The 72,089-nt window shown below is 38.7% G+C and overlaps 1 protein-coding gene across 1 annotated transcript; it reads right to left on the bottom strand.

The window, feature by feature from the left end:
- Positions 1 to 42,232: 42,232 nt before the first annotated feature.
- On the bottom strand, positions 42,233 to 70,079 carry LOC136971544 (uncharacterized). Its single transcript, XM_067266008.1, has 2 exons — positions 68,612 to 70,079; positions 42,233 to 42,549 (listed from the first exon to the last, which is right to left on the bottom strand). The coding sequence occupies exons 1-2, from the start codon at positions 69,707 to 69,709 to the stop codon at positions 42,532 to 42,534; spliced, it is 1,116 nt and encodes a 371-aa protein (XP_067122109.1). The 5' UTR covers positions 69,710 to 70,079; the 3' UTR covers positions 42,233 to 42,531.
- Between the last annotated feature and the right edge of the window lie 2,010 nt (positions 70,080 to 72,089).

Raw genomic sequence — 72,089 nt, 5'->3', positions numbered from 1 at the left:
ATGTTCCTAAAAACTCTAGCATCATTTGCAGAGCCTGGCCAACCTGTGTAAACGTCCAAAAGTTTCAACTCATGATCACATACAGCCTGTAGGACTACACTAGAATAACCTTTTCTATTTATATGATCATTTTTTTCTTCTTAATTCACAGAAAAGGCAATATGGGTGCCATTGATGCAACCTATTGTTCCTGGGAATGGTTTCAATCGAAGTTTCTCAAATCCTTGTCTTATCCTCTCAATCTCAAAACCATGTAGCATCCTAATGACTGAGTTTGACAAGGAACAGATTGATGTACAGAATTTTGTGAATTCGCTGTGGCCACTAGCAAATCCTGACCTAAAGCGGCCCACACACACCACGGTAGCTCTCCTGGTTCCCCATAAAGCACAGAGAAAATAAAACAAATGTTTCCTTAGTAATTTCTGCTTTTCTCCTTGCTGGTTCCTGTGGCAGCATAGATAGCAAAATCTAAAAAACGTAATGCAAAAGTTAGTATGTAAATCTATAAAATTTAAAACAGTATGAAATATGTACAGGATTCCTACTTAAATTTGTTTTAAATTCCCTGACAGTATGAAACAAAAAGTTTTAAGAATGTTATTTTGTTAAACTAGTTATTTTTTCTAATTAACAGTAATATATTTTATAATCACTGAATTTATAAAATTAAAAATAAAAGAAAAAAAATAGAATTATGGCATGTCTTCTCTACATAGGATAAACCTAAAATGCTTTATTAAATAAAAGTAATTTGTTATTAATCCACAACTGTAAAACTTTATGGCTTTGAAAGAAAAAAAATCCCTTATTTATATAGGTCTACAATTATTTGAAACTGCAGCCAAACAAATCATGTATAATCCATGCACAAAAGTATAAATTATATTAAAATTTTCCCTTTATTAATATTTTATAAAGTTTGAAAAATTTATTAAGTAGGAAAAAGTTTCAGAAATCAGAAATTTTGTTTTGTTATGCAGTCAAATATTCATTTAAATGGTAGTATTTGCCATTTATCATTTTTGGTTCTTTGTTATTTTTTTTAATCAATTCATTAACACCTGTCCTCAAATTCAGTGTAAATGTGAGAGATACAGAGTTAAAACAATTTATCATTATTAGATTAAAATTAAACCGAAATAAATATATCTTTTGTCACACACCTCGACAGTGCTTCTTGTTAGACAAAAATAGCATCACTGTATCTTGACACGATGTCATGCACATAGCCAGATATTTTATATCTATCTTTCCTATATTCATTAGAATCAATGGCTGCTATTAATGATGAGTCTTGTGGTTCATCATAGTCATTTTTGAAAAACTTTGAGTTTGAATTTACAACAGATTTAGAACAGATGCAGTGAAAATACCATCCATTTTAATTAGCGAAATGCTAGCTGTTGTGTTCCTTCTAACATGCCAGCAGGAAGTTAAATATTTCACATATCTGCTGGCGGATAGCAAGCGCTACAGAATGATTCCAAAATGAATTCTGGAATGATTCAGATTCTGGAATCATTCTGGAGCTTGAACAAAATTCCATTCAGAATGGATCTGTTTAACAGAAATAATCAGCAAGTGCTACGCTGAATAACAAAAAATGTGGATTGCAACAACCAGTGCTTCAACTTTGTAGTGCAAAAAATGGTGCTGCTTACACTGCAGAGCTTATATGAATTATGAAAACGACAGTCAGCTACGTAATCATGTCAATGTCATTTTCAGCATATCATGATATAAAGGAGACAATAAATGGTGTACATGACACAGTCTTCCAAAAAATTCTTATAGTCACATCAAAAATGAAATACTTAATCACTGAAGCTTTGGCCCCATATTTCATTCATCAAATGGTAGATGATGCACAACATCCATATTATAGCATTTGTTATGATGAGACATGCAATGTACAATACAGAAAAGAACTGCAAATACTGATTAGATACAGGTGTAGTGCTCTGACACTATTTGTCTTATATTATTTTCTCTGTTGTATTATTGTTACTGTATTGGGTTTTTTTTTTATTTTTTCCCTTTCTTTATATGCGCATTTTTGGATGTCATGCACACACGTCGTGATTACCTCGTTGCCAAGTTACGGGGTGGATCACATGACCCTCGGTTAAAACCAACAGAGAAAACCATACAGATAATTAAAACCAATGGAGAAAATAATTCATTTACCATTTATATTATAATTCAATTAGTAGGAAATAGAAAAGATGCTACCCATTTCATAAGAAGAATTGAAGTAGAAGGAAAAGGTAGACGTATGCTATGGGAATCGATACCCAGAAGCGTAACAAAAAATACACAACACATTATATCTGCAGAGGATTGTTGGACATTGCCTTTGACCATGTTAGAACGTATGTTAAAAAATTGAATGTTGACAGTTGTAGTAACAATCATCCCCTCCAGAACACCAAGTGGCTTTATACAGAATTTCTAGTAGAAAAGAAAAGAACAAACAAATTTTTTACGCCCCCCCTTTTTTTATCTTTATATGAAAAATTTCAATTGACTGGATTTTAAAGAAAATATTAAATGAAATTGGAATAAACGTTAACGAAAAGTCATTTTCTGTTTTCCGTAGACACCATGACTGATCCTGACCTCTCTAGATGGCACTGGGACCCAGATTTCATGCAGTTTGAATTGTCCCAGTCTTCAGGCAACTTTCACGGATCAGCAAAAGATCTGTACACAGTATCCCCTTCCTTTGTCTGAAAAGCTATCCTTCAAGCAAAAGCTCAAAATGAAGACCCTTCTCAACCTCCTGCAATCGTTGTTATCCCTAACAAAGCTAAAGTTTCACAGAAAGAATTAGAAGAATTGAAAAAAGTAAACAAAAATGCGGAAGAGCGTGGAGGCTGATTGGCAGGGGGGAAGAGAGCAAAACAACGCCAAGAAGAACACCCCCCAAGAGAAGGAAAAAAACAATAGACGACATACCCGATAAAAGAAAAAGAAATAAAAAAAATGAGGAACATAACCTTTTATATTTACTTTGTTTGCTTTTTTTATATACATCAATATATGCTTGCTTGAAATTTATTAAATGATTAAGTGTGATTAACAAGATAATATGCTCACTTTACAAAAATAAATAAAATTAAAATTTGAAATTATGCTCTTCTATAGCTATTGATTGTCGCAAGAAACAAGGACAATAAATATTTCAAAATATTTTTTTTTGGAACTCGTACCTTGATAAGGATCTAGCAATGTAACGCAAAACCAAATGCCCGTGAGAGAACAAAAAAAAAGAGGACAATCTAACTAAATAAAGATGGAAAACTTGCCCAGTGTTGATTAAGCGTCACTTCATTGTGCCAGTATACCAAACACGGTTTTGATAGTACCAAAAAAAAATCAGAAATCAAGAAACGATTGTTTACAGAATCATATTCGTAAACAATTGCGTTCAGTCAGTGTCCAAGGCTATCAGAGAAAATGTCACAGACACCAAAGCAACATTTTCCTTTGGTAGAGAGCATTGTGAGGCCCAAAAATAGAAAATTTAAAAAAATAATCCCCCCCCGAAAAAAAAACAATATAAACAAATTTGTTAAGTTAAACTCCAAGATGATAACTTTTATAAGTGTCGAGTCGGCGACACCAGACTTTGACATCAACGCTCATGAAAAGTAATGAGAAAAACAAAATTTCCACCATTGCTGTAGCTCTACCTGGAAAGTTGAGAATTTTTGCAAAAATACCTTTGAGAACACCGAGTGGATATTTCGACATGTACAAGACTGTAAAATTTCCCACATATATTTCTTCATTAAAGGCCTATGCCTATTTCCAGACCGGGTATCCCATCATAACTTTATCTATGGATAGACAGTCGTTCATGCTGTTACAACAGCACGAATTGACTATTTGTGAAACAGCTCAGTTTTCCATCTGATCAGTGGACGTACCGATACGAAGAGCGCCGCAGGATAGTTGTGAATATTCATTATACACAGGAAACGAACCAAAGGTCAAGCAACTTTGTTCCCGACAAATCATCTTAAATTATGCCCCGATTTTTAAGAGAGTGGATGAACAGGGAATGTGGATATATTCTACCCCTAAGCCACTCCTATTAACTATCAAGTGTTCCTCCCGTCAGTGGCGATCCTCCTCAACCCCCTGTACAATAACAAAATTAAATAATACAGGGATTCTAAGGTTACCGAATGCATGTGAAGGATATTTGCCAGGCATTATCCTTACCTCCCATTTTCATATGCGATCGAAGATTCAAACTGAGATTCCCCATACTCAAAAGGAATTAAAAATACAATCGGACTTAGACATCAAATTAGCAGATAGAGCTAGCAAGGAAGCGACCTACGATTTGAATCGTTTGCTTCGTACAACAACAAGTACTTTGCCTACTTTCAATCCTTCCAATCCAATGTCAGTAATAATTATTAGTTGTGTTGCTATAACTGTCGTCATCATTTGCATCATATTAACCCTCTTAGTATCCTTTCTTTTCCAAATGATATGACAATCATCTCGTGGGAGAAGTCCGGTGAAAACGGAAGATATTCCCCTCCAAGAGGTTAAGAAGGAAACTATTCAAGGGGATATTACCGTTCCCGAAGTCGAGGTTGCATACACCGCTAATTCTTAGCCTGACTCAATTAACCCTCGCAAACAGAGGAAAAGCCAGGTTTATCATTTCTAAGTTACTCAAAATGCAAAGGAGAACAACCGTTGTAAAAAGAACAATTGTTCTTATCCCACCTTTGCGTCGGTTCATATATGTATACTCAATTTTGTATTAGTAGGTAGTGGTATATTAGTATCAGTTTAGGTAAGATCCGGTGTCGGACCTATTGATTAATTATTATTAACCTCATGTAACTTATATTCAAAGAGAGAGACAAGGTGATGTTCTCTCACCCGGGACCATCCGCTTACAGAACACCCCTAAACAGAGAACTAGACCTGGAAGCGGCGAGAGCGGCTTTCCTTCGCATGGTGGAGGCCATCAACAGCACGCAACAAAGTAAATGGAAGTTGCCGTTAACTATGGCTGTCCTCCCCGTTGGCTGTGAGATAATCACTCCACTCCATCACAGAATTGAAGCCCAACAACGATGGGTACAGCAAATGGGACGCTATATGGCAGCAAAGCACGTAGATGCACATAAAACAGATGAATACTCTGCCTTTGCCCCAAAATTATTGCGCACCTTCCCATCAGCCGAATCAGAAAACAAACACGTAGAAGAAATCCGTTCCCCTTCCACTTCACCTCCAGCATCCTCCCCCTCCAGACTCATCTTCGGACTCGGAATCCGACGCTTCATCTGATGCTTCGTCACCCCCTTTGCTGAAAAGGAGACGATTCCGTTTTTGACCTTTAATAAGTTTCACGTAATAACTTAGTTAAATTTGCCTAACATTCTATTTTGTATATAATCCTTTTACAGATAATGAGATGACGTCGAAACGTAATATTCGACCAGTACCCGCCAATCTCCAGGAGGCGTGTTTTCTGTTTGCCACCGAACGGAGGAGGCGCCTCTTAGCGGAAGAGGAAATGCAGGAGAATCCTCACGCCATTACTTTTAACATAGCATGTACCCTGCAACTCTCCACTATAGCACAGCTAATGCAACTACTCCGTCACAAAATCAACCCCATCCCCAACAGAGAACCACAGCGCAGTAATATACCAGACCCGCACATCCCTTTAGAATTCGCTACATTAGAGCCATATTTAGAGGCAGACGATGATAATTACCGGGATGGATCATCCTCGACATGATTGGAACAACACCCCCAGGAGAGAGCAGCATCTCCTCCTAAACGGGTTACCCGGTCAATAACTCATAAACGTCAAGATCGGCAGAGACCCCATCGGCAATAGTGAGCTTACGAATAGGTGCATCTTGTGGAATTATAGGGGTCTGTATTTTACATCGCAAGAGAAGACAATAGGAAAAGGGAAATAGATTATTCATTGAATTACAATAAGATTCCCGACCAATTGATTGAAATGAATACCATGCCAGAAAATTATTGGAAGAAAGTAGTCTAACTAAATTATAATAGATAAGGTACACACAAAAATAAAAATAAAAAAAAAATCTCGAAAAACAGTAACAACTGGCATCGCTCGCTAATATTATAACGGTAAACCCAGTAATATTACAGGTAGGTAGGTACATATAAGTAGAGGTGTATAGAATAGCATGTGTATGTATGTATATATATATATGGATGCAATAATACTAAAATTTTTTTTTGGAAAAAAAAGGGAATGATAGGCTTAAGTGATTAGGGGAGAATCTGTGAGAAATATTGTGTTTCCTTAGGGCTTTATTTTATCTGTTGTGCTGTACATCCTCGAGCGAGGAGGAATCACCAAAGTACAGATGTTCAAGGATACAATGGCTTAAGACCCCCTGGCTTTTCGGACTGCCTCATCAACATTCACATGCGGCATTGATGAGATATCGACATGTCTCATGGATCTGATCGGTTGACAGTTTGGGTAAAATCGATAAAAACACGCTCAGAAGCGTCGTGATAAACTTCTTCGGCAATTACATAATGAAGCGCGCACTTAATGAACATCACTTTCGAGGAAGAGAAGCCCGTTAACAGCGACCACCATTTGATCAGAACCGATTCAGATTCTTCCTCGACCTGAATTACGCTGAAAGCAACCAAGAGGGTAATGCAGCTTTTACAGGGATGACGCGTGGGATAACGATATAAGAGGTTACCCCGGATCTTAACCTTAGATCAAGAAGATCTCTTCATCGCCCCGCTTTTTGAGGGTGATTTTGTTCGGGAGCACCCCCATCTCAAAGGCATTGTCGGGTCTGTCACATTCCTTCATTCAGAAGTTTCATTTATCGCCTCTGCAGGCCTTCCCCTGGGAGGAAAATTCTTCGCATGTTTGTCCTCCTGAATGATGCGTGTATTTCCGCAGGGAAGGACTGTAGCTAGGCAGATACGACAGACAGACAAACAAAATAAACTTTATTTCTCCTGACACCGCTAGGCACAGTCGGGGTAGAAAGACATGGAGTACAGTGGTGTTACATTATGAGCAATAGAACCGACAATGTGTATGATAATGAAATGAAAAAAATAAAAACAAAAAAAACACAAAAACGCGAAAATATACATTAACTAGAAAACATGTCAGTAAAATGAGTCAATGTCTTTGACAATTATAATGACCGTAAAACTGCCTAAATAGTATCCACGTATAAACAGAGGACCAGGTGACAAACACTGAACAGATCTTATGCAACAACTTACACACAGTAAGTACATAGGAGCTCCTCAAGAGAGCTCAAATAAAACAGATGAAATCGCCCGTAGAACGTAGGCCAGGATGAGGGCACAGTGCAGATTTGTGCAGCAACCAACACAAAAAAACATAGTAGGCTAGTAGAAGATCATGAAAGGTCTTTGGCAATACAATAAGACTAAAACAGTAAAACAATAATTAGTGTATTAATGTTCTGAAGAAATAAAGTTTAACCATTCTTTGAAAAAGAAAAAAGTACTTTTTGCTTGACACAAGGTATTCTGGTTTACATGGCCAACTCAGATTGTCTTCTTCTATGTAGATCTTGAGTTTGCATCTTATCGTGCCCGATATTGGAAGATATAACAGATAATGTATAACCCCGTCACGCACCCCACAGATAGGGCAACAGTCAGTGTCACTGTGCCGAAACCTATACTGGTAGGCGTTAAATTTTCCGTGCTCTGTAAGCAGTTGCGAAATGCGGTGTTCAGGGTGAAGCCACTTCCACTTGAGGTTGGTTGGTTGGTTAAAGTTTATTGGCACAAGGGCCACATAGGCCAAGCTGCGCCACAACATACGGTATATATATGTACATAAATAACAATAAAAATGAACAAACAAAAAACAAAAAACCAATAACAAAAATATACAACAGTTAAACTGTGTATAACAACAACATGTATATGGATATAAATAAATAAATAATTAGATTTCTTTATAAATATTTGTAACTTTTAGAAAGTTCAATAATTTATCAACACTTGGCCTCTGGCCCAAAATCTCGTTAAAACTTGCATTTCCAAAATGCTGCCTACGAATCCGTTCAGAGGCGATGCAATTGCTCAGTATGTGCTTAACACTTACGGCACAGTTGCAATACTGACATACAGGCTGGTCATCACCCTTCAAAAGGAATTGATGAGTAAGCCGAGTATGACCAATCCTCAGACAAGTAAGAATGACTTCAGATCTCCTATCATACTGTTTGTTGTGTGTCCAATTTTCTATTATAGGTTTGATCTCGTAAAGTTTATTGTGGACTTGTTCGTTCCACACATTTTGCCATCTCTCTGCTAGTCGTTTTTTAACGACCAGCTTCAAGTCATCTCCTTCAATGAACATTGTATGCTGAGAAGGACTTGCTGACTTTGCAGCTGCATCAGCTTCTTCATTCCCTCTTATACCTACATGGCCTGGGACCCAACAAAGTTTTACAAAAATATTACTCGCAATAAGATGGCAAAACAGTTTGCGAATTTTAATCACTATAGAGTGAGAACTAGGTTCATGTGAGATCAAAGCCAAAAGTGCACTGACTGAGTCAGTGTAAATAACACAGCGACGATGACCTTTCCTAATTATATATTTTAAGGCTAGGTAAATAGCCTGCAACTCTGCAGTAAAGATGGAAGAATTCGATGAATTTGTTCTGTCACGATCTCATTCTGGCAGACAAAGCTAATTGGATTCAATGTCTTAAGTTTGTTGACACTGAGCTTGTATACAAAGCTCCAAGGGTTGCCACATGCCCCAGAACAGAAGGCATGCCAGAAATTTATTTTTGCTTTCTTAATCCCTTCCTTGTATTCCTGCTGGAATTGAAGATATTGCCTGCGGAGTTCCTCCCTTTGTATGCCATGACAACGCTGGTATTTCTTTCTCAGTTGGTTGTTGGTCCTGCACATCGTGGCCAGTTTTACATTCCACCAGGGATTGGCTCTTGCCCTGGTTTTCTTTCTGGGAATGGCTATATTGCATGCATAAGCAATGTTTTCAATAATGGCTTCGATGTACTGCTCTGCCCATTCCTTTGTGTAGTCATGATTGGAAGAGAGATGACATTCCTCAAGGATATCTCTGAACAGACTCCGATCCGCAGACCTTGTGTTAAATGAGCGGGAAGTGGTCAGCTCCAGCTCTGAGCGAGGGTCAGTATAAAAGAGATCAAATGTTACATATTCGTGATCCGAGAGACTATCTATGGTGCCAACCTTCCAGTCCTTTATGAAGGGATGAAGTCCTCCTGAGCAGATAGTAATGTCAATCCAGGAAACTCCATTCTCACTTGTAAAGGTAAGCTGCGAGCTAGGATCATTAAGGATTAGTAAATCATGCACTGCCACAAAGTTTTCCAGAGCCTCGCCTCTTCTGTCATTACGCTCACCACCCCATGTAGGGGAGTTCGCATTGAAGTCTCCAACTATTAAGAATTGTGCATTTCTGAAGCATCCCATTGCCTCTGAGAGAGGATGAAGGACATCAGTGATACTGGTATTGCTTGAAGAGTACAGATAAAAGATAATAACTTGAAGCTGTGGCAGGGCAATCTCCATGCAAATGAAGTTGTTGGAGGAGTATCTTGGATGTGGTATAAAGGCAAAATGCTGATCTGTCACAATGTTTGCTGCCCCTCATTATGTTGCATGATATTGTCCCTAGTTTGGAAGCAGGCCACCCTATTGTTAACACAATAGGGCTTCTGCATTAGGCCTATATCAAAGTTTTTAAGTTCATAGCAAAGCTGCGAGTTGGCAGCAATCATTCTCCTTAAATTTATCTGCATGAATTTTACTTTTGAGGTCCGGTAACTAGCATCACAAGGACTATCACAGTCCATAGTCTGTCTCAGAAATTGCTTGCGTTTCTGAGAGCCTGCAGAAATCGCTCATTTCAGATTACTCTGTACAATGCGTAGTTGAGAGTTTCTATGACAAAAATCCATATCTCTGTTAGATGCCATAGTCTATTCTGGCAAGGAGCTGTGTTCTTGATCGAATAAAGGCAGGACAGACTTTATCAAGCGCATTATGGTCTATTTTCTTCTTATTCTCTCTAATGCAGTTCATGCATTTTGGAGTTTCTGTTTTCCTGTTGCAATCTTTGAAGGCATGATTGCCTCCACACTGACTGCACGTACGTTCTTCTGCATTGCAATTCTTGGCAAAATGCCCAAATTTAAGGCATTTGAAACATTGACTCGATGTAAGAAAGTCTACGACACTACACCTAGTCCACTGCAAGTTCACCTTCTCCTCTTTTAGGAGGAAACACACCCTAATTTTCTCCAAAAATGTTTCTTTGGAATATAACCCGGCAACCCGGCTGTTCTGCTCATAAATGGCATCTAAGAGCTGGTCCCTCTCAATAAATTTAGGTACCGAGATAATCTTGATCAGTGGGCATCTCTTTTTCGGAATAACTGAACGCAAACCAGAAACCTCAGAAACAGCATTACATAAAATTCCCACATCTGCTCTATATCCCAAATCAACAGCAATCCCGCCTTTTTGAATACAGCATATTCTCTGAACAACTATTTTTAAGCTATGTAAATTGATTCCAGAAGTTAGGACCTTTCTGGTAAGCTCAGAGTCGTTAGACTCAGGGTTACTGTACACCAGTACAGTGTGACAAGATTTGGAAGGCACCGAAACTGAATCCAAGGGTAGAGCAGGAAGCTTAACAGCGTCACTATAAAGCCCGGGTGCCCTGGATACCACCGGCCCTGAAGCCGGCACAACCTGCTGCACTCCACGAACGGTCTCCAGCACCTCAGAGATAACTGCGTCCATTCTCTCTGCATGTGCAGCAAATGCATCAGTGAGATCACCAACTGCTGACCCCAACGCTGGAACAACCCGCTGCAATCCACGAACGGCCTCTAAGACCTCAGTGAAAACCGCCCCAGTCCTCTCAGCATGTGCAGTAAACGCGCCATCGAGATCACTCTTGGTGATAAGCGAATCCAACCGAGTGTCAATGGAATCAAGAACAGAACAAGTTGACACTGTGGAACTCGCTAGATCAATCAATCGCTGGAACTGAACAGTTATAAACCACAAATGGGCTCCTGAGCCCAACTTCCTATTTCTAGCAACATAACCCTTAAGCTCATCGATGAGCTGCCCATCGCCATCAAACACTCACAAAAGTACTAAGCAACGCAAGCTATCCTGATTCCGATCAGGACTGTAGTCTTGCGACGAAAGCACGACAACACAAATGAAAACTTAACTAATAAATTACAAAAATGTACCCTTAAGTAGAAAACTAGCTTAACTTAACTATATAAATAAAAAAAAAAAAAAAAAAAAAAAGAAAGAAAAATCGAACGAAAAATAAATATGGCAATGAGAATAAAAACGTTAAAAAATCGTTAAGATTTAAAGCGGACCGTTAGAAAGAACGTTAAACGGCTCTAACGATCGTTTTAGATTTGAAAATTTCCCATAAAAGCTTGTATAAAAATCTAAAAATCGCCGTAACTCGATATATAATTAATCTATCCTAACCCAACCTTAGGAGCTACTAAAGGAAGCATAGCCGAGAAAAACCTTCGATGCCACCTCCCAAAAAAATCCTCCCCACAACTTAGAAACGATCGAAAACCAAGGACTTAGAAATTAATCTACTCCCCTTAATTAAGATATTAAGACAAAAAGTATATTGAACGAACCGGGTTGACGTACTGGACGCAATAGTAGTCCACAAGTCCGTGGTAATCAAAATAATCTGGCGGAACTAACAGTTAAAATGAGAGTTTGCACAGACACAACCTTACTTCCAGGAAGCCATCTTGAATCAGTCAGGCAGATACAACAGATTCTCCCGCACGGGTCTCGCTTGGAGGTTGGTTAGTTGGAGTTTTTTGGCACAAAAGCCATATAGCCTATGCTGCGCCATGCCAAATAGTACAATAAAACAAAGCTAAGTATATATATCAAAAAATATTAATATAACACAAAAACATAAACAAGTGCAAATAAACAGAACAAAACAAATATAAGTATATAATGAATAAATAAATTAGTTAATTTAAATCTCTCTGTTAATATTTATAACTTTCAAAAAGTTCAGTATCTTATCAAAATTTGGCCTCTGACCCAAAATCTCTCTCAAACTTGCATTTCCGAAATGCTGTCTTCGACTCTGGTCAAAGGCGACACAGTTGCAAAGTATGTGTTTAACACTTAAAGTACAAATGCAATATTGGCATACTGGCTGGTCATCACCCTTCAGAAGGTATTGATGAGTCAGCCGAGTATGTCCAATCCTCAGACGAGTAAGAATGACTTCAGATCTCCTATCATACTGTTTGTTGTGTGTCCAATTTTCTATTATAGGTTTGATCTCGTAAAGTTTATTGTGGACTTGTTCGTTCCACACATTTTGCCATCTCTCTGCTACTCGTTTTTTAACGACCAGCTTCAAGTCACCTCCTTCAATAAACATCGTATGCTGAAAAGGACTTGCTGACTTTGCAGCTGTGTCAGCTTGGAGACAGGCCTAGAGTGCATGTATTGTTACATTGAGCCCCCAGGCCTAATTAAATACGGAACCTGAACGCAATGCCTTGTACCAGACGTAGAAAAAGCAAAATGCGACACCAGTGTAATATATGTACAGCTTCGAACACCTGGTGAACAATCTGTAACTGACTAACCGTGATTGGATGTGATGACGACTCCAATACCTGAGCTCTAATTGAAGCGACTGATCTTACCTATGAAGGTTGTTCACTGTGTCAGCTCTACCAATATTACGAAATCCATGGAACGTTGCATCCCCCATCTTGGAACATCTTGACATTCGTAAGAATCTACCCCATCTTCATCAATACCTTACCACCTGACTCTATTCTCCACTCACCAAGTTCAATTGTATCGTTTACAGACCTAGGGAAGCACCATTGATATGTAACTTAATGTGAAGAATAAGCAGCAGGAAGCTCCAGCATAAAGGACCTCAAGGAAGACAAGTGCACCAATATTAGTATGCTTGTATGTGTGTAATAAAGTGCCCGGACCTTAGTGTATCGGTTTCCCAGCACCACCTTGTTTGTAACCATTGTCACGCGCAACAAGAAATATATATATATAAACTCTAGTAGACTGGAACATCCTCCTTAATAAACATTCCTTATAATTTTTCATAATATTCGAAATGATTATGTGGTATTAATAAACATTATATAAAGTACATTAAAGTAGTTTGATTCGTTACCTATCTTTGAATATGTATACGGCAATTGGGAAGAGGAGAGAGAAGGAGGTTAATAACATGTGAGACCATAATGAACGACCCTTCGATTATCCGGTCTTTACTAGACTTCACCCTCCTTACTGAAAACAAACAGGTAACTCCCATTACTGAATTACTCGCCTCCAGATACTCACATTGATACCTACTTCTCCAAAATCAAACCACGACGCCACGTAGATGACTCCTATGACAACTGTTAGACAGACAGATAGCCGAAAACCCAGGCTGGATAATAAGAAGAGAAAAACACACACTAAACTCTAAAGAAATAGTGTGGTTTTTAAGAAAGAAGAGAGTGATGTGATATTTTGCCCCCCCCTTTTATTGTTGTTTCACTATCATTCTCCCCTCCACACCAGTAAATCGTAAGGAAAAAGGGAGATAGTTTACAGCGACAAACGAATCGATGAATATTACGTGGTTTTGAGTAATCGTGCAGGTGTCTGCAGACACGTGCCACGTGCAGCAAAAAAAGGTGGGAAAAGGTCGTGCATTGATGTCCTTTTTGCGTTTGTTATTGCGTAGTTGAAGCTATCGAAGATCGAATTTATCGCTTTTGTCTATGACATTTGACCCGAAGAGAGAATTTTGGCCGTTGATTATAGACTGTCTGTCGATTGACACAATGTTAATGTAAACAACCAAGAGTCAGTCGGCGAAATTAAGAAATTATTGTCAAACCTTAAAACCTTACAATAATTAATAAAAAAGAACTGTCAAATTCGCAGGAATTTGTCATAATATTTCACCTTCAAGACACCAACGTCAACAATTTGACAAAAGAATACGTCCATAACAATCCGTGACGGCTGGATATGGACCCGGCACAGCTGACAGGTGTCCATATTAATCTTCAACTATTTGACAGTTCTTGCCTCTCAAAATTACCGTATTAGCCCGAATATAACGCGATATTTTTCGACCATTTATTTTCCGTTAAAAAATCGACTCGCGCTAAATTCGAGGTTTAAGTAATGGAATGTAATATAAACAAGGGCATTTTCCTACAGAGATTGAAACGCGACTGAACGTCAGACCTAGCTCGACCGACCACTTCAAAACAACCATGTGATCTAGTTAGTAGGCCTGCGCTTTTGTTTGCATAGAGCTACTATAGCAAGGCTATGTCTCCGCTTGTTTGAAGTTCATTAGTCACGTGATTTTTCGACCGCCTTTTAGTCACGTGGGCTCTCACAGACGCCATTTTTTATCTTAAAATTGTGAAATTTTTGGCTTCGCTCAAAAAATTATTATTACATCTTTCTTTTCTTTATTTTCTCTACTTTTATACAATGTAAAATATTTCTATATTGACAAAAATGCTTTATTTGTGTCGAATTTAATGTAATTTGATACGTAAAACGCAAAAAATAAACATATCAAATTTCAACTCGCTGTAATTTATCTCATGTTTCACCGATTGCTATCGGGTTTGTTTGTAAATGGGGAAGAAATATGACTCATTCAAGTTAAGTCAGTAGAAATTTCGTACTACTGCGAGAAAATTTGTCAAGAGACCCGCTTTACCCCCTAACACGAAAGTCAATAATGAATAACGGAAGTCAATGAGTTCTCATTCTGAAAACAGTTCAGATTCTGAATAAGCATTTCCGTTTTTTGTTGTTACTTACGTAATATTAATTTTGTTTTACATTACTTAATTTTATTGACATGAATGTAAGCTGTGTTATTAGCTATAAATACCTAAATAAATGCTTATCTACTTGAATTTTACTTTCTTTGAATTCTTTTATGAGTATTATTTTTTTTTCTAAATATCTTTATGAAAATTTTGGAGTCGCGTTAAATTCGGGGTCGCGTTATATTCGGGCTAATACGGTAATATAAAAAGGGTGCGCACCCGATTGCCCAGGTGGCGTCCAAGCAACTGTCAAGAACTGGTCATCTCCATCAACTCCGTCCAAGCAACGAGGTAAATTTAGCTTTAAATACCTAAGACCTCTCTCTCCCCCTCAAGTGACCGCAAATTAGCTTTATATAATTGGAAATCGAAAGGAAATTCTCTTGAATGTCACAAATGCCGACACCCCTCTTGAAATGTTTTGCCTTGTATCACTCGTTTATGTAACCACTTAGTTAATGTTGTTATTAAATTTATTTGATTAATTTGACGAGAGTGCTTACTCGTGTGTCGTCGATGCCTCATCGACTTATCCGCGACCACCCACTCGATTTTTGCCCTCCTAAAGTGCCATCCACTGACCACGTAGGCAGGACTCACCTCCCCGTTGTCAAATAACGGGTTAAGCCTTGATTCTTAACCCCCAATTCTCACAATTTTAAGATACATTTTGATCGTTTTATGTAATATTTAATCAAAATAAATAAATTAAAAGAATTAGAGGGTTTAATTTATCAATAACGGGTACTCTAGGTATTATTCTCTAATAATTAGTATAAGATTTATTATAATTTATTAATAAATGCCACTGTCATGGGGTAATATGAATGACATAAGGGATGTCTCAATACTTATTGACTAAGGAGACAAGTGCTATCAAAGCCCACCTAATGAACAAATAAAAAGCCCAGCTGATATTAGTGGGCCAAATCCCATTGAAAGTACCATACTAGAAGAAGCAAAATCTCAGAAGAAACAAATAATAAATTTACTACTGGTTCCATATCGCTTCAACATTAAAACGGAAGAGCAAAAAGAGATCAAGGAGAAAGTGGCACAATTATGTGAAATCTGGAAATTTCCCTGATTATAATAATTGTTCCCTATATTGAATTGAGAATTTTTCCTATTATAAACATCCTCGCTAGAAAATGTCCTGGCCAAGAAAATATGCGTCCCTGGCCATATAACTGTCAACTATCCTTTGTTCTTAAACCGTATACAGATAATCTTGCAACCTAAGTTTATAGTTAACGTCTGAACTCGTAATATATTTTTAGTCTCGGGAACACCTATGACCCAAATCGCCATCAACCAAATCACCATCGATCACGTGACCAATTTTCCCAGCCTAAAGCTATAAAACTCACTTCTTTCCCCCCTCAAAAGAGTCTCTTATCATCTGCCGGACAAACGTCATCACAGGTAACTGCTCTGGACCTACAGTCCAAGCGTCTCCGCGCTCAGTCACAACTTTATAAAACTGTGCCATTTTCAGATACCAATTTCTACTTTCTGGATATCAAGGGCCTAACTCTATAAGGAAACTAATAATGAGGTATAAACTGAACCTATAAGCTCTCTCTCGAACCCTATGTGAATTAGAGAATTTAGACAATGTTTTGTGATTGTGTCCTTTGTTAATTCCAATAAATCTTGTTTTAATTGTTAAATGGTGTCATCTTTGACTCGAATATCACTTTCGCCTTATCGTCGACCCCATCTCACCTCCTATCCACTCACCCGACAAAAAGAGTCCCGACTCTCGGGACCGAAATCGAAACTTTAGCCATCTTGACAAGTGAAAAGTCAACAACCTGTTGCCAGAAATGGGAGATATGACTTCCTCCTACCTCCCTCGATCTCACAGTAACGTGTTTTTGTGAAAACTGTACATATATATTTCGTGTGTAAAAAACTCATTTGCTGCTGCTCTGAAATCCACAAAGACATGTGAAGTTCAGACAGACATTTCTGTTTCCCCAAAGGAATCTCTCACTCGCCATGCAAAATGTTTACTGATCCCAACAAAAGAAACACCAGAAAAAGAGAATACAAAACAAAAAACACCCCTACCTAAAACAGGGGTAATAACGAGAAACCTGGGTTCTAAAAAGGCTAGTAAGAACCCATTAAACAAACAAAGTGAAAGCAGCTCTCTTTAAATCAAAAAAATCAGAAGCTCAGTCTGTGAGCAAGTTCTCTGATATCTCTGATGAAGAGAATAATGTGGAGGTTACAAAACCAATGTCACCTCCAAAAGAAAGGCCCCCTGTTAAATTAAAGAGAGATACCCTCGCAAAGAATGCTGCCTCAAACACATAGTGGATTATAAAATAATCCAATGGAACAGTCGTGGTTTCCGCAACAATTTCTCTGACGTTAAACACTTGACATCATCTACCACATCTCTCTGCGTGGCACTCCAGGAAACACATCTAAAACCTGGAGAAAAAATTTCTTTTAAAGGATTCAATCTTTACCGTAAAGATGACGACAGCCACACCTCCACTGGCGCAGGTGTGGCTGTACTGGTTTCAAACCGCATCCCATCTTTACCGGTACAAATTACAACAGAGCAGCAAGCTGTGGCAGTCAGAATTTCAATTGGCGTTACTGTCACAGTTTGTTCCATATACTTGCCACCAGATGTCAGAGTCAATGACGATGAATTGGATGACTTGGTTGAACAACTGCAGACTCCGTTCCTTCTACTCAATGATTTCAATGGCCACAATCCAATGTGGGGCAGTCAGGATATCAATCGTCGAGGCAGAGCCATCAAAAGATTCATAGGTAATCATCAGCTATATTTATTTAATACTGGAGAAGTGACATACTTCCACGCCCCAACAAGAACATTCACTGCCATTGATCTATCATTAGCAACCCCAAATCTGTTTTCAGCATTTACATGAGAGGTTGAATCTAATCCACTTTCCAGTAACCACTTCCCAATATTTTTAAAATATCGAAACAGAGAAAGCTGTGAAACAGCCCGTCCACCACGCTGGAAATTTGAAACAGCAGATTGGCCTGCATTTTCCTCTTTGGCTAACATCACTGAGGAAATGGTCAATAGTGCTGACATCAATGATGCAGTAGAAGTTGTCACTTCCAGTATTTTTCAGGCAGCCGAAAAAACAATGGGGAAAACGTCAACCAGATATCCAAAACATCCAAAAACATGGTAAAATCAGAATTGCGAGGCAGCATTTAAAAAACAAAAGAAAGCATGGGGGATTTTCAGAAGATACCCCACTACTGAGAATTTTATACCTTTTAAAAAAGCAAAGGCAAATGCCAGAAAAATAAGAAGGCAAAGCCAAAGGGATTCTTGGAGGAATTATGTATCTAGCATAACATCTTCCACCAGCTCAAAAGCGGTCTGGGATAAAATCCATAAAATTAACGGGAAATATGCTTCTCACTCTCTGTCCATGCTGGAAAATAATGGCACAATAATCAGTGACATAAAAGGTATTGCTAATTTGTTGGGTGAAACATTTTCGTCTTCATCCAGCAATATTATGTATACAACAAATTTTCAGGCTTACAAAGTCCAAAGTGAAAAACAATATCTAAACTTCCACTCCCCATCTAATGAGGAATATAATGTGCCTTTCAGCAGAATTGAACTATGTACAGCAATCTCTCGCTCAGGGAATACTGCTGTAGGCCCGGATAAAATCCATTACAGTATGATTAAAAATTTGTCACACAATTCCCTTAGTAACCTTCTGAATCTGTTTAACAGAATATGGACAGAACATACGTTTCCTGACTCTTGGAGGCTATCTATTATCATTCCCATTCCCAAGCCAGGTAAAGACCGCAAGAATTTCTCTAATTATAGACCAATTTTTCTGACTAGTTGTCTCTGCAAACTTTTCGAGAGAATGGTCAACAGACGCCTGATGTTCCTCCTAGAGGAAAAGAACTACTTTTCACCACATCAGAGTGGATTCCGTAGGAACAGAAGTACAACAGACAATATAGTAAACCTTGAAACATCTATACACGAAGCGTTTATTAGACAACAGCATTTAGTGTCTGTGTTTTTCGATATAGAGAAGGCCTATGATCGCTGTTGGAGGTACGGGATACTCCGTGATCTGCACAAATTCGGATTGCAAGGTAATTTGCCAATTTTTATAAAAAAAACTTCTTGCAGAATCGAAGATTCCAAGTTAGGATTGGCAACACTTTATCTAGGCTTTTTACACAAAAAGAAGGTGTTCCTCAAGGTTGTATTTTGAGTGTGACTCTGTTCCTAATCAAAATTAATAGCATAGCTAAGTGTCTTCCTTCCAGTGTCAAACACTCCTTGTATGTGGATGACTTTCAGATCTCCTGTCAGTCTACTAACATGAGTTTTATTGAAAAACAACTGCAAACCTTTCTAAATCGCATCGACGATTTGTCCAAGACCAATGGTTTCAGTTTTAATGTAGAGAAGACCTCGTGCATCCACTTTTGCCGAAGGCGTGGTTTGCACCTGGACCATGAAATTCACCTAAATGGGATTAAAATCCCAATGGTCAACGAAGCAAAATTTTTGGGTGTTGTGTTTGACCATAAATTGACGTTCTTACCACACTTGCGCAATTTGAAGAGTAGATGTTTAAAATCTCTGAACCTTTTAAAGGTATTATGCTGTTCATTCTGGGGAGCAGACAAATGTTCAATGCTCAGAATATATAGAGCCGTTGTTCGCTCTAAGCTTGATTATGGATGTATTGTGTATGGCTCTGCGCGAGAATCTACTCTTCGGATGCTGGATCCAATCCACCATCAAGCATTGCGTTTGTGCACTGGTGCATTTCGAACTTCTCCTGTCCAAAGTTTGTACGTGGATGCTTATGAGCCTCCACTACCTCTCAGGAGAGAGCAGTTGTCTTTGTTTTATTACATTTAGCCAGAAATTTCTGGCTAAACCTTCAGTTTATTGTAGAGTATCAGATACTCAGCTGAAAAGATTATTTACAGCTCGCCCAAGTTGTGTTCCTACATTTGACATTAGAATGGAGAATGTAAGCAGCACGGTTGACCTGGACACAAGCAACATCTCACAGGCCGAGGTCGATAATATATCACCTTGGTCAACTCCTATGATTAATGTTGACATTAGCTTAAAGCAGTTTCCTAAGGAATCCACCCCAAACTACATCTATAGGCACCACTTTGCAGAAATTCGACACCACGACAGGAATTTAATTCCTATTTACACTGATGGATCGAAATCGGTTGACTACGTTGGTTCAACCTTACATCAGTAGCCAAAAGTAGCCAAAGAGTTTCACATTTGGCTACTTTTTTAGTTTTGGCTACTTAGGGGTTTTTTGCCTTCTAACTCTGTGTACAGCCTTCTTGTGGATACCCCCGAGGTCTACTAAAGGATTTTCTTCTAGGACAATTTGCTGAAGCACACCCACAGAATTTGTCGTCTTCTCATCTCAGAAAAGAGCCACACCCACTTCTTATTGTGAACACTTGACTCAGCAGTTAAAGCTCCTCAGGATTACAAAGGTTCTTCCTTCCTGGAGGATTCTTCTGCGGTGAGTTTTTTCCAATTAGTTCTACACCCAACCCCACCGCAAATTGAAAAACAAATAAAACAAAAGGTAAAACCAGTCCTTTTCCCCTCTGGCTTGGTCAGACTCTGTCTCCCTGGCCAGAGTATTGCAGCCACTTGGCATCTGTTCTCTTAACTATACACTACACCCTTCTGGTTGGTTCGCTACTCTATACATTACGAACTATGTCTACTGCAAGCCAAATTTTAGACGTCCCCGCAGTGGGGGCATCTGCCCCAAGTGTGGTGGTTAAGCCCTTGGAGGATAAAATCTTGGAAGAAGCAAACCAGCATTTCCTAAAAATCATTGACTTGTTGCCCGAGAAATATAGCAGCAATCTTAGAATCAAAGAACGTAAAGAAGTGAGGGACAGGGTAACCCGCCTTTTCTCTTGTATAGGCCAGTTTCACGGCATCCTCAAGAAAGTAAGACCACAATCTACTGATCTGCCACTTACTTCTACCATCCCTGCCGTCACATATGCACAAGTCGCCCAAACTAACACTAGGCCAAGTTTAACCACTAAGGCCATCAACCGCTCGCTTAAGAAAAAAATTAATAATGAAGGATCTGCAGGCAGCTATGCCTTACTGGTCTACCCAAATAAGGACGAAGAGGGAACTGAAACAGACATGTCGCAAATTGAAAAACAAATAAAACAAAAGGTAAAACCTCACGAGCTAAAAATCAAAGTGAAAAGCGTAAGACAAGTGAAGGGCAATGGGATCTGTTTTAAAACAGATAGCCGCAGAGAAGCGGAGATACTAGAAGATGCAATTAAAGGTATTCCAGAAATTACAGACAAGGTTAGCAGTAAGATCTCTGAGGAGAGACGCCCGAGAATCATTTTAACCAATGTTCCTATTTCTGTAGATGAAGCTGAAGTTACTTCAATGATCTACGAACAAAATGAAAACTTCCAAATTATTCCTAGAGAAGAATTTATGAACAACACTAGGGTTAGCATTGTTCTCTTCCGTAATAACTGTAAAAAAAATTGTAGACATATTGTTCTTTCCTCATCCCCAAGAATCAGAGACCTATTAATTCAAACGAAACACATAGCGATGCAATGGGCTAAGATCGTTGCAAACGATTATATCCTGCTGGTACGCTGTTACCAATGCTGTGGCTACAATCACCTGTCTACCAGTTGCCCTAACAAGCAGAGGTGTAGCCATTGCGAAAAGGGCCACAGATTCAGCGAGTGTAGAAGACTTGAGCACACCCCTAGTTGTACCAATTGTAGAGCTGCCAATAAGGACCTTCCTGAAAATGAACGTTATCTGACAGACCACAACTCTTTCAACCCACATTGTCCTATTACTATTCAGATGAAGGCTCAAATCATCAGACAGACCAATTATGGGTTATAATCAGAATAACGACTGTTTGAGGTTACTTCAAATTAACCTTCAGAGGTGCAAGGCAGCCGCGTCTGAAGCTCTTCACCAGGCGTACACCAAGAAAATAGATATCCTAATAATACAGGAGCCCTACACTTTTCAGGGCAAGGTCGCCTTGTTTGGTAGCCACCAGACCATTTATCATGAAGACGCTTCCTGAGCCTCCCAAAGCGGGATTCGTCATTTTGAATAATAACATTGCAACTCAGCTTTTAACGCATCACAGCAACAATAGCTTCACTTCTATCAGCGTGAATACCAGTTGCTCCAACTTAATTCTCATCTCCTTTTATTGCCCTCCCTCAGAGGATCTTACTGACTCTCTCGAGCTCCTTACAAATACTGTTCAGCAGCTGCAGGACTACCCCATCATTATTTCTGGTGATTTCAACACCAAGTCCCACTCCTGGCATAGCCCTGTCAAGGACCCCAGAGGCTACCAGGTCGAAGAACTTATGACCCAGCTCGAACTTACCTCTCTTAACAGCAGCCCACTTCCAACCTTCTCATCTACTAATAGGGAGAGCTGGATTGACATCTGTCTGGGATCCAAGAGGCTCGATTTGAGGAAAATTAATTGTAACACCACCGACATACATTCTGCTAGCGACCATAGCTACATAGAAATAGTGATCGATCAGACTACTCCTTTAACAAAATACCAGCATACTAACTAGGATCTATTCCAACAACTAATCCAGCTGCAGTGGGACCCAAGTGATATCATAAACATCAGTAACCGGGAAGACTTAAATAATAAAATCAGTGTCCTTAACAATGTCATCCATAGCTCCTACATACAAGCCACTACACCCAAGACTGTGAAGATCATGCCCCTTGGTGGAATCCAGACTTAGCCAAAAAACGGTCTGCACTCAGGAGGGCCAAAAGGAGGATGAGGAGGGAAACCAACTCTACTAAAAAGCAAGAACTGAAGGAAGTTTACAGTACTCTCTTTCGTGCTTATAAAACATCTATTAACAAGGCCAAGACGCAGGCGTGGAGAGACTTTTGTACTTCTCTTGGTAGGGACAAACCTTGGTCAGCACCTTACTACATTGTGGCAAACAAGAAGAAGAAAGTGGAAATCCCTCCCTCAATTACCGACAGTGGAGAACACACAAATTCCATCAATGACACTAATAATTATCTAATCAACAAGTTGTTTCCTGATGATTCCACTTCCACCGACAGTCAATATCACATTAATATCAGGAGAAATCTGCAGGAGAGGTACAACAACAATACTAACGACACTCCTTTCACTTACAACGAAATTACCAAGGAATTTGGCAATCTCAAGCTAAATAAAGCTCCAGGCCCTGACTACATCTCGGCAAAAATGGCCAAACTTGCCTTTAGAGCCATTCCAACAACCATCACTGTCTTACTTAACAAGTGTCTTGAACTTGGCTTCTTTCCCACCGTCTGGAAACAGGCTACAATAAAATTGATTCCCAAAACTAAGGAAAAGACTCCAAAATCGGCCTCGGACTTCAGGCCCATCTCTCTGCTACCCATAATCGGCAAGGTCTTGGATTCCCTTATGATCAATAGGATAATATACCACTATGAGAAGAACAGTATTATTTCCGAGAAGCAGTTTGGCTTTATTAAGAGGAAAGGCACCATGCAAGCCATAGATAACATCTACAACCATATATTACAGGCTCGGCAGAATAAAAATCACACCATCATGGTTACAATTGACTTTAAAGGGGCTTTTGACCATGCGTGGTGGCCGGCCATTCTGAATAACCTTAGAGAAAATAACTGCCCTCAAAATATTTATAATCTTGTTGAAAGTTACTTAAGCAACAGAAGCATTATAGTCTCCACTGGTGTCAATACGTATCTGCAAAAGCAGATTAATAGGGGCTGTCCACAGGGTTCCAGGTCAGGCCCTTTTCTGTGGAATGTGCTATATAACAGCTTGCTTCGTCTCCCAGCTGAGCGACATCTAGACCACGAGCCTCTCATACAGGGGTACGCTGATGACACCGTGGTCTTAATGAGCCACTTCAACCACAAAGTTCTCCAGGAAAGGGTTAATAATACCCTCACTGAAATTTACAACTGGAGTAAAAGGGAGAAGCTAGACATCAACTACTCCAAGTGTAGCGTAGTGGTATTTTCTAAGGGCAGCACATTGAAGAAAGGGCCGAGCATTAAAATCAATAATATTAAAATCAAAAACTCACAATCAGTGAAGTACTTAGGTGTAATTATTGACCATAGGCTTAAGTGGACAGACCACGTCCACTACATTTATGAAAAAGCCACCAAAATCACTCAAGCCCTAAAGTCCATCTGCAAGAACAGGTGGGGCTACGGCCCAACTACCAGCAGGATCCTATATACCTCCGCTATAGAACCTATTATCTTGTATGGTGCCGAAGTCTGGGGCTCCTCTGTACTCAGAGTCCACATAAAGAGGAAGCTGCTCTCAATTCAGAGGCTCTCGGCCATCTCTGCCACAAAAGCCTACAAGACGGCACCCAAGGACGCTCTGCTGGTCCTTTGCAACCTACTGCCCATTGACCTCAAGATCTGGGAGAGGTTCATATACTACAGCCTTAACAAGTTGGCTAATGGCATGCTTACCACTGATCAGTTTTACAAACTAATTGCTACTGATAGTCCTACGGAAGACATAAAGAACATCGCAGAACTGGTCGTGACCAACGGCATTGACAAGACCAATCATTCTGCCATCCACCCAAGCTTATCTATTATTGAAGACACTGGTACCATCAGCAATGGAAACAACGTGATCAATATATTCACAGACGGTTCCAAAGCCAGCAAGGCAGTCGGGTGTGCTTTTGCTGCTTATAATAGACATTGCTGTCTTCATCAGATGCGCAGAAGACTAAATACTAACTGTACCAACAACCAGGCAGAGTCGTTGGCCATCTTTTACGCTCTGTCCTGGATTCAAGATAATGCCCAACTCTTTCGCATCAGGAATTACAGTATTCACAGTGACAGCAAAACTGCTCTGCAGCAACTCAGTGAACTTAATAGTACTCTTCTCATAGTAAACAATAGTATTAATACTATTCTTAACCTAAGGGAAAACAACATCAAGGTCTCCTTCAACTGGGTTAAGGGGCACTCTGGTACCCCAGGCAATGAGAGGGCTGACCTCCTTGCTCGCAGTGTCCCTAACTCTAACTGCACCATCTCGTACAATAGGCTAAGCACTACTTTCATTAAAAATAAACTTCATGATGCCATTAGGTGCCTCTGGCAGCAAAGGTGGGACAGTGGTGACACCGGGAGGCTCACTTATAGCTTCTTTCCGAATATTCCTGACAAACACGTGAAGCCCCACTACGTTACGACATTCCAGCTTACTATAATAGAACACCTTAATTTTGCTGAGAAACATATATTTTAATCACAAACGTTTTCAACCTGATTAACAGGTCATCCTCAGGTCTACAAAACGATAATGGAACATAAACGTTCCATGTATAAAATATAAATATTTTAAAAAGAGCCCCAAGTTTATATAAGATATTGAGAAATGATAAAGATAGAATAAATGCAGAAGAAAAACCAGGTGTCTATAAAGTTCCTTATGAAAACATCCAGCTGGATGTTAAGAAAGACTACATCGGCGTCACCAACAGGAGCTTAGGGGTAAGGCTAAAAGAACATCGGTATAACGTAAAAAAAGGATCCAATACCACAGTTTTATCACAAATGTCGCAAGTCCAAGGTTCGGTAGTAAAATGGGACGAGGCAACGATTATAAAACCAGTATCTTCCCCCACTTTATCAATGACAGCAGAGAAGATTGAAATATATAAGAGTAGACTATGGGAAGGATGTTTGAATGCGAGGGATGCTGAGAGCCTGTCGTCAGCGTGGAAATACATGATTAAAAAGTTCACTGAAAACTCATGCTAGAATTAGTTATTGGAAAACTATTAGTTATAATTTTTTATTTTTTTACTTTATCTTTATTTTTATTTATTCTCTTATATATTTTAATTTTATGTTTTATTCCGTTTCTATGGTATATTTTTTAAATTCTTGTTCTAAATTTTGATTTAAATATTTATATTTTATACATGGAACGTTTATGTTCCATTATCGTTTTGTAGACCTGAGGATGACCTGTTAATCAGGTTGAAAACGTTTGTGATTAAAATATATGTTTCTCAGCAAAATTAAGGTGTTCTATTATAGTTGTTTAATTGCTGAGCTCTTTTAATGATTCCAGCTTACTCAGCTAGTTACCGGCCATGGTAACTTAAAAAGCTACCTCAAAAGGTTCGTCAACAAAACGGACGGTCTATGTGTTTGCAACCTCAAAGAGGAAGAGGACTCTCACCACATTATTTATCACTGCCCGCTATACACTTGGCATCGGAAAACTCTCAAAGACGTAGTGACCAGGAACGGAAGCCATTGGCCCTGCAACCCTAGTGCCTTCAGCAGTAATAAAGACAATCTTATTGCTCTGAAAACATTTGCCAAAAACATTCAAATCTTAGACTAGCATAGCTAGATGTACCAAATTTGTGCGGCCTCCCTGCTCTTCTAGCCTCATAGTGTGTTCCACCGGCCATCCTACCATGACCTGGACTCTGGACTGCGGCCACTACCTTAGTCTCCATCTCCAATGTAAGCTGCTCATCTATTCATCTGTTTTTCTTTTGTATTTACTTAATTTTATTGCTTGTATCTCTGTATCTCAATCTACTTCTACGGTGTTCTCATATAATGCATTTGTCTATCGTCTTGTAGTTACGCTTCTTACTCATCACGCGCATTTAATTGTAATTAATGTTTAATTTTATGCATACTGCTATCCAAATCCTCGTCATATCTCTAGCAACGGACTCTGGTTCTTCTGTTTGTTCATCGTATGTATTTTCTTTGTAACCACACCCTTCATTTGACACCTATGTTAATACTATCTGTCAATTGTATGTATTCTGTTACTCTTGTCATATATTTGTTTTACTTTATATCTGTACTACCTAACCGCGTTCTGCTAAGTTTTGTGCATGTTTGCTAGATACTACTCGTATGTTTTATTGTTTATCACTTGTACATTTTACTGTTTGTTAGATATATCGCCTGTATTTCTAACTGTTAGTATGTTTACTCTGCAATTATGTATATCATCAAACCTTTAAGTGTAATTATTGTTTTGTCTATTTGTACATCAGTGTAAATTTGCTTGTATTGTTTTTGTTTTGTTTTAAATAAATGCGATGCAGGGCGCCCATGGTCCCAGGTTGACTACTTTCCTTCTCTCCTATCTTACTTTATTTCACCTACCCTCTAACTTCTTCTGAACCCTCTTTACATCTTCCTCGTTTTCTAGTCTAACAGGGCTATACCTCCGGGTCAGGCCCTTAACCTTTGTCTTGGTGTCATTAACAGAAATCATGTCGGGTTTTCTTTGTTCTCTTGTTACGCGAATCACATTTGTGGTCATCACAGCGGTGAAATTGATTGGCCTAAAGAGGATCACGTGTATAGCAAGTACCCGGATGGCGGGAACTATAAAAGCACGTGTCACACTGGTTAGAGACCTTTTTTTTGTTCCTTCGAGAATTCAAGAGGATCGGAATAAACTTAGAAGCTCCCATTTGGACGATGAAGGGAGAAGGTGAGGTAAGAATCAAACAGTAACGAATGAAAATTGAACCGTTCCGTACATAAAGGAAAATCCAACCACATCGTCCAGAAATTGATCCCAACTGACGAATATTTTACGTAAAACTACACGTGAGGATTAGGCCTACTTACTGGGACAACTAGTTCACGCTCGGAGCCTTGATCATTTCGTTGTTATTTCATTTTCGATCAAGTGTTGTTAACAAAGAACGTCAATTTTGTCAATTAAGCGTATCGATAGGATACGACAACCTGATGTTACAAGTGTTTTGTATATTTGTAAGAATAGTGTTTAAGTCTGCAAGTTGTTTGTCATTTTAAAAGTTTTCTTTTATTATTAAATTTATTTCATTGTCCCACACGTGTCTTTAATTGTAAAGTCCTCAATCACATTACCCAACAAACAGACTGGCTACATTCGCTATAGCTGTAGTAAACACATTGGCGTCCGCGACAGGATTGATCATTGGGTAATTATTTGTAAGAGGACTGTCTTAATATGGACTATATTATACATTGCAAAGTATTATCGTGTGGTCTGGAATTTCTAACCGTGTGGATTGTGCCTAACACTGTACCGTACTAACATTTTGTACGAAGGGATAGAAGAACAGGTTACCAGCAGATCAGCAGGGTTGGGGAGAGCGGAAACGTACCCATTGTGACCGGATTCATGGGCATGATCCCAGGTTTCTCAAATCTACCTGGGGATGTGTTAGACATGCGCTGATTTTTTCAGACTGTGGAAAACGTCGCATCTCTAGCAAGTTGGAATGAGACGGTTAAGATAACAGTAATCCAAGCCCAGCTTAAAGGTGAGCCCTTATCCATTTTTTTTTTTTTACTTAAAGGATCAAGGGGTGAAGGGTTACAAGGAATTAAAGAAAGGACTTGTAAAGTGTTTTGGGCGGAAGGAGAAAGAACAAGACCCATTCAACCAGGTGCTCAGAATATCCCAGAAAATAGGGGAGAGGGTTTACGAATATGGAATATGTGTGAAATCTCTGTTCTCCCGTGCTGTGACGCGCAACACAAATCTAGCTATGCTAAAGGATAACACTGTTATGGAATGTTTTATGAAGGGGTTAAAGACCGAGATCCAAAGACAGGTGATGCAAAGTCAAGCTCGTTAGAGAGGGCGATAAGTAAAGCTCAGGAAGAGGAGGAGATTGAGTCCGCGTGCAATAAGCGAAGTGGGGTGAGTGAAATATGTGTTAATATAGAACGCGAGGGATGTTCAAGTAGACAGGAAGAGCAATTAGATCATTGGGTAGCTGAATTGGAAACTCAGATAAAAAAGTTGAATGAGTCTGTATCATCCGTTCTTGAATGTGTAAGGGGAGGCAGAAATCCTGCGAAGAATTGAGGAGAGTCCCGAAGATGTTACTCGTATGGTGAAAGGGGCCATATCTCCCGACAATGTAAGCAAAAGAAAGCTTTAAACTAATTGGCGGTCATTTAGGAGGTCAGGCTAATGACCTAGCTGGTTTGGAACTGACCGAGAATATACACTTACTGAGCGTGGGCTACCCGTTATTGTAGGTGAAATAGCTGGACGAAAGATTAGTGGGTTGATAGACACAGGGGCTGAGAGGACAATTGTTAGGAATGAACTCACGGACTGGGTGAAACTGAAGAATAAAAAATGGATAGTCCAGAATGACTCCTGCATTAGTGGTATGTCAGGGGCGATCATAAGGAGTGATGAGGCCCTAGCTGTTAGGTGCAATTTCTGTAATAAGAATGAAAGTGAGATGAAAATTCCAAGCGTTAAATTCCCTGAAGGTGCGCAGTACGATCTCATAATCGGAATGTACATAATTGGTTGACATCCTGGAATATTGCTAGGAGTAAGAGCGGTAATCAAGTCAAAGGAGATAAGAAGGAATGGGAAAATCTGTATAAATATTAATAATAAGACCAACTTTAAGATCAAACCATGGAAGTTGGACCACCTTGATGCCCAGGTTAAGGGAAGAGTGATTGAAGTATTAAGTAAATATCCTGACGCGGTTGTGGAAGAGATAACAGACATATCTAACACAAGCAAATACGTACATTCCGTTAGATTGATCTCGGAACGCCCAATTAATGCAAAACAGTATCGCATCCCTTGCAGTTATTTACCTGCTCTTAAGAGGAAAGTTGGCGAGCTGGTAAAGGCTGGTATATGTGAGGAAAGCACTTCTGAGTGGAACTCACCCATACACATCGTTCCGAAGAACTCAGGAGAAATTTGTGTCACCCTTGACTTGCGTAAGATGAAATCACTGAGGCCCAAATATTTCCAATGGCTAGAATAGATGATATCCTGTCTCAACTGAACGGTAACAAATTTTTTCGGTGCTAGATTTGAAGGCAGGATACTTCCAGATCCCTTTAGACCCTAAAGTTAAACATGTGTTCGCGTTTTCAACACCGTGGGGAAAATACCAGCTGTGTAGGATGTCCCAGGGTGGCAAGAACAGTGGGAAATTTTTCCAGTTTGTAATGACAAAAGTTTTAGCAAGGTTCATTGGAAATAGCTGCTTCGTTTTTCAAGACAATGTAGTGCTGTTTTCTGAGAATTTACAGGATCACATGGAATTACTCGACCAGATAATCAAGACTCTAAGGGATGAAGGATTAAAAGTGAATCCAAAAAAATGTCAAATTCTAGCGAGAGGGGTAAAATACCTAGGGCATGTAATAAATAATAAAGGTGTGATTCCTGACCCTAGCAATGTCGAGTCAATTAAAGATATTAAAGCACCACACAGCATTAAAGACGTTTGGAGTTTCCTAGGTGTAGTGGGGTTTTTCCAAAATTTTATCCCATCCTTTTCAAAAATTGCTACTCCATTGACCAAACTAACAAGAAAGGGCAGGAAATTCAGTTGGGGTTCTGAATGCCAAGAGAGTTTTGAAAAGCTAAAAGCAACTATTGCAAATCCGCCAATCCTTACTCACCCAAATTTTAAGGAGCCATTTTTCCTGCACACCGATGCATCAGACAAGGCAGTGGCTGCTGTCCTTGAGCAACGATACAAAGGAGAGTTAGCCCCGATAGGGTATTACAGCAAGAGATTTCAGGGAGCTAAAGTCAACTACTCAACAATTGAAAAAGAGTGTTTGGGAATCGTTTTGGCCTAAAGGCATTTTAGGTATGTGATATTAGGACAACAGACGATAATCCTTTCGGATCATAAACCCTTGATCTTTCTAAGTAACATCCAGAATGGTAGTCGCCGCTTAACACGTTGAATCCTAGAATTAATGGATTATCACATTGAAGTGCAGCACATCAAAGGTGTAGATAATAAAATGGCTGACTTCCTGTTTAGGAATATAAATGGTGTAAATTACATAGGGGTAAAGCCCACAAGTATGGGAAACCCGAGTAGATATGAAATCTGCCAGTCCCAAGACCGTGACAACACATTTGGCCCTATTAAAAGAGATCTGTTAAGAAGCACTAGTGACGGTGAATTAGGTAACAGGATGTATATTGTCATGAATGATTGTTTATACAGGAAGGGGCTTCTAAAGTCACGTAATCAATATATTGATCAATTATGTGTAGGGGAAGATCTAGCAAAAGATTTAATAAGGGAACTCCATTAGAATCAACTTTCTGGGCACTGGGGTGTACTAAAGACAGTTAAGAACATTGAGAAAAATTACTTCATTAAGAATTTAAGGCGTAAGGTTGAGGAGATAGTGAAGGAGTGTGAGAAATGTCAGAGGTATAATATCCACAAAAAAAAAGCCCCATTCCAGGAAAATGAGGCAGCAAGAGTACCTTTCCAGAAAATCACTGTCGACGTAATAGGGCCTATTCACACGACAAGGAAGGAAAATCAATTCATATTAGTTATCATTGATATCTGCACACAGTTTGTGAAAGCCCATCCTATAAAAGACCAAACAGCTTGGTCCATAAGCAATGTGATATTTGATGAGAAAATTTGCAGATATGGGGCTCCAGAGGTGATAGTGTCCGATAGGGGAACCAATTTTTTATCTTCCCTGTTCATGGATTGCTGCAAGTGGTTAGGAATTAGGCGTAACGTGACGACTGCATATAGACCATGCGCGAACGGTATATGTGAGCAGGTTAATAAGTTCCTAATCGATATGATTGCAAAATCGTCAAATGACGAAGGCGCCAAGTGGGATGACCTAATTCCATCAGCTTGTTTCGCATATGATAATACCTACCATTCTTCTATTGACAAGTCACTGGCCTTCCTCTTATTTGGAATCGATCCACACGCCCCAAACATTGATTGTGTTCTAAGGTACATGACCACTGATGAAGAAAGATCATTCCTAGCCATGAAATTACGTGCGATAAGGGAGTTAGCAAGTGATCGAGCAAAAAACCATAATAAAAAAAGCCGAGAGTTCCATAGTAAAGAGAGGAAGTTGATAAGATTTAACGAGGGTCAAAAGGTTTGGGTTCAAAAGAAGGGTAACAAGAAAAAGAAATTCGCTTCTAATTATATAAGGCTGTTCCGTATCACCAAGGTGATAAACCCCACTACTTATCGCGTGGAAAAGTGCCACATGAAGGATGTGGAAACAATCTATGTTGACTGCTTAAAACCGTGCTATGGTTGGATTAAAGTGAATAAAAGGAGAGTTGCACCAAGGAAAAGAATAGAAGAGCTTGTGACAGAGGACGATGAGGAGATTTTGGATCATCGCATAGTTAGGGGTAGAAGCATTAATACTCATGCTCAGAACGTTGAAGTAAATCAGAGTGGACCCGAAAAGGCGACTTGCGGGGAGAATCCTTATAACTTACGTGGACGAAAAATAGACTTCCACAAATTACATTTTGGGAAGTGAATTTTGCAGAGGAAATATGTAGTGCTCCGCCACTATTGTTTTTTGTTTTTAATTAATATATATATATATTCATATTTGTGTGTAATAACTTTCCGTCATTAACAGAAATCATGTCGGGTTTTCTTTGTTCTCTTGTTACGCGAATCACATTTGTGGTCATCACAGCGGTGAAATTGATTGGCCTAAAGAGGATCACGTGTATAACAAGTACCCGGATGGCGGGAACTATAAAAGCACGTGTCACACTGGTTAGAGACCTTTTTTTTTGTTCCTTCGAGAATTCAAGAGGATCGGAATAAACTTGGAAGCTCCCATTTGGACAATGAAGGGAGAAGGTGAGGTAAGAATCGAACAGTAACGAATGAAGATTGAACCGTTCCGTACATAAAGAAAAATCCAACCACATCGTCCAGGAATTGATCCCAACTTGTAAGGAACCAAGTCCGAGCATTATTTTTATTTACTTTTATTTTGCTTATTATTCTATTTTTTTTGGGGCTTATGTTTTGTTAGGACGAAGGTTTCCTCACCATTCACCTTAGAAACTTAAAAATAGAAGAAAAAAAACCCAACTTACCCACGAAAGAAAAGCGCCGTACACTCGCACACACTTGCACTTCCCGAGCGGAAAAAATTAAGTCCGCACCGAGAAAAAGGGGGGGGAAGACCCCACAAGCACAAAGTAGGGACTTGCTAGACCTTAAAGAATAAAAACGTCCCAAAAAATTGTGGAAACGAATAGTGTAAAAGGTTAGCGAGTATTGTTGGAAAATAGGCTGCCAGACAAATGAAAAAAGTTTATTGTTAGCATTAAGTATGTAAATGAGGGAAGTGATCTCATTCAGAATTGTGACGTCACCTCACACTATAAATCCCGAGTCTCAAGTGAAGACGGAAAGGTGAATTCCGAATAGCAACGAGTTTTGGTGAGCTTCGTATCAGTGAACGAGAGAGGTGTCCGATAGGATCAAATAGTTCCAAGGCGATTTTGAAGTTATTCGAATTGTGGATCAACGATTATAGGAAGTCTTGAGAGTTTGAGGAAATAGGTTCCTAGTATATTGAGGGGACGGTTAGGATCCGTAATTTGTAAGCATTATTGTTTATAAGTTAAGTCTTTGATTTTGTCAAATTCCAAAGGGGAATAGAATTAAGTTAGAAATAGATTGAATTGAGTATTGTCAGGGTGATTCTTACTGAATTTCATTGAATAAATTATTGTTTGATTTTTACTAAATACTGTATATAGTTTATTGCTAGAAGATTAATTAAATATTTGATTTTGTTACTGACAAACCTTGTAATAATTTAATTCAGTGCACGCTTAAAGTCCAGGCCTGGCACGCTAACGCAAATCTGCGTAAAGTACCCGTTAAGGAATGGTTAATTCCGGCACACAGTAGTGTCGATAATCGTTGGAAGAGTTGGAAACTAAACAGTACTTTACAAACTGACGAATATTTTACGTAAAACTACACGTGAGGATTAGGCCTACTTACTGGAACAACTAGTTCACGCTCAGAGCCTTAATCATTTTGTTGTTATTTCATTTTCGATCAAGTGTTGTTAACAAAGAACGCCAATTTTGTCAATTAAGCGTATCGATAGGATACGACAACCTGATGTAACAAGTGTTTTGTATATTTGTAAGAATAGTGTTTAAGTCTGCAAGTTGTTTGTCATTTTAAAAGTTTTCTTTTATTATTAAATTTATTTCATTGTCCTACACGTGTCTTTAATTGTAAAGTCCTCAATCACATTACCCAACAAACAGACTGGCTACATTCGATATAGCTGTAGTCAACACACATCAGTCCAGTTGACTCAGCTCGGGATTGCAGGAAAAAAGAGGAACGAACCGAGTACAGCAGAAGACTTCCGGGACCAAACTTCCCATCGCAGACTTCTCCACATAACAAATTAGAGATTTAATTTCCCAATGGAACATCGTGAACACTGTGATCTTGTGCAACGTAAACTTTGCTACCACTTCCTCTTCCAAACGATTAAAGGAAAACCCTCAACAACCTATGCAGAAAAACCTTTTTCCTCGTTGTGTGACTCACGTGCCCCTGAGAAGGACTCGCCATCATTTGGGTGCTATCTTTTTGCTGGACAGATCACTGTTTCTATTGTAAGCATGTTTTTATATAAATAAACGCGATAAATTTTATATTTACAGTACCTGTGTGATTGTCTTTGCGTGCATGTTACCACTACCCCCATACGGTAAAGGTCCTTTCGTAACATCCTGAGCTAAAGCGAGAGGAACGAGTCGGGTCAACTTCGCCCTTTCAATAAAGAGGCGCAAATCCTCACAGCATTTAGAGGTAATATTATATCTTATAGAGCAAACATTGTTAATTATACTGATCCTAGTACATTATTTGTAGATGTTAGATCTGATATTATTAATATTTTGTTAAATATAATTTATTTGTATTTATTCAATGTATCGCTTTAACTGTTTTGAATGAAGACCTTTCTGATCATTTCCCGATGCAGCTTGAAATACAAAATGATAAATCCACGATAAAACGTTATAGAGGGACTCAATTATCCAAAAATAAAAAGAACTTCCACATAAAATTAGCATGCAAAAATGGTTAACTTGTTCTGAATCCATAACTGATGAACTTTTAATGCAAGAGAAAAACAACGTTCCTATTGCAAACTATTGGAGGTTAATATCTAAATTATCGGAATGCCAGGTCAAATATCACAATTCGACCAGAAAAGTAAAATATAAAAATTCTTGGTTTGATTACTGCTGTGATCGACATAAAATTATTAAACAACGTTGGTTAAAAACATTTAGTGAAACTAATTTATCTGATGACCTGAACAAGTAAATAAATAGCAAAAAAACATACATGAATTTAATAAGAGCAAAAAAGAAACATCATTTGTTTAATTTAAATAAAACATTAATGGAGGCAAAAGACTCGAGGACCTTTTGGAAAATTATTAATGACTATCGACAGAATAGATATGGTTATACTAACCAAAGACTTATCAGTCGTGAAGACTGGGTTGACTATTTCCAGAAATTTTTGGACGAATATTTATATAACCAGTCTAATATTCACCATGAATATTCCATGATTCTTCATCTAAATCATGAAGAAACTATTAATGTCCATGAAATTCAAGAATGTATTAACAAGCTAAAAAACAAATTGGCCCCTGAATCTGACGGCATTCCTAATTCTCTAATTAAACTTTTGCCTTTCAAATTAATACAGTATTTGACTAGATTCTATAACAATATCTACTCCAACGGAGAAATTCCTTTAAACTGGAAAAAGGTGATTCTATCTATGATTTACAAACATGGTGACAGACAATCCTGCAAACTATCAACCAATTGCCTTACTGTCAAATTTCAGAAAAATTTTCACAGCCATATTAGCCAAAAAATTGAATACGTGGACAAAGACAAATAATTTACACAACCCTACTAAATTTGCTTATATAGCGCACGGAGGCACGCAAAAAGCCTTATTTGTTTTGTTGGCACTTATACAACTGCAGTTATTAAAAAGAAGGAAAGTCTTTGCTATTTTTCTGGACTTATCAAAAGCATACGATTCAATATGTATAAAATTGCTCCAAAGCAAATTACTCAAACATGATGCTAGTAAATGTCTAACAAATATTATTGGTCAACTTCACGGCAATTATAATGTAACAATTAAACAAAATAATATATGTGGGACGCCATTTACAGTCAGCAGGGGATTGTTGCAGGGTGATCCTTTATCCCCTTATTTATTTAATTTTTACCTATTTGACCTGAATGACTGTTTTACGAACGAAAATGACGGCATTTATATTGATAACATTTGTATTCATTCATTATCCTATGCAGATGATATAGTCATTGTTGCTCCATTGGCAATTGCTCTTCAACATAAAATTCTATAAAAAAAATTTTTAATTCATTTAAAAAGTGAAGTTTTTAAAATATGAAGAAAATAATGTAATAGAGTTCCAGGATTTTTATTTTTCTAGTAATCCTGAATTAATTTTATCTCATTATATGGTTAATGATAAATTAACAAATGCATTTGAAAAAATTTTAAGTGTTATTGATGAATTTATAAGGTATGGTTCTGGATGGAAAATTTATATTATTATATTTTTAGATATCCATAGAGGAATATATAGAAATATATTAATTGGTGAATGTAATAATATAATTTTAAGAAAAGGACTTACTGTTGTTCGGTACTGTCGGCAAACTTTTCTACGCACTTAGCTTCACTGGAAAGACCAACTATTGCCAATCGCCTACTTACCACTTTTTGTTTTCAAAGTTAAAATTTAAATTATTTATCATTAGCAAATATTCTTACTAAGGTGCAACAATCTCCGGCAAAAAGGGGAAGGCCACCACTCAATCGTACCAAAGTAGATGGAAAAAAGGATTCATCTTCGACTTCTACTTTTCGACTCATAACTGACTAAAATGCTTATGCTGAAAAATACTCTTCAAAACTCCCTTCTGTATCTACTGGATCGAACCTTGGCACAGAACTTCAAAGTACATTAATTCCAGGTGAGCCAGTTGAACCTCTATCTCCTTTTTCCCCTAACACGACGAATACATCCGACATCTCAACTACATTATGGAGTAAACTCTCTGATTTCATTAATTCCTCAAATGAAAAAATACTTAACCAAATGTCTCCTATCAAAGAAGAATTAGACATAATCCATAATAGTGTGCAGGAAACTAAAGATCAAAATAGAAAGATGAATTGTCACATTAATAATCTCAAACAACAAATCGCAAAATTGAAGATAGAAAACAAAAGTATGCAATTTAGAATGGACTCACTGGTCAATGAGCAGTATCGTAATAATGTAATATTATACAGATATCCTAGTAAAGAAACCCCACATAAATTAGAATTTTTCAACTTAATTAAATCAATACTAAACATACAAGAATTTACAATGGAGGATCTTCTCACTGTAATTCCATCTTCTCACTGTAATTCCAATGTCCAAGTCGGAATATCCACCCATTAAGTTAACTTTTAAAAATATACAGATCCGAAATCTCTTTTTTACAAATTTTATAAAAATAAAGCAGAAAAACTTATCAAACAATTGGGAAGACACTGAAATCACCCAAGATCTAAATAAAAGATCCAGGTTATGGTGAAAAAAGCTGTTGTCATTTCACTATGTGCTAAAGAAGGATCATCTCTCCAAACTCTGAGGAGATAGTCTGTTATTTGGTCATCACTCTTTGACCTATATCTCCATCTTGGAGGGATTGGTGAGTTCTGATTCCTTTGGTCCATTTACTTTACCCACATCACAATCAAAATGACAAATTACCAATCAAGACAACCCTCATCAAGAATTAAGTATAATATCTGATCACCCATCAATATCTCCAACTGCTGTACATGTTAAAACAAAAGTTTCAAGTAAAAACATCTGTAGTCACAGAAATTCCTACTTTGTTATTGTCAATTAAAACTCTCAAGGGCTTACAAAGAAAGTTCTCACCAGAGAATTTCTTTATCTATTAAAAAATACAGACATTCTAGCCATTACAAAGACTTGGTTGACTTCTCCACCTGATTCCCAGATTCAAGATAAAGAAAACTATTACATGATTATGCAAATGGCTCAAAAATCTACGGGTCCGGGACGACCTTCAGGCGGACTTAATTTAATAATTAAAAAAAGGCTAGGCGAAATTATACTCAATCAGCAAAGTAATAATTACATTATTGTTCATCTACTAATTACCAACTCAGACATCAATAATTTGAAAAATAAAATACTAATAATTATGGTGATATACATTCCTCCAGAACAGTTGCTAATTTTAAATGAAATATTTCGTCAATACGAAAATTTGAATTTTAATGCCCGTATCGCACAAACCATGGACTTACACTATAAAGGACTGAAATTATAAATACAAAATATCCATAAATCTAAAGACAATAAATATAACAAATTGGGAAATCATCTCCTCAAGCTAATGAAACAAACACAATTATTCATACTCAATAGAAGAAATGTAAAAGATTTCCCCTCAGATTATATTTGTGTTACTGCTACCAGTAGTTCAATAATTGATTTAATAATCTGCTCAGAACTGCTTGCAGACTTATGTTCTGAACTCCAAGTTCTAAATTCTGACTCATCAAACCATTTTCCAGTCAGATCTATATTCGAGTTAAAAAGCCAATCTCAATTGTACGCAAGTATCTACATGCTACCAGACAACTGTTTATAATTACAATCATTTTCAAACTCAAATTAGTAGTAAGATAAATTATTTACTATCTAAAGGATTGTTAGACGAGGTAGAGTATTATTCTAAATTCGAAGGCATTCTAAAAGAATTCACTCAAATCCGGAAGATCAAAAATCCAAAAATTCATGGTCCGAAAAACTCATGATACGATATAGACTGTATCAACTTAAAAAATAAAAAAACTAAAGCATTACACCAGTTTAGAACACTATCTACAACCGATTCCTTTAAACAATATCAACAAACTAAAATTACTTATTTCAATGTATAAAAAACCAAAAAACTAAATTACTTAAAAAGTTACAACAAAAAATATTAAAAAATAATGACGTATTCTGGTCACGATGCAGAAACTGAAACGGCCAAATTCTGAGCAATCAGTCCATATAGAATTTTCTGACTGGATCACTCTTTTGAATAGATTTACAGAATATAGTATTTCTCCATTGACCGAAGTTACAAATTCTGTAAATGAAATATTTGATTTACAGATAACTTCTGGATCGACACATCAAGCTCCTCAACAGTAAAAACTGAAAACATCCCCCGGACTGATCAAATCACAACCAAATTCATTAAATTACTGCCGCCATCAGGCAAACAGGTTCTTCTTGATCTATTTAATTACTTTTATAACCACTCAAAATATCCAAAGTCTTGGAGTACAGCAATAATTCTAATGTTTTATAAAAAAAGGAACCCAAACAGAACCCAAAAATTACTGTCCTATTGCTTTATTACCCATGCTAAAAAAATGTTTCACCTCAATATTAACCTCTCAATATCAAAGCTGGTCCTCTAAACAAGGTTTAAATTTACAATATCAGTATGCTTTTACTAAATCAAAAGGAACCGAGTCAGCTATTTTTCTACTGCTGTTACTAATTCAAATTTATCTCCATCGTAAGCGCAGAAAGATTTTTACTGCCTTTATTGACATTTCCAAAGCATATGACTCTGTGCACATTTCCATTCTGATCAATATGCTAAAAAGAATAGGAGCCGGTAACAAATTCTGTAATGTAATTAATTGTTTATTTTCATCTTATACCATTAATACAGCTCATAACAACCAAGTATATCCTGAGAGATAGTGGAGGCTCATAAGCATCCACGTACAAACTTTGAACAGGAGAAGTTCGAAATGCACCAGTGCACAAACGCAATGCTTGATGGTGGATTGGATCCAGCATCCGAAGAATAGATTCTCGCGCAGAGCCATAAACAACACATCCATAATCCAGCTTAGAGCAAACGAGGGCTTTTTATATCCTGAGCATCGAACATTTGTCTGCTCCCCAGGATGAGCAGCATAATACCTTTAAAAGGTTCAAAGATTTTAAACATCTACTCTTCAAATTGCGCAAGTGTGGCAAGAACGTCAATTTTTGGTCAAACACGACACCCAAAAATTTTGCTTCGTTGACCATTGGGATTTTAACCCCATTTAGGTAAATTTCAGACTCCAGGTGCAAACCACGCCTTCGGCAAAAGTGAATGCACGACGTCTTCTCTACGTTAAAGCTAAAACCATTGGTCTTGGACCAATTGTCTATGCGATTTAGGGAGGTTTGTAGTTGTCTCTCAATAAAACTCATATTACTAGACTGGCAGGAGATCTGAAAGTCATCCACATACAAAGAGTGTTTCACACTGGAAGGGAGACATTTAGCTATGCTGTTAATTTTAATTAGAAACAGAGTCACACTCAAAATAGAACCTTGAGGAACACCTTCTTCTTGTGTGTAAGGCCTAGATAAAGTTGTGCCCATCCTGACTTGGAATCTTCGATTCCGTAAAAAGTTTGTTATGAAAGTTGGCAAATTACCCCACAATCCGAATTGGTGCAGATCACGAAGTATTCCTATCGCCAGCAGCGATCATAGGCCTTCTCTATATCGAAAAACACAGACACTAAGTGCTGTCGTCTAACAAACGCTTCGCGTATGAGATGCCTCAAGCTTTACTAAATTGTCCGTGGTACTCCTGTTCCTACGAAATCCACTCTGATGTGGTGAAAAGTAGTTCTTTTCCTCTAGGAGGAACATCAAACGTCCGTTTACCATTCTCTCAAAGAGTTTACAGAGACAACTCGTAAGAGAGATTGGTCTGTAATTAGAGGGATTCTTGCAGTCTTTACCTGGCTTGGGAATGGGAATAATGATTGATAGCCTCCAAGAGTCAGGAAAAATATGTTCTGTCCATATTCTGTTAAACAGATTCAAAAGATTACAAAGGGAATTGTCTGACAAGTTTTTAATCATGCTGTAGTGGATTTTATCCGGGCCTACAGCGGTATTCCCCGAGCGAGACATCGCTTTATGTAATTCGATTCTGGTGAATGGCACATTATATTCCTCATTAGATGAGGAGTGAAAGTTTAAGTACTGTTTTTCACTTTGGGCTTTATAAACCTGAAAATTCCTTGCATACATCATATTGCTGGATGAAGCCAAAAACGTCTCACCCAACAAATCAGCAATACCTTGTATATCACTGATTATTGTGCCATTATTTTCCAACATAGACAGGGAATGAGAAGCATATTTCCCATTAATTTTATGGATTTTATCCCAGACTGCTTTTGAGCTGGTGGAAGATGTTATGCTAGATACATACTTCCTCCAAGAATCCCTTTGGCTTTGCCTCCTTATTTTCTGGCATTTGCCTTTGCTTTTTTAAAAGCAATCAAATTCTCAGCAGTGGGGTATCTTCTGAAAATCCCCCATGCTTTCTTTTGCTTTTTAAATGCTGCCTCGCAGTTCTGATCCCACCATGGTTTCGGATGCTTTGGATATCTGGTTGATGTTATCCCCATTGTTTTTTCAGCTGCCTGAATAATAGTCGATGTGACGGCTTCAACTGCATCATTGATATCAGCAGTATTGACCATTTCCTCAGTGATTTTAGCCAAAGAAGAAAATGCAGGCCAATCTGCTGTTTCAAGTTTCCAGCGTGGTGGACGGGCTGTTTCACAGCTTTCTCTGCCTCGGTATTTTAGAAATATTGGGAAGTGGTCACTAGAAAGTGGATTAGATCCAACCCCCCATGTAAATGCTGAAAACAAGTTCGGACTGGCTAATGATAAATCAATGGCAGTGAATGTTCTTGTTGGGGCATGGAAGTATGTCACTTCTCCGGTATTAAATATATACAGTTGGTGATTGCCTATAAATCTCTCAATGGCCCTGCCACGACGATTCATGTCGGGACTGCCCCACATTGGATTGTGACCATTGAAATCACCGAGTAAAAGGAATGGAGTTGGCAGCTGTTCAACCAAGGCATCCAATTCATCATCATTGACTCTGACATCTGGTGGCAAGTATATGGAACAAACTGTGACAGTAACGCCGATTGAAATTCTGACTGCCACGGCTTGCAGCTCTGTTGTTATTTGTACTGGTAAAGACGGGATGCGGTTTGAAACCAGTACAGCCACACCTCCACTGGCGCGGGTGTGGCTGTCATCATTTTTACGGTAGAGATCAAATCCTTTTAAAGAAATTCTTTTTCCAGATTTCAAATGTGTTTCCTGAAGTGCCACGCAGAGAGATAAAGTAGACGATGTCAGGTGTTTAATATCAGAGAAGTTGTTGCGAAAACCACGACAGTTCCATTGGATTATTTTATAATCCATTATGTGTTTGAGGCAGCATTCTTTGTAAAGGTATCCCTCTTTAATTTTACAGCCGATTTGCCTTTTGGAGGTGAGGCTGGTGATGTAACCACCTTATTAGTCTCCTCATCTGAGAAGTCGGAGAACTCACTCATAGACTGAGTCTCTGATCTTTTAGATTTAGAGAGGGCTGATTTTAATTTTTGTTTGTTGAGTGGGTTCTTATTAGCTTTTTTTGAACCCACATTTCTGGTTACTACCCCTGCTTTAGGTAGGGGTGTTCTTTTCTTTATACTCTCCTTTTCTTCTGTTTCTTTGGATTGAGTTAATAAACATCTAGCATGGCAAGTGAAAGATTCATTTAATGAAACGGAAATGTATGTCTGAACCCCACGTGTGTTTGTGGACTTCAAAACAGCAGCAAATGTTTTCTGTTTCACTGGTGCACTTGAAGTGACCATGCGACGAGCCTCTAGGTAAGATAAATTGTTGACAGTTTTTACCCGCTGAACCTCTTTCTCTCTCTGCCATGCAGGGCATTTCCGGTAGTAGGCAGGATGGGCATCTTTGCAATTCACACAGCATGGGGTACTTTTACAATCAGTACTCTCGTGACCTTCAGTCCCACACTGTGCACATACGCTCTTTCCTCGGCAGGATGTTTGAAAGTGTCCAAACCGCTGGCATTTGAAGCAGCGCAGCGGGTTTGGAATGTATGGTCGAACTGGGCAGCGCAGATATCCTGCAGTAACAAATGATGGTAATGTTGGCTTTCCGAAAGTGAGAATGAGATGTTTGGTTGGTATCAACTTGCCATCACGACGAATGGAGATGCATCAAACAGCAGTGACACCTTGATCTGCAAGACCAATCTGGATGTCTGCGTGTAGTGTGATGGTAACTGTTATGTCTCCTAGAGATGTCATTTTCAACAGCTTTGCTGACTGTTGAGAGGAGGCTGCTTCTATCAGTAGGTCCCCTGACCTCAATTTTTGTATTTTCTTTAAATGTCCAATAGTTGATTCAAACAACTTTTGAATTAGGAAAGGAGAACACTTAGTACATAGTACTACTGAAAAACCTATGTCTATGAGATAAATTGGTTGGTTGGAGGAACTGACCTCCTTTGGTGTTGATGCATCTGTTGCTTGTAGTTTTTGTAGTTTTGGTTTTAATGAATCCATGTTTAAAAAATAACTATTCAGCTCCTAGTGACCCCACCCACCATGGAGTCCAGCAAAGGGATGCCGTCACATAAGAGACTCCCATAGACAGTCACACCAGGGTTTCCCAGGAGCTATACCCTCACAATGCAGTCAGGAAGAGCAAATCTTGCCTGACGTGTCCGCCCGGTCTGCATCGATCGGTTGACTCCAAGCCGAGGTCAACAATGACTCAACGACCAGCCGATTGACTCAAACGGAGCCTGATTTGAGCCTCCCGTTTATCCGAAGCAGGGGCCAAAGCAGTGTGTTGGGGATGTTATGTTGCCCTTCAACTACCAGGATCTCCTTTTCCGGCATACAGGTCACCACGCACAGCAAACACGTGGGTGGGCGTTCAGATCCCAGGGATGGTAAAGAAGAGATACTAAACCAACTCTGGGAGGTCCCGTCACCACGGACAGGAACCCACATTAAGGGGCAATATATACACACCATGCATCTCAAGTTTCCACACTTACAAAGGTGAAATGTAACTTTATTCACAAAACATTAAAATGTCTTGTGAATAAAGGCCCAGAATCTCTGTCAAACACCCTGTCCGAAAATACTTTCTGCGCCTGGTCTCAAAGGCAGAGCAATCGAACAGTATGTGTTTTATATTCAGAGGACAGTTGCAATTCTGGCATACTGGCTGCTCGTCCTCCTTCAAAAAATATCAATGAGTCAACAGAGTATGTCCTATTCTCAAATGAGTGAAAATAACCTCAGATCTCCTGTCATAGGGTTTCTTGTGTGTCCAATTCAGTATTGTAGGTTTAATCTCATGTAGTTTATTGTGGAATTGTGCATTCCATACATTTTGCCATTTCTCTGTTAGTTATTTTTTAATAACTAGCTTCAAGTTACCTCCTTCAATAAACATTGTATGCTGAGGACTTGATGGCTTTGCAGCTGCATCAGCTTTTTCATTTCCACTTATACCTACCTTGGCCTGGGACCTAACAAAATTTTACAGAGAAATTACTCACAATAAGATGGCAAATCAGTTTATGAGATTTAGTCACTATTGTGAGTATCTGAATTATTGGCCTACATTCTATTTTCCATGTTATGTCGTAACATCATAGTTTATCGCTTTTTGTCAACTACCTATCGACTAACTGTCAACTTTTACACCTAAGAGTGAAACATCTGCTCAGTTCTCAGACACCTAAGGGACACTTTCTCACTACTTTTCAACCTGAGATTCTAATTTCATCCATCCAAAAAAAACAACACATCAAATTTAAGTTGTCGCACTAATCCAGAGTCGTCGAAAACCCGAAATTCATAGTGCTTCAAATTCCTTGTGTGCTACTCCTTAACTCATTGCCTTGAAATTCACTGCCATGACACTCATTGGATTTGGACTCTTTTTGGATTTCTCACCTTTCGACTAATCGCCCATCTATTAGACTAATTGCCTAGCCTATTGGATTTATTACCGAGGTAAACATCCCCAGAACTTCTAAGGAACAATTTATCACCATCAGGTATTTATCACCATGCAGATCCTATGTAAACTCTCTCTCTCTTAAATCACATTGTTTGGTTTATCTCCCCCTTTCTGTTTCTTTTGTATGCTCTGTGTAAATAAACATCGTATTTTAGTTAACGAGGCCTCTGTTACTTCCAGTCCATGCTCTCCCCCTCCATCCCGAATCCGATCGCTCACATGACCAGTCTTTAAACCATTGTGGCTTCCATGTCAGCTGAGACACGGTGGTGTCAGTCCTGACAAAGGCATCAGAGAGGTGCCGACCCCTCAGTCACACTATAGAGTAAGAAGTAGGTTCACACGAGATCAAAGCCTGAAGTGCACTAACTGAGTCAGTAAACCATGCAGCAATGATGACCTTTCCTGATTACATACTTTATGGATAAATAAATAGCCTGCAGCTCTGCAGTAAAAATAAAGGAATTCAGTGCAATTTATACTGCTATGATTTCATCCTGGCAGACAAAGGCTGAGCCGACATCATCATCCGATTTAGATCCATCAGCGCATATAAAAATTAAATTCCAGTCACAGTGTTAAATTTCTGCAAAGTGCTGTCTGTAGACATAATCTAGAGTATATTCCTTTAAAAACTGCTTTAAGTTAAAGTCAACATTTATCACAAAAGTTGACCGGGGAGATATACTATCAACCTCAGCCTGTAATATGTTGCTTGTGTCCAGCTCAATCATGCTGCTTACATTCTCCATTCTAATGTCGAAGGTAGGGACAGAACTTGAGCGGGTTACAAATAATCTTTTCAGCTGTGTATCTGATACTGTACAATCAACTGAAAATTTCATCTGAGATTTCAGCTTAATATAATCAGAGACAACTGTTCCCTTCTGAGGGATAGTGGAGGCTCATAAGCATCCACATACAAACTTTGCACAGGAGAAGTTCGAAACGCACTAGTGCACAAACACAATGCTTGATGGTGGATTGGATTTAGCATCTAAAGAGTAGATTCTTGTGCAGAGCCACACACAATGCATCCATAATCCAGCTTAGAACAAACAAGAGCCCTATAAATCCTGAGCATGGAACATTTGTCTGCTCAACCAGGATGCGCAGCACAGTACATTTAAAAAGTTCAGAGCTTTTAAACATCTACTCTTCAAGTTGTGCAAGTGCAGCAAGAACATCAATTTATGGTCAAACACAACACCCAAAAACTTTGTCTCATTGACCATTGAAATTTTAACCCCATTTAGGTGAATTTCAGGGTCCAGGTGCAAGCCACACCTTCGGCAAAAGTGGATGCATGAGGTCTTCTCTATGTTAAAACTGAAACCATTGGTCTTTGACCAATTGTCTATGCAATTTAGGGAGGTTTGCAGTTGTCTCTTGATGAAACTCATGTTACTAGACTGGCAGGAGATCTGAAAGTCATTCACATTCAGAGTGTTTCACACTGGGAAGAAGACAGTTAGCTATGCTGTTAATTTTAATTAGGAACAGAGTCACACTCAAAATAGAACCTTGAGAAACACCTACTTATGTGAAAGGCCTAGATAAAGTTGTGCCCATCCTAACTTGAAATGTTTGATTTTGTAGGAAGTTTTTTATAAAAATTGGCAAATTACCCCGCAATCTGAATTGGTGTAGATCACAGAGTATCCCATATTGCCAGCAGCGATTGTAGGCCCTCTCTATATCAAAGAACACAGACACTAAGTGCTGTCGTCTAAAAAACACTTTGCATATGGATGTTTCAAGATTTACTAAATTGTCTGTGGTACTTCTGTTCCTACGAAATCCGCTCTGATGTGGTGAAAAGTAGTCCTTTTTCTCTAGGAGAAACATCAGACATCTGTTTACCATTCTCTAAAAAAGTTTACAGAGAACTCATCAGAGAAATTGGTCTGTTATTAGAGAGATTCTTATGGTCTCTACCGGGCTTGGGAATTAAAATTGATAGCCTCCAAGAGTCAGGAAAAGCATGTTCTGTCCATATTCTGTTAGTAATTTTCTGAATCTGTTTAAGTGAATTGTTTGACAGATGTTTAATCATGCTGTAGTGGATTTTACGATTAGATGTTTTGTAGGAATTAACTTGCCATAATGACAAATGGAAATGCATCGGACAGCAGCGACACCTTCACCTGAAAAACCAATCTGAATATCTGATACCTCTTCAAACATCAGGTCAATCTCAGATATCACACCATGTGATGAGTTTAAACTTCCATGTGTTGTGACTGAAACTCCCAAATATCCAAGACTCTTCATTGCCAGAAGCTTTGTTGTTTGTTTTGGAGAGGTTGTTTCTACTAGTAGGTCCCAACCTCAAGTTTTGGATTTTTTTCAAATACCCGATGGTTGATTCAAATAGTTTTTGAGTCAGAAAAGGAGAAGACTTAGACAGGGGTTTTTCTCCAATAAATGTCACATAAACCTGTAACCGGCCTGAAGTACTGAAAATGTTTGCTTGGACAAATTTTTGATCCCTCCTGGGTCCTGCTTCAAGCTACAAATTGTTTGCAAGTTGAAGAAGGACCTAGAATAGTTTGTAGGTTTGCCAATTAAGGTTTATGTGAGATTTATTGCATCTTACTCCAGTGTGCAATGATTCTTTATTAATGGTTTTTCTGCAGTTGCATGCACTACTAAGTACATTGGTTGACTGGAGGTTTTTACATTTGTCATTTTCGGTTTGTCTGCATTATTTGTTTTTTGAGAATCTATAATGAAAAATTACTTATTCAGCTCCCAGTGACCCCACCCATCATGGGGCCCAACAAGGGGATGCCGTCACATGGATATCTTCCATAGACTGTCACACTAGGGTTTCCCAGCAGCTATACCCTCACAATGCAGTCAAGAAGAACACATCTTGTCTGACGTGTCCACCAGGTCTGCATCGATCAGTTGACTCCAGACCGAAGTCAAGAATGAATCAATGATAAGCCAATTGATTCAAACAAAGCCTGATTTGAGCCTCCGTTTATCTGAAGCAGGGGCCAAAGCAGTGTATTGGGGACGTTATGTTGCCTCTCAACTACGAGAGGCAACATAACGTCCCCAATACACTGCTTCTTTCTGGCATACAGGCTGCCATGCCAGCAAACATGTGAGTGAGCATTCAGATCCCAGGGATGGTAAAGAGTTACTAAACCATCTCTGGGAGGTCCCCTCACCACAGACAGGAAGGAACCCACATCGAGAGGTCAGAGTGGAGAAAAACAGCCAAAACAAATAGACTCCAAGAATAACATGAATACTGCAAATGACGGTCAAGAGAATTTTGAAAATTCTACATTATCCAAAGAATTAAAAGCACCAAATAATTTTGATGTAAATATAGGATCAACTTTGTTTCGCAAACAGCAGTTTTCAGAAGACAGCCACGTGTTTGGAAAATCAATGCCCTGGATATAGAATTATTAGTTTAGAAGCAATTGAAAATTTAATGAAATCACTTGCATATTCAAAATCTTATCAGCAGAATTTAAAGATAATAAAAAAAAGTAAAGAGTTTGTAACAGTTTTTGATGTCTTTTGCCATATTTGTAATGAAATAATTATTAAAGTAAATTCATCAGTTTTTAACAAAGTAAATAAAACTTCTAATATAAATACTTTGGCTGTAATATCAGCAAAAAAATAATGGTTTTGAGTGTACTAGATAAACAAATTTTTTTTCTGAGATATTCGAAGACCTCTCCATCTGAAACCTTTCAATCAATCTCTAAAGGAGGATGCACACATGCGGTGCGGCAAAGAAAATTGGCAGAATGATGTGAGTTTTCTCGCTGCAAAAGTCGATTTTGAGCTGCTTTTCTCGTGCCGCAAAAGTTTGTTGAATTCAATCTTTTGCGGCTGCCACTGCCCAGATGCAAATGAGTATCTGAAGTATGGACCTACGTTGTATTTTCCGTGTTATTCCATGATATCAAGGTTTGTCGCCTTTTTGTCAACTACCTAGCGACTAACTGTCAACATTTACACATGAGAACAAACCATCCGTTTAGTTCTCAGACACTTAAATGACACTTTCTCATCGACTTCAACCTAACTTGCATTGAAAGACAAACAGTACCTCAAAAATTCGTCAGTTGCTTCCCTGATCGACTCTCGCCAAGTGACTAAATTTCTAGTGCGCCATTTTTTCCTTTGTGTATGTGCCGGTTCTTTTGTATCTATACCTAGATTAACGCTGCCGTTTATTGGATTGATCGACAGGACTAAAACTATCATCGTCAGTACAAAAAACGCCGCCCTCCGCATCTACAGATTTATCAAACTCGCCTCAACAAGGTATTTATCGCCATGCAAATTTTTGTAAACTCTCTCTCTCGGAATCACGACGTTAGGCCTATGTGAAGCCCGAGTGATGCTCGAGCTCATGTGTAAAAAAAAAAAATATATCATAAAAATGTCAAATCAAGGGATCAAGCTTTGATTCTGACGCTAGTAGAAATTGGAAAAAAACGTTAAATCGAAAAATATTAAATATTATTAATCGAGAGAAAAATGTCTTTTTTTCTCCTTAAAAGGCGATGTAGCACTGATATTATGTATCAGACTTATAAGAATTTGAAACAATTGAATACGAGCAGGGTTGAGTTCCGATTAAATTCCCTTGATCAGAATAAAACACAGTGTCAAATTTAAACCTTTAATAGCTCGAAACGGTCGGTCGTCTGCCTAGATACAGGAAACCGACCAATCAGGAGCTGGAGATCCAGGGAAGAAAGATCTTATAAAAACCTGGATCTCAAGGGCAAAGCAGACTTGTCTCTGCCTCCCCTTGTGAAGACATCTCCCAGACTTCTTGACTTCTTCCAGCCTCAAACGGAAGATTAATATCTGGACTCTCCCCTACGTTTACCAACCTGTTCCGAACATCAGGCTACTTTCATTTCGTCCAAGAACTTCCGACCATCCTAGAAACTCCAACCGACCGCCCCGGGGCCAACGCTTCACCGTCCAGCAGTGCCATCAGAACAAGACACACTAGACTGTAAGATATAGTGTAAATAAACGGGTTTGTTTGTCACTGCAGCTAGCTGCCTCACTTTCCTTCACCCCACATACGATAAGTCCTGACATTTGGAAATCACGAATTCGGCAACCTCACACCTATTTCCCCTTGGTTTTGTACGTAAGTCATGCTTATTGTAAATAAACGTTGTGCTTTAGTTAAGGAAGCCTCTATTATTTTTGGGGCATTGTCACGCCCTCCATCCCAAATCCGATCGTCCCAAAACGCAACCGCTTGCGCATCCGATCGTTGAACCGCCGCAGCTTCCGTGTCAGCTAAGACACGATGGTGTCAGTCCTGACGAGGCATCAAAGAGATGCCGACCCCCCCAGTCACACTGGTGTCAGAAGTGGGATTATTGAGGCGCCTTAGGCCCCTACAATACGAAACAATAGGTGACAGTGAACCACTCCCTTAAGAAATATTAAATTCTGAACCAATTCTAGGATGGAGGCCGAGGCAGAAGGCCCCGTGCGTGCAGCAGAAGGTCCCGTGCATGGAGAGGCCTCCGGTGGTGTAGGTGTCAGTGGATTGGGAGCCCTTGTCCCTTTAATCTCCCTCCTTCCCCAAGTGAAAATGGGCTTAAGGTTACGGATTATCTCGTGGCCATAGATGAAATCGCCAAACTGACCAAATGGACTAAAATGCAATGCTTAAGCATAGCCAAGTTAAAACTAACAAGGATAGCCCGAGATTTCGCCTGAAAAGATGAGAAAATGGAAGTGGTGGAGACATATGACGAGTTGAAGAAACTCATGATTAAGAGATTCAAACGAGTTCCATATTCTTTGAGGCTTCAAAAATTTCATGCATGTGTACAAGCACAGAACAAAGATGTACAAACGTACGCCGTACGCTTGCAAGCTTTAGCCGCCAAAACTGTTATTGAACATACCAGTCAAGATTCTCGGGAAGCAGCAGTTATTAAGCGATGCCAACAAAAAGAGCAAGACGAAAGGTTAAGAGTGCAATTTCTTAGTGGGCTAAATGATCGCATAGAGACCTGTAATGAGCAGGAAACCAGACACATCGATATGGCTGTGCGAGTCGCCATCAGTGAAGAAACTATAAAACAATTAACGGGAAGATCTCGAGCGATAATCCGAACCATAAATAACCCAAGTGATACTAGGGAAGAGGCTAACACTGCAAATCCAAATTGGTTAGAGGAAACCTTGGCGAATATTCAAGAACAATTAGAACAATTAAAACAATTGGGAACCTCGGAATGTGGCTGACGTAGAACTCCGCCATTTTGGCAGTCTCAGAGTTACCCAGATTCACGACCACAATACTTACCCAAGCGAGCGAGTGACAACTCCCGAGGGCCCCGAGATGTAGCTAGAGGGAGAGCGAGGAACGAGAATCGAGACCGTCGAGAACCTGCATATCTGCCTCGATATGGTACGAGAAATATACCTACGACATATAGAGGTCAAGGAGACCCCGCATGAGAGGAAACGCCACCCCTCCTAAAAGACAGGCATAGGAGCGAATCAATAAAGTTAACGGGAGGAAACTAAAAAGGGGCCCTTCCGAGAAGTGACAGATTACTTCTGCCATGCATCGGGTTACTCCCAATATATGAGGAATCCCCGATCTCAGTTCCTGTCGCCAGAAACGAATGTCCCTCCGACAAGAAGCAAGGCACCGTCAAGAATTTAAAACCGAGGAACAATTAGGTCTCTACATCGAGACTCAGAACAGAGTTTAGCTTGTAAAATTAATGGATATCCTGCCTGATTGGCAATCGATACTGGCTCCAAAGTGACACTTTTATCTAAATCACTGGAGGAGAGAGTAGCTCACCTTGAATTAAATCCCAGACAGGGAAAGACATTATTCCAGAGCGTTACTGGCCATGGAATAAAAACGTATGGAGCTAGACAATTCCAGATTGGGATTGGGCCTTTGCACTTCTCTTATTTATGTTACATAGTAGATGATCACATAACTATGCCCTGCAATGAACTCCTTGGGAGAGACATCATTACGGCCAAGGGGTTCATGATTTGTTTAGCGAGAGAAAAATTAATTCTGCCCGAGGGAGAGATCAACTTCCGGTTGGCTCCAAAGGTAAGGAACTCAACGACCCTCGCACAGGTGAATGGAAACCGGGATTGCCGAGGCACATATCAACTCCCAGGCTTTTTCGGTTTCTAATCGATCTGAAAGGCATGCAATCTCCAATGCCACTTTGTCTAAACCTACATCTTTAGAACACTCTCTAGACGTAATTTTGGTAGGAGACTGTAATCTTCCCCCGAGAACGAAACTTGTCACTATGGCAAAAATTTCAGAAATAAAGCAGAGAGGCAAACTCGGGATCATAGAATCCCTTACCCTTAGTCAAGAGGGAGTAGTATGCGCTGATATATTAGCCAAAACAAAAAGGGGAGGACGAGTACCTGTTCAGATCACTAATTTTTCCACCCAGCCTCAAAAATTGTTAAAAGGTGAACGTGTCGGAACCTTTGTAGGAGTGAGAGAAGACTCTACCCTCACTCTAAATCCAGTAGTCGATTCACGCTCTACTCCAAAGCTCTCAAGAGAAAAATTTAGTTAACTATTCGACTGGTCTCACATTGGAAAGGACCAAAAGCAACCTCTATTGTATCTATTATATAAATATCATTACATCTTTGCAACACACGACTACGATTTGGGATACTGCCAAGTGGTGGAACATGAGATTCATACAAGAGACGCCACCCCTATATACCAAGCGCCCTATCGGATACTTTATGCACAGCGAGAACAAATGAATAAAATTATTGACGAGCTGTTAGAAAATGGAATAATCACTCATTCCAAATCGCCCTGTCAGCACCCGCTTTATTGGTTAAAAAAAAAAAAAAAAAAAAAAGCCAAATTCATGGCGTCTTGTGATTGACTCGGAAATTAAATAAAATTACCAAAACCGACCCATATCCCTTGCCTTTAGTGCAAGAAGCGCTCAGTCTGATGGGACAAGCTAAATATTTTTCGACTATGGACACAATATCAGGATTTTAATGGCAATTAGCCTTAAAAGACAAGGAAAAATCAGCATTTTCTATGCCTCATGGCCACTACCAGTGGAACCGTATGGCTATGGGCCTTACTGGGGCCCCAGCGTCGTGGCAACGCGCTGCAGACTTCATCCTCTATGGATTAAAAGGAAGAACCTGTCTAGTGTACAGATATTGAGAGAGAATTTTGAAAATGATTGATAATCTGAAAATCCAATCTTCTACTGCTCCTGAGACTCAGCTGAATGCAATGAAGTTGGCGTGTTGTCGGTTGATTGCGCAGCTCAGAAAGCTGCTCATCCGTGACGTAAGAACGTGCTAATCATCATCAAAGGCGTTCCAGGTGGAGTGGTCCGATTTCACGCAATAGGAATGAGGAAATCGATCAGAGGGGCGCGTTATAGCACCGTAGATTGATAATACTAATCACTTATTGCTTTTCTAATGCTTGGCATCGGCCGTTTTTATTTTAAAAGCTTAAATTTGCTTGCTACTGATTATCAGAAATTACAATTGAATCTGTTATTTTCATACTTTTCTTTCTTTATAACGTTTTATTTACATTTATTTCTCTGTAATTAAAGACAAAACAGCTTTAAAATAAACAGATCAGGTTTCATTTCCCATTAGATTATCTCAATTGACATCGGTTTCTTTGTAATCAGAGAAGAAAAGATCGTGTATCTATTTCCAGTGTTAAGTGTTTATTGCTTTTGCGGTAACTGAGTAGCGGGGTGAAGTCACTTAATAAACCGCCAAGTGTTTTATTACTGTTTATACAACTGCACCCCACTTGTTATTTTTAGTAATTAGAGACAGGTATATCGCCTGTCAAGGTCTGTTAAAGTTTATTGCTTTCACAACAGGATGTCAAGTGAGCTGCCTCCTACTCCCTGCCGTTAACAACAACAACAACACACTAAGTGTTTTATTACTATGTAAACAAAAACTTCTTTCCCTCTCAGAAGTGGGTCATATGTCAAGGTTACTGATTAACTGTATTGAACAGAATATTATCCTTGATATTTAAGAATCCAGTTTTGTCAGAACTGTTTACTTTTAATATATTTCTTATAATTTATTCATATTATATTCAAAATCACCTTTTTATAAATATTCACATATCACATTATATTTCATTCGTTTAATTCTATACTACTTATGTGAAACTATTTTTTATCATTTAATTTATTTGCCTGTTATGTTTTGTCATGTTTAATGTTTCTAATTAGTTTTTGTAAGCTAATATGAACTGACCTATGAATGGCAGCTTCACTGGCATCACATAGAATTTATATGAGAAAGCCATTATTGCACATGTAAAGTTGTTTATCCGGGAAAGATGCCATTCAGGAACTATTTTTGACATATTCAAACAAAATAAATGCATTATAAATACAAATTTCAATGCAAATTAGCCCTTGCAGTAATCTTAAATTAGGGGCTCATTTGTATAACGTGTTCAGGGAAGCAATAGTATTTAAAGCCATTGCTAAAGTGCTTCATTAATCGATTCATCATGCCGAAGACAATCTCTATAGATATCTGCTTGTCAATTGTGTATCACCACCAAGACGGCAGAACACATCAGAAAATAGCAGACATGCTTAATGTCTTTACATGAGCTGTATCAAGGATACTGAAGCAGCACCAGGACACAGGTTCTGTGTCGCCGAGAAAGGCGAAGGGGCGGCAGCGAAAAACAACAGCTGCCGAGGAAGCTTGTTTAAAGGCCACCAGTAAGACCAAGCCTTTTGCCACGGCGTCCATGCTCAAGAAGGAGCTAAACCTGAACGTATCTGTAGATACAGTAAAACGGAGGTATGTAACATTTGTAGTATAATATTCCAACAAAATATATTTCTATAGATATGATGAACTGCCGGACATATAATTTTATAAACGTGTTGTCGCATACAAAGAAATGTAGGTAGCAGTATAATATATATTTTTATTTTATACATAGGTTGCGAGAGAGTGAACTGTTTGGGCGAAGAGCAGCCCAAAAACAGAGTTTGACCATAACAAATCAGATGGATCAGCTGGGCTTCGTCCAATGTATCAGCGCTGGGCGATAGAAGATTGGGAGAATGTTGTCTTCACAGACGAAAAGGTCTTTTGTTCATTGAACAATGGGGCCGTGTGGGTGCGTCGCCCACCTTCTACCAGGTATGACCCTGCTTACGTGTGGCGCACCCAAAAAAGCAGTCGTTTTTCAATAGGTGAGTTTTTTAATGTTGTGTTTTTGTGTATTAATGTCATTAACTTTTTGAACATGACAATTTGCTTGTTCACTTTATAAATCACAAGTTTATTGACTTTTTCTGTTTACAGCTGCTTGGGGATGGATGACGGCATTAGGGCCCGGGGAGTTAATTTGAATAGACGGTAACCTCACCGCTGGGCAATACCTGAAGATACTGGAACAGGTGTTGTTGCCAACGGTGAGGGCTGTCTATGGCGAAGAGCCAATCAACTTCGTGCACGACCGCTCCCCGGTTCATACTGCAAAAGTAGTGAAGGAGTGACTGGAAGAACACTCGCAGCTGGTAGATATGGGATGGCCGGGGAGAGGTGCAAACCTCAACCCAATCGAACATCTTTGGGCAGCGCTCCGCCACGGCCTCCCTCAGCTGGCAACTCCCGATGAACTCTGGAATATCATCAGAGGTCGTTGGGAGAAGCTTTGCGCGGGCAGACTTTGTCACAAGCTTGTGGCAAGTATGCCCGAGCGACTGAGTGAGGTCGTGGAGAGAGTTGGATTGTGGACGAGGTTCTGAACCTCTCCCCTCCATCTGCATGGCCCAAACTAGGCATTTTCACTTTTGTTAGCGACGTTTTGTGCTTTTTTTTAGTTTCCTGTAAATACAGTGTAATTTTTGTCGTCATTTGTTTTACTTTCCTGTAAAGAATACAGTGTATATTTTCTTACCGTTTAATAAATGTATTTACTCATTTTCACTCCGTGTGTTTTTCAAACAAGTCATGAAAACTTTGCACAATTAAACGTTATAACAGTCATTATAACTGTTATTTGACATTTCACCTCATTGCTAGCAAATTGGTTGCTTAAATATATTTGTTACCTCTGATTTGCGATTCCAATATAGTTCATTAACGATTCACGGCCAATACGCTGTATGCAGGGTGTGACCAACAAGAATGCCCAATCAAGCAAGTAGAACAAGGTGTGACTAACACCACTTAACAAATCAGATTCAAGGAAATTTTCCAATCTTTTATTGGATAATTACAAACCAATACACTTCCTGTTTTGTCTCTGCACTTGCAAAACTTAACGAGTAAATAATAATGTGGCGAGTTTACGAAAAGGGGAGGGGAAATCAAATTCAGAAGAAAAAAGTGTTGAGGAGAGAAACGTAAGTGTTGAAAACACTGAGGAATGTCACCTTCTCCGCTGAACTTGTCTACTTAGAAAAACAAATTGGAATGTTAAAGAGTGGGTCTCCGAATTAAACATTCCGATTTGTCCCTATTTCCTGTCGTTGCTCTCCAATTGATTTCCTTTCTATATGCAGGTAACAAGAGACTAGATCTGTTCCAAGAAAGAACAATGTTCTATATTCATCGACCGAAATGTAAGAGTGGAAAAGGATTCATTACCTTCGTGAACATTACAAATCGTGTGTTCCTCGAGTCTATTCAGAACCCGAAAGTAGTTGATGGTGATAATGCGATGTATCGCTCTTAATTATGCTTTGTAAAATATTTTTCATTCTCTTAGAAAACATCGTCACATTGTTTCCAATAGTTTAACTCCTTCATTAAAAGGCTTCTTTCAAAATCATGTGCTGAAAAAAGTATAGCTTTTGATTATTTTAAAATATATATTCATTAGAAATTTTAAAAAGTGTGTATATTTATTTTGTTTTAATAAGTCGAAAATGGTTCCTGAATGGCATCTTTCCCGGATAAACAACTTTACAGAGGCAACTTTATGCCTGCAATGATGGCTTTTCTGTAGAAATTCTATGCGATGGCTAGAAGCTGCAATTTGTAGGTTCGATTGCATTAGCTTAAAATAATAATTAAACACCATAAACGTGATTTTTATAGATAAAATTCTTAATTTTTCCCTCCTATGGTGTAAAGAATTTGTGAATCAGTGAAAAAAAACACAATTTCACTGGGAAAATACAACCTTCCTCTAAAAATGTCAACATTCTCTTGTCCCAAGCATCATAAAGCTAGTATTACAATATAAGTTTATTTACCTCCAAAAACAATTAATCATGTGATGTGCTTTTCCAAGACAAATCTATAAAAGCTTGTTTCTTCCCCCCTTCAGGGCAGTCTCTCATCAACCTCCAGCCCAACGACATCCAGAATCCTTCAGAGGAAGCTACCGAAAGGCCGCATCTCCAAGCATCATATTACTAATAACGATCCGCATCTCAGTCGCAATTTTTTATAACTTTGTGCGAAATATTTAAGCAGGGACAAAATCAAACCGCCACAGAATCGACAAAGAGGTATGATAACACTCAATGTAAACTCTCTCTTGCCCCCTACATGTATTAGAAAGCTAGAGAACTCAATTGAAAGATTCTCGATGTTAGATATTGTAATCGTCTGTTTGTTATCTAATAAATCTTTGTTTCATTGTTAAATGCTGTTATTTACTTGTTTATCACCTATACCTTACGAACGACCCCTCTCTGCTCTCCCACTCAACCTGACAAAAAAAATCCCGACCCCTAGGGATCATTAAACATAAACCAGCCATCCTCTGACAAGTGGGCAGGTTTCACTGACCTGTTGCCAACAAAAAGAGGTACGACTTCATCTTCCCTCCGGGCGGCTACCCACAATATTATTAATATTGCTGTTAGTTATGATGGCATATGGCACAAGGAAGGTCAATCATCACTATTTGGGATTGATTGTTCTTGATTTTGCTGTCATGAGCAAACATTGCCATGGTTGTTGCTTAAAAAAATCAAATCCTAAATAACTTGAAAATCATGACTGTCAGATAAATTACAGTTGATCATCAAGTGGCATGGAAGTAAGGTTGGTTGGTTGGTTCTATTTTTTGGCACAAGAGCCATACAGGCTATGCTGCGCCATGACAAATGGTAAAATTAAACAAAGCTAAATATATATATCACAAGGCGTCAATACAACACAAAAACACAAAAAAACAGAACAACACAAATATAAATATATAATAAATAAATAAATAAATAAATTAGTTCACTTAAATATCTCTATTAATTTTTATAACTTTCAAAAAGTTCAGTATCTTATCAAGATTTGGCCTCTGGCCCAAAATCTCTCTCAAAGTTGCATTTCCAAAATGCTGTCTGCGACTCTGGTCAAAAGCAACACAGTTGCAAAGTATATGTTTAACACTTAAAGTACAAATGCAATACTGGCATACTGGCTGGTCATCACCCTTCAAAAGGTATTGATGAGTAAGCCGAGTATGTCCAATTCTCAGGCGAGTAAGAATGACTTCAGATCTCCTATCATACTGTTTCTTGTGTGTCCAATTTTCTATTATAGGTTTGATCTCGTAAAGTTTATTGTGGACTTGTTCGTTCCACACATTTTGCCATCTCTCTGCTAGTCGTTTTTTAACAACCAGCTTCAAGTCACCTCCTTCAATGAACATTGTATGCTGAGAAGGACTTGCTGACTTTGCAGCTGCATCAGCTGCTTCATTCCCTTTTATACCTACATGGCCTGGGACCCAACGAAATTTTACAAAAATATTACTTGCAATAAGATGGCAAAACAGTTTGTGAATTTTAATCACTATAGAGTGAGAACTAGGTTCATGTGAGATCAAAGCCTGAAGTGCACTAACTGAGTCAGTGTAAATAACACAGCGACGATGACCTTTCCTAATTACATATTTTAAGGCTAAATAAATAGCCTGCACCTCTGCAGTAAAGATGGAAGAATTCGATGCGATTTGTTCTGCCACGATCTCATCCTGGCAGACAAAGGCTGAGCCAACGTAATCAACCGATTTCGATCCATCAGTATAAATAGGAATTAAATTCCTGTCGTAGTGTTGAATTTCTGCAAAGTGCTGCCTATAGATGTAGTCCGGGGTGGAATCCTTAGGAAACTGCTTTAAGCTAAAGTCAACATTAATCACAGGAGTTGACCAAGGTGATATATTATCGACCTCGACCTGTGAAATGTTGCTTGTGTCCAGGTCAATCGTGCTGCTTACATTCTCCATTCTAATGTCAAATGTAGGGACACAACTTGGGCGAGCTGTAAATAATCTTTTCAGCTGAGTATCTGATACTCTACAATAAACTGAAGGTTTAGCCAGAAATTTCTGTTTAATGTAATAGAACAAAGACAACTGCTCTCTCCTGAGAGATAGTGGAGGCTCATAAGCATCCACGTACAAACTTTGAACAGGAGAAGTTCGAAATGCACCAGTGCACAAACGCAATGCTTGATGGTGGATTGGATCCAGCATCCGAAGAGTAGATTCTCGCGCAGAGCCATAAACAACACATCCATAATCCAGCTTAGAGCGAACGAGGGCTCTATATATCCTGAGCATCGAACATTTGTCTGCTCCCCAGGATGAGCAGCATAATACCTTTAAAAGGTTCAGAGATTTTAAACATCTACTCTTCAAATTGCGCAAGTGTGGCAAGAACGTCAATTTATGGTCGAACACAACACCCAAAAATTTTGCTTCGTTGACCATTGGGATTTTAACCCCATTTAGGTGAATTTCAGGTTCCAGGTGCAAACCACGCCTTCGGCAAAAGTGGATGCACGAGGTCTTCTCTGCATTAAAAGTAAAACCATTGATCTTGGACCAACTGTCTATGCGATTTAGGGAGGTTTGCAGTTGTCTTTCAATAAAACTCATGTTAGTAGACTGACAGGAGATCTGAAAGTCATCCACATACAAAGAGTGTTTCACACTGGAAGGAAGACACTTAGCTATGCTATTAATTTTGATTAGGAACAGAGTCACACTCAGAATAGAACCTTGAGGAACACCCTCTTCTTGTGTGAAAGGCCTAGACAAAGTGTTGCCCATCCTAACTTGGAATCTTCGATTCTGCAAGAAGTTTTTTATAAAAATTGGCAGATTACCCCGCAGTCCAAATTCATGCAGATCGCGGAGTATTCCATATCGCCAGCAGCGATCATAAGCCTTCTCTATATCGAAAAACACAGACACTAAGTGCTGTCGTCTAACAAACGCTTCGCGTATAGATGTTTCAAGGTTTACTAGATTGTCTGTGGTACTTCTGTTCCTACGAAATCCACTCTGATGTGGTGAAAAGTAGTTCTTTTCCTCTAGGAGGAACATCAGGCGTCTGTTTACCATTCTCTCGAAAAGTTTGCAGAGACAACTAGTCAGAGAAATTGGTCTATAATTAGAGGGATTCTTGCAGTCTTTACCTGGCTTGGGAATGGGAATTATGATAGATAGCCTCCAAGAGTCTGGAAAAGTATGTTCTGTCCATATTCTGTTGAACAGATTCAGAAGGTTACTAAGGGAATTGTCTGACAGATTTTTAATCATGCTGTAATGGATTTTATCCGGACCTACAGCAGTATTCCCCGAGCGAGAGATTGCTGTACATAGTTCTATTCTGCTAAATGGCACATTATATTCCTCATTAGATGGAGAGTGGAAGTTTAGATATTGTTTTTCACTTTGGACTTTATAAGCCTGGAAATTTGTTGTATACATAATATTGCTGGATGAAGACGAAAATGTTTCACCCAACAAATCAGCAATACCTTTTATGTCACTGATTATTGTGCCATTATTTTCCAGCATGGACAGAGAGTGAGAAGCATATTTCCCATTAATTTTATGGATTTTATCCCAGACTGCTTTTGAGCTGGTGGAAGATGTTATGCTAGAAACATACTTCCTCCAGGAATCCCTTTGGCTTTGCCTCCTTATTTTTCTGGCATTTGCCTTTGCTTTTTTAAAAGCTATCAAATTCTCAGCAGTGGGGTATCTTCTGAAAATCCCCCATGCTTTCTTTTGTTTTTTAAATGCTGCCTCACAATTCTGATCCCACCATGGTTTCGGATGTTTTGGATATCTGGTTGACGTTTTCCCCATTGTTTTTTCGGCTGCCTGAATAATACTGGAAGTGACAACTTCTACTGCATCATTGATATCGGCAGTATTGACCATTTCCTCAGTGATGTTAGCCAAAGAGGAAAATGCAGGCCAATCTGCCGATTCAAATTTCCAGCGTGGTGGACGGGCTGTTTCACAGCTTCCTCTGCCCCTATATTTTAAAAATATTGGAAAGTGGTCACTGGAAAGTGGATTAGATCCAACCTCCCATGTAAACGCTGAAAACAGATTTGGACTAGCTAATGTCAAATCAATGGCAGTAAATGTTCTTGTTGGGGCGTGGAAGTATGTCACTTCTCCAGTATTAAATAAATACAGTTGGTGATTACCTATGAATCTTTCAATGGCTCTGCCTCGACAATTGATGTCGTGACTGCCCCACATTGGATTGTGGCCATTGAGATCACCAAGTAGAATAAACGGAGTTGGCAGTTGTTCAACCAAGTCATCCAATTCATCCTCATTGACTCTGACATCTGGTGGCAAGTATATGGAACAAACTGTGACAGTTACTCCAATTGAAATTCTGACTGCCACAGCTTGCAGCTCTGTTCTTATTTGTACCGGTAAGGAAGGGATGCAATTTGAAACCAGTACAGCCACACCTCCACTGGCGCGAGTGTGGCTATCATCATCCTTACGGTAAAGATTAAATCCTTTTAAAGTAATTTTTTCTCCAGGTTTTAGATGTGTTTCCTGGAGTGCCACGCAGAGAGATGTGGTAGATGATGTCAAATGTTTAATGTCAGAGAAGTTGTTGCGGAAACCACGACAGTTCCATTGGATTATTTTATAATCCATTATGTGGTTGAGGCAGCATTCTTTGCGAGGGTATCTCTCTTTAATTTAACAGGCGGTCTCTCTTTTGGAGGTGACATTGGTTTTTTTACCTCCACATTATTCTCTTCATCAGAGATATCAGAGAACTCGCTCACAGACTGAGTCTCTGATTTTTTAGCTTTAGAGAGAGCTGCTTTCACTCTCTGTTTGTTTAATGGGTTCTTACTAGCCTTTTTTGAACCCAGGTTTCTTGTTATCACCCCTGTTTTAGGTAGGGGTGTTTTTTGTTTTGTATTGTCATTTTCTGCTGTTTCTTTTGAAGGGATCAGTAAACAATTTGCATGGCGAGTGAAAGATTCCTTTGGGGAAACAGAAATGTCTGTCTGAACTTCACATGTCTTAGTGAGTTTCAGAGCAGCAGCAAATGTTTTTTGTTTCAGTGGTGCACTTGAAGTGACCATGCGACGTGCCTCTGGGTAGGGTAAGTTGTTGACTGTTTTTACACGCTGTATTTCTTTTTCTCTCTGCCATGCAGGGCATTTCCGGGAGTAAGCAGGATGGGCATCTTTACAGTTCACACAGCATGGGGTACTTTTACATTAGAACTATTTGGATGCTCAATAGCAAAACATGGACTTCGATATCTGACTGTTCTTTCTGATGGTGACTACAAAACATATCATAAGTTACAGGAAAATAATATTTATGATGACAATTACTGTATTTTACGAACTATAAGATGCACCTTAATTTTTAAGCAATTTTTTAAGAAAATACCTATAACATGCTATGGACTATAAGATGCACCTGAATTTTGGAGGCAATTTTTCGAAGAAAAAAGTGCATCTTATAGTCTGTAAAATCCGGTATATAATTAGCAAAGAAGAATGTATAAATCATGTATCAAAATGAATGAGTTCAGCATTCAGAAAATTAAAAAAAAACAAGTAAATTGACTGGAATAACTTTAGGGGGTTAAAGGTCATCTAACAAATGAAAAAATACAGAATTATTATGGACTAGCATTAAAAAATAATGCACCAGATATTGAAAAAATAAAGAATATTGATTTTGCATCCCTTTTTCATATAATTTCAACAATACGAAGACCCACATCATACATCACAGGTGTCCAGTTTTGGAGTCATTTTAAACGAGCTTTCAAAGATCCATCTCAAAAACAAAAACACACCCACACTTCCAAAAGAAATTGGTGAAGCTCTTTTGCCTATATACAAATGATTGACTAATCAAGAACTTTTAAAAATATGTACAGTGGAACCCAGGTTAACGAACGTCCTGGTTAACAACCAGATCGGTTAACGAACTTTTATTTTGCATAAATTTTGTCTCGGATAACAAACTTAACTGCTTTTTGTGTCAAATTTGTAAGCTTGCCAACTTTTAGGGGAATCAGTTAATTGTGCGTCGGTGATGGTCTAGGGTCCATTCGTACATTGGTGGAGGCAAAGGAGACAAAGATGACAAGTATTTTACAGTGAAAATTGTTAATTAGAACAGGAAGATGCTTACATATTTCAGTGGGTTGAAAATGGTTTATCTACAGCATTTTCTCCCATCACTGAGGAGTGGCATATTGCTGGTCCTATGATAGTGCAAGCTGATCAGTCGTAGCCACAGAACAGATGAGATGTGTTCACTTGGTCACAGAAGCAATGGTAGGTGATGGAGCTGCCGCGATAGAGCAATCCGCAAAACACAACACAAATTTTAGTGGGTACAACTTCAGGCTTAATCCAGATGAAGACAACACAAATTAATCGCTGTAGAATTTTTAGGAGAACTGCATTTTGATCTTCAGATTCGGGATTTTTATAGTATTTCTTCCTTGAAAATTCAAGTTATGATTAGTACCGCATCCCATTCCTCGTTTCCCGATTGTTTTCTTTTTTGTCTCTAGGTGAAAACCGAAACCAGATCAGGTCATGAGAAAGGTTTGTTCCGAGACATTTATTTGACATCTGTTTGTCAACTCTGATCAGAGATTGTTGATAAACCTATAAGCTCATAATTTAGCCCATTGTTTCTGCTATCTGTCATTTTAAAACTTTAATGATCGTACATGATATTTTTATATCAGTCACATCTTTTCCCTTTTCCGAAAATTTAACCTAGATTGACTGTTTCTGCCAGCACTTCTGTCAGAGTTCCATCTTCCCCGCAGACATTCCACCTGATCTGTTACGTCATTTGTTTTCGTGTCGTGTTTGTTTTTACAACTACAGTTTTTTTCCCTACCTCTTCCTTACATAACTAAAATGAACTTTAATCTGACTTAACAATAGTGTTCTCACTTTTAACATGTGGATATTAAATTATAGTTTCCAGCCGTTCTGGAACCTCTCTAATTTCAGTTGCTGTTAGGCATGCGTGAGGTAAGCATTGCTTTTTCGAATGTGCTAAACTTCGTTTTTTAGTTTTGTTATTTATATATTTAATTAAAATGGCACAAAAGAAAAAGAAAAGTGATAGTGGTTGGTTGGTTGGTTCTTGTTTTTTGGCGCAAGAACCATGTAGGCTAAGCTGCGCCAAGTCAAATGATAAATAAATTTAAACAAGACAAATCAATAAACATATGATACAAATTACGTACTAAACATAAATAAAGAACAGAATAAAATAAATAAATTAAATAGATAAATAAACAACAACAACAACAACAACATATATATCAACAATTTAAGTAAAAAAACAAAATAGATAGAACTATATAATAAATAGATGATCAAATCTCTTTATACATATTAATGACTTTCAGAAATTCCAGTAGATTGTCCAGACTTGACCTCTGGCCCAAAATCTCTGACAGACTTGTATTTCGAAAATACTGTTTACGCAACCTCTCAAAGACAGAGCAATTGCACAGTATGTGTTTTACACTAAGAGGGTACTTACAATACTGACATACAGGCTGGTCATCACCCTTCAAAAAGTATTGATGAGTCAGTCGAGTATGTCCAATTCTCAAACGGGTAAGAATAACCTCAGATCTCCTGCCATATAGTTTCTTCTGTGTCCAATTTTCTATGATAGGTTTGATCTCGTGTAGTTTATTGTGGAACTTGTTCATTCCACACATTTTGCCATCTCTCTGCGAGTCGAATTTTAACAACAAGCCTTCAAGTCACCTCCTTCAATAAACATTGTATGCTGAGAAGGGCTTGCTGACTTTGCAGCTGCATCAGCTTCTTCATTTCCCCTTATACCCACGTGGCCTGGGACCCAACGAAATTTTATAGAGAAATTAATTGCAATAAGATGACAAATCATTTTAAGAATTTTAATCACTATTGAGTGAGAACTAGGTTCACACGAGATCAAGGCCTGAAGTGCACTGACTGAGTCAGTGTAAATCACGCAGCGACGATGACCTTTCCTATTTACATACTTTAAGGCTAAATAAATAGCCTGCAACTCTGCAGTAAAGATGGAAGAATTCGGTGATATTTGTTCTGCCACAATTTCATCCTGGCAAACAAAGGCTAAGCCAACATAGTCATCCGATTTAGATCCATCAGTGTATATAGGAATTAAATTCCTGTCACGATGTTGAATTTCTGCAAGGTGCTGTCTATAGACGTAGTCTGGTGTAGTTTCTTTGGGGAACTGCTTTAAGCTTAAATCAACATTTATCACAAAAATTGACCAAGGTGATATATTATCGACCTTGGCATGTGAAATGTTGCTTGTGTCCAGGTCAATCGTGCTGCTTAGATTCTCCATTCTTATGTCGAATGTAGGTACACTACTTGGACGAGCTGCAAATAATCTTTTCAGCTGAGTATCTGAACGATCAGCTAACAGTTTATTCTGATATTTCTGTTTAATGTAATGAAAACAAAGACAACTGTTTTCTCCTAAGAGATAGTGAAGGCTCATGAGCATCCACGTACAGACTTTGAACAGGAGAAGCTCGAAACGCACCAGTGCACAAACGCAATGCTTGATGGTGAATTGGATCCAGCATCCAAAGAGTAGATTCTTGCGCAGAGACATATACAATGCATCCATAATCCAGCTCAGAGCGGACAAGGGCCCTATAAATCCTGAGCATTGAACATTTGTCTGCTCCCCAGAATGAGCAGCATAATACCTTTAAAAGGTTCAGAGCTTTTAAAACTCTACTCTTCAAATTGCGCAAGTGTTGTAAGAACGTCAATTTATGGTAAAACACAACACCCAAAAATTTTGCTTCGTTGACCATTGGGATTTTAACCCCATTTAGGTGAATTTCAGGATCCGGGTGCAAACCACACCTTCGGCAAAACTGAATGCACGAGGTCTTCTCTACATTAGAACTGAAACCATTAGTCTTGGACCAATTGTCTATCCGATTTAAGGAGGTTTGCAGTTGTCTCTCAATAAAACCCATGTTACTAGACTGACAGGAAATCTGAAAGTCATCCACATACAGAGAGTGTTTCACACTGGGAGAAAGACACTTAGCTATGCTGTTAATTTTTATTAGGAACAGAGTTACACTCAAAATAGAACCTTGAGGGACACTCTCTTCTTGTGTGAAAGGCCTAGACAAAGTGTTGCCCATCCTGACTTGGAATTTTCGATTCTGTAGGAAGTTATTTATAAAAATTGGCAGATTACCCCGCAGTCCGAATTCATGCAAATCACGGAGTATTCCATATCGCCAGCAGCGATGATAGGCTTTCTCTATATCAACAAACACGGACACTAAGTGCTGTCGTCTAACAAACGCTTCGCGTATGGATGTTTCAAGGTTTAATAAATTGTCTGTGGTACTTCTGTTCCTACGTAATCCACTCTGATGTGGTGAAAAGTAGTTCTTTTCCTCTAGGAGGAACATCAGACATCTGTTTACCATTCTCTCGAAAAGTTTACAGAGACAACTAGTCAGAAAAATTGGTCTATAATTAGAGGGATTCTTGCAGTCTTTACCTGGCTTGGGGATGGGAATGATAATTGATAGCCTCCAAGAGTCAGGAAAAACACGTTCTGTCCATATTCTGTTAAACAGATTCAGAAGGTTACTAAGGGAATTATCTGACAGATTTTTAATCATGCTGTAGTGTATTTTATCCGGGCCTACAGCAGTATTCCCCAAACGAGAGATTGCTGTGCATAGTTCTATTCTGCTGAATGGCACATTATATTCCTCACTAGACGAAGAGTGGAAGTTTAAATATTGTTTTTCAGTTTGGACTTTATAAGCCTGAAAATCCCTTGTATACATAATATTGCTGGATGAAGAAGAAAATGTTTCACCCAACAAATCAGCAATACCTTTTATGTCACTAATTATTGTGCCATTATTTTCCAGCATGGACAGAGAGTGAGAAGCATATTTCCCATTAATTTTATGGATTTTATCCCAGACCGCTTTTGAGCTGGTGGAAGATGTTATGCTAGAAACATACTTCCTCCAAGAATCCCTTTGGCTTTGCCTTCTTATTTTTCTGGCATTTGCCTTTGCTTTTTTAAAAGCTATCAAATTCTCAGCAGTGGGGTATCTTCTGAAAATCCTCCATGGTTTCTTTTGATTTTTAAATGCTGCCTCGCAATTCTGATCCCACCATGGTTTCGGATGTTTTGGATATTTGGTTGACGTTTTCCCCATTGTTTTTTCAGCTGCCCGAATAATACTGGAAGTGACAACTTCAACTGCATCATTGATAGCAGTATTGACCATTTCCTCAGTGATGTTAGCCAAAGAGGAAAATGCAGGCCAATCTGCCGTTTCAAGTTTCCAGCGTGGTGGACGGGCTGTTTCACAGCTTTCTCTGCCTCAATATTTTAAAAATATTGGGAAGTGGTCACTAGAGAGTGGATTAGATCCAACCTCCCATGTAAACGCTGAAAACAGATTTGGGGTTGCTAATGATAGATCAATGGCAGTGAATGTTCTTGTTGGGGCGTGGAAGTATGTCACTTCTCCAGTATTAAATAAATATAGTTGGTGATTACCTATGAATCTTTCAATGGCTCTGCCTCGACGGTTGATATCGTGACTGCCCCACATTGGATTGTGGCCATTGAAATCACCAAGTAAAAGGAAAGGAGTTGGCAGCTGTTCAACCAATGCATCCAATTCATCATCATTGACTCTGACATCTGGTGGCAAGTATATGGAACAAACTGTGACAGTAACGCCGATAGATATTCTGACTGCCACAGCTTGCAGCTCTGTTGTTATTTGTACCGGTAAAGACGGGATGCGGTTTGAAACCAGTACAGCCACACCTCCACTGGCGCGGGTGTGGCTGTCGTCATCTTTACGGTAAAGATCGAATCCTTTTAAAGAAATTCTTTCTCCAGGTTTTAGATGTGTTTCCTGGAGGTGACAACTTCAACTGTTACTGGTAGATGACAAATGTTTACTGGTAGAGACAACCATGCAGAGAGATGAGGTAGAGTATGTCAGGTGTTTAACGTCAGAGAAGTTGTTGCAGAAACCACGACAGTTCCATTGGATTATTTTATAATCCATTATGTGTTTGAAGCAGCATTCTTTGCGAGGGTATCCCTCTTTAATTTAACAGGGGGTCTCTCTTTTGGAGGTGACTTTGGTTTTGTAACCTCCATATTAGTCTCTTCATCAGAAAAGTCAGAAGAACTCACTCATAGACTGAGTCTCTGACTTTTTAGCTGATTTAGAGAGGGCAACTTTCACTTTTTGCTTGTTAAGTGGGTTCTTATTGGCCTTTTTAGAACCCACATTTCTTGTTATTACCCCTGTTTTAGGTAGGGGTGTCTTTGTCTTCTTGCTCTCTTTTTCTGGTGTTTGGGTAGATGGCAGTATTAAACATTTCGCATGGCGAGTAAAGGATTCACTTGGAGAGACAGAGATATCTGTTTGAACCGCACAAGTGTTTGTGGATTTCAAGACAGCAGCATAGGTCTTCTGCTTCAGTGGTGCACTTGAAGTGACCATGCGGCGAGCCTCTGGGTAAGGTACGTTGTTGACTGTTTTCACTCGCTGGATCTCTTTCTCTCTCTGCCATGCAGGGCATTTTCGGGAGTAGGCAGGATGGGCATCCTTGCAGTTCACACAGCATGGGGTAGTTTTACATTCGGTACTCTCGTGACCTTCCGTCCCACACTGTGCGCATACGCTTTTCCCTCGGCAAGATGTTTGTGAATGTCCAAATCGCTGGCATTTAAAGCAACGCAGCGGATTTGGAACATATGGGCGAACTGGGCAGCGTAGATAACCGGCTGTAATAACAGATGGCAAAGTCGGTTTATTAAATGTCAGAATAAGATGTTTTGTAGGAATCAACTTGCCATCCCGACGAATGGAGATGCGTCGGACAGCAGTGACGCCTTGGTCTGAAAGACCGATCTGGATATCTGATTCATCTTCAGACATCAGATCGATCTCAGATATCACACCACGTGATGAATTCAAACTTCCATGTGGTGTGACTGTCACTTCAATTTCTCCTAAATTCTTTGTAGCTAAAAGTTTTGCCGATTGTTGAGGTGAGGCAGTTTCTACAAGTAGGTCCCCTGACCTCAATTTCTGTGTTTTCTTCAGGTGCCCAATGGTTGATTCGAATAACTTCTGGATCAAGAAAGGGGAGCATTTTGACAGAGGTTTTTCTCCAGTAGCATGCACTATCAAGTAGCATGGCTGACTGGAAATGTTTTCATTTGTATTTTTTGGCATGTCTGGATTTTTTGGGGTTTTAGAATCCATATTTAAGAGTAGATATTCAGCTCCTAGTGACCCCACCCACCATGGGGCCCAACAAGGGGATGCCGTCACATGAGAGGATCCCATAGACCGTCACACCAGGGTTTCCCAGGAGCTATACCCTCACAATGCAGTCGAGAAGAGCACACCTTGTCTGACGTGTCCGCCCGGTCTGCATCGATCGGTTGACTCCAGGCCGAGGTCAAGAATGACTCAACGACCAGCCGATTGACTCAAACGGAGCCTGATTTGAGCCTCCCGTTTATCCGAAGCAGGGGCCAAAGCAGTGTGTTGGGGACGTTATGTTGCCCCTCAACTACCAGGATCCCCCTTTCCGGCATACGGGTCACCACGCACGGCAAACACGTGGGTGGGCGTTCAGATCCCAGGGATGGTAAAGAAAAGTTACTAAACCATCTCTGGGAGGTCCCCTCACCATGGACAGGAACCCACATCGAAGGGGGAAGAATTCGAACTTGTGGTGTATATGCGTCCTTGTGTACATAGTGAGTTAATGGTATGTCTAGGAAAATGTACATGTGTTTAGATAAATTTCTGTATAATTTACCTTTGTATGATGTGATATTCAGAATACTGTATATACTCTTTCTTGTTCAGTTGACTGAGGAGGGGCTAAGTGCCCGAAACGAGTAGAAGTACTCGTATCGACTGATTAAAGATGGGAAAAAAGCCAAGTGTTTAATAACACAATCTTGTGTTCAACACTCAATAATATAATTTGATAGAGAGAAATGGTGCTGCTAAACCAGACTTAAGTCACCTTTAGTTCTGCTCATAATGTGAGAGTTCTTATTGCAATTGATTCTGCAGAGACTGCCAATACAAAAAAAAAAAAACAAAAAAAAAAAAAAACATAGTATTGTGACTTCCAATATATGTTGGTAGTGATGTGTCCATTTTTTAGATGTATACATTGATCCAAGAAATGCATCATGGTATCACTCCCTCACTCTAAATCTAGTATAAGTCTGCATGAGTTATTATTTACATTAAAGGAATTGTTATATATGTAATTTTTATGCTACATAATAAAAATATCTAGTGTATAGTGTAAAGAACAATTCGACATTAGTATGATAGAATAGAGTCTTCCAAAGTTCTTATTCCATTTCCTATTTGTCTCCTGATTCTCCATTGGTATGCCTCTGTTCAGCATGTAAGTTTTGCTCTTATAACAAGAATAAATTCAAACCTTAAAAATTACTCTAGTAGATATTTTAATAAACAGTAATTAATAATGGCAAGTAATGTGGACCCACATTCAATGTATCTATACGTTCAAGCAAATGTTGTGAAGAAAAATGGAGCGAACACTAGCTTTGGTTATATACAAAATACATATATACAGAATTAATTTTAATAATATTTTTAATAATATTTATTTGTATATATGAGCCAATCATTTTTAAAGTGAAACAAGTTCATTTTGTGAAAAAAGTAGTTAAAAGCTAATTCTTATTATAAATTATCCTATAATTTATGTTTTTAATCAATTCACAATGAATATCTTATAATATCAGTATACCAACCAAAGCCAAATTATCGGGCTAGAAACGGCTATAATAAAAATAATAATTTATATAAACAGCTATAATAATAATTAATTTATTATTATAGCTGTTTATATAAATTATTATTTTTATTATAGCCGTTTCTAGCCCGATAATTCGGCTTTGGTTGGTGTATTGCTTTAATGTATATTGGGTTGGCTGATGAAGTTTGTTTATAATATCAGTATAAATTCATTATTAGTAATTTATATTGTCAATGATATTTATTGAATTGATTTTGAAAGTGAGATAAGTCCACTCTATTAAAGAAAAATATGAAGATATGATGAATTTATTACTCTACGTACCACCCATTCATCACAAACACTTTAAAAATCTCCACTACCTAAACTAAAAAATATAATTATATGCATGCAACTTATTACTGAATATTTTTTCCTATAAAATTAGATTTATTTTTTGTTTTATTGTAGGTTTTCAAAAGAAGTATGAAATGCTGAAATAAAATAAATAAGTAAATAAATAAATAAGACCAAAAAATATATAAAATAAGTCTATTATAGCAATAACATAAAATGGACTTGCCCGCTATCAAAATCAAAGGCTTATATATTAAAAAACGTTTTCATTCAAAACCTTCAAAATATAGCCGCAATACTTTTTGCAGTAGAAAACATTGCATTAAGAATTCAATTCTTCAAAAAAAGTTATTTAGAGAAAAAATGGCACATTTAAAACATTAATGGAACTGTCGGGTTACCTAACAATAAAAATAATATGTAATGGAAACTGCCACAGTGAAGTATCACATGACACGTGTTCTACATGGTCAGCAATTCACTGCATTTACTTACACTTCATTAAGTCATCATATATTAAATATTTTGGTTAGACTGAAGCAAAAGGTATCCAGCTATAATTGCATTTTATATGCA

Source organism: Centruroides vittatus, unplaced genomic scaffold, assembly GCF_030686945.1.
Source record: "Centruroides vittatus isolate TY-2023 unplaced genomic scaffold, ASM3068694v2 contig_260, whole genome shotgun sequence".
Lineage (NCBI taxonomy): Eukaryota > Metazoa > Arthropoda > Arachnida > Scorpiones > Buthidae > Centruroides > Centruroides vittatus.
This window is presented reverse-complemented; position numbering and strand designations above follow the sequence as displayed.

What these genes read in the sequence shown, in the direction of transcription:
- LOC136971544 (XM_067266008.1), bottom strand. Translation starts at nt 69,709, where the DNA reads ATGGGATCCTCTCATGTGACGGCATCCCCTTGTTGGGCCCCATGGTGG.